The 72,089-nt window shown below is 41.3% G+C and overlaps 1 protein-coding gene and 3 pseudogenes across 1 annotated transcript; 2 read left to right on the top strand and 2 right to left on the bottom strand.

Annotated features, from left to right (window-relative positions):
- Positions 1-1,612: 1,612 nt before the first annotated feature.
- LOC135705594 (uncharacterized) lies at positions 1,613-4,188 on the bottom strand (annotated as a pseudogene).
- Positions 4,189-19,625: 15,437 nt separating this feature from the next.
- LOC135705593 (uncharacterized) lies at positions 19,626-20,143 on the top strand. The gene is made up of 2 exons (XM_065227363.1): positions 19,626-19,731; positions 19,821-20,143. The coding sequence occupies exons 1-2, from the start codon at positions 19,626-19,628 to the stop codon at positions 20,141-20,143; spliced, it is 429 nt and encodes a 142-aa protein (XP_065083435.1).
- Positions 20,144-33,604: 13,461 nt separating this feature from the next.
- LOC135705591 (uncharacterized) lies at positions 33,605-36,143 on the bottom strand (annotated as a pseudogene).
- Positions 36,144-46,748: 10,605 nt separating this feature from the next.
- Positions 46,749-65,109, top strand: LOC135705590 (uncharacterized; annotated as a pseudogene).
- Positions 65,110-72,089: the final 6,980 nt, after the last annotated feature.

The following is a 72,089-nucleotide window of genomic DNA, read 5'->3' as shown; positions in this document are numbered from 1 at the left end:
TATTGGAATCCAGTTTACAACATACACACACAGTTTGATGAGTTTCAATCGATCGATGGTCTTCGATTTGATATCTGAACTTCGGAGCAAGCTGTTGGAACCGATAGCAAATATTGTCTGTGATGCCATTAAAGACCATATTCCCGAAGATAAGCGTGTTAAAACATTGAATACAGTTATGATAATAAGTCAGGTCTTCGATTTAGTAAAAACGGAGCATAAATTCATGACCTATCTTAGAGAAAATAAGTTGTTTGATATGCCCAGCCTGGACCCTATCGCATGTGAGCTTGAAGCAAGACCAGCTACGAATGGAGAAGGAGTTAACATAATCGAATGCTCAAAATCAAATGTATATGTTGGATTAGAAAACTTCTTTCGAAAGTTTTTTGGAATTGAAGAGAATCTCACATATTTGATTCACCATTATAATAACATCATCGCAACACCAATTGAGCAACTGGATAACTTCACCAGAATAAAAAACTGTGACTCCTGAGCATAATGCGTATCGATTCATGTTGGCATGGCTGGTTAACAGCAATGCGTCCATCAAATTTTGAAATTTAGCCCTAATTTGAAAGGTATTGGCTTTTCAGCAAAACAGATAGGGAATTGATTGGACTTGTAGTTGGCCAGCCGGACCGGTAAAACTAGTGAGAGGATAATGGTCTGAAGATTCCCGGAAAACCCCATGTATAGTCAATTCTTGAAAGTCAGCCTAGATATAAGAGATTTTTTGTAATTTGCATAGAACATTGAGCATAGATGAAATATGCAATCCTCAGACCGATTCTGTTACTGGGGGCAGAAAACGGTTCTATGAATATGCCGAATCACCGCAGATATTGTTGATTGCACGAATTTTTAGACTTCTGCGAGAAGATTTCAGTGACAGTTATGCTTGCGCACTCACTAATATTACTTAATCCTTATGTCAGACAGTGTTATGCAAACATTTTATTTGTATTTATCTCGTTCTCAAAGATTTATCTAACAGTTGCAAGCAAATGTATGTTTCTTGCAACTATTTATTGAATTTTACACTATTTATTAATTGTTCCCTTTTTATCACCAGGATGGCAGATATCCTTCAGGAAATTGGCGTTGACGGCACCGCTGAAAAATCGTTTCTTCTAGCAAAGATTGACAGTTTATTATGGGAATTTTCAGTGGAGTGAAAGGATAGTACGAAGTCCGCAATCTTTCACGCACAGTCTGACGTTTGCTTATGGATTTTACCATTGGAGTAAAAAGTTACAGAGTCGCCGTCAACGCCAATTACCAAGCGCCGTGCATCGGATAATACCGTTTACCATGCTTTATACGGTTATTTCTTCCTGGGACTTTCGAAAGCCAAACTGGCGTCAATTTACCGGAAACATAAATCAACAATCGCTAACTGGATTTCTAATTACCAGCAAAACGGATATTTTTCCAGAAGGGAGTACGCTAGAGATGCAAAAAAATTCGGAGCGGATAAACGGCAATGGCTTGTGCAGCTGTTTAAAAGAGATCCAACACTGTACCTCGATGAAGCCAAAGAAGAATTTGAAAGAACTTTCTCCATTCTTATATCGACATCCTCTATCTGCCGCATCCTCCATAACTCTCATGGAAAGCTCTTGAACGTAGAGCTGTTCAGATCCGCAGAGAAGATATCTTGCGATTTTGTGAGGAGCTGCAAAGCATTCAATGGGATTATTACAACTTGATTTTTCTTGACGAGGTTAGTTTCGATAATCGAGGAATGTTGAGGACCCGAGGCTATGGAGTACGAGGGGAACGGCTGATCTGTCGAGGAGAATTTGTCCGGAAATCAAGAGTGTCTCTTTTGTGTTTCATTGGACAGGATGGGATGAAAGAGGCGTTCAGTACGGAAGGAACGTTTAACCGGAGTAAGTTTTTTGAATGCTGTCAAAAATTCATCAGGAATTCAACAGATGTAGAAATGTATCCCGGACACTCTTCCATTTGGATTCTTGACGGCGCGCGTATTCACTGTGACCCCATGATCATCTACTACCTGCGATCCTTGGGTATAATCCCCATTTTCTTGCCGGCTTATTGTCCGTTCTATAACCCTATAGAGATTGTTTTTGGACTTGTTAAACAGCACCTGAAAAGAACCTACGGAGAGTGTTCTCGTCGTGATATGAATTTGGTTGTAGCGGAAATCATGGAAGAGTTCTCTAGATATCCACTGGGAAACTTGTACCGAAAATGTGGCTTTATCCGAGGTGGTCGATTCGACCCTACTATTGAGCTTGAAAATGACTTAATCATGCTTGGGTTTGAAGAAAACTCAGAGAAGCGACGTGATACAATATTCAGTTAGATCTCAATTGAGTGCATTCTAATAAACAAACGCATAGAAGCTTATTGTAATTTTGTTTTATTCATTAAAAAACGATCAATGAAATTAATAATGATCCACGTCTTCTTGCTCACGAACTCGAGCTGCTAGTTGATCAGAAAAGCTTGTCTCCTCAGTTCGAACCGTTTCTTCTGCTGCAGAAATAAATGATTCACCCATAGTATCACGTATCTCCAATGCTTCGATCGATCGATTTAGTTGCTCCATTTTAGTCGTCAAAGTTTGAACGATTCCCTCCAATACACAGAACGTTTTGCGGATGACGACAACTTCATCATGGTAACCTGCATTCACGCTATGAGCCATGGCAAAACTCCGTTTTATCGATCGGATTGCGGGTTGTTCTCTGGTAGAAAATAGTTTAATTAAGTGTGCTGGAGGTGCCTCGTCGATCAAACTATCTCGTTGACAAGGATCAGCAGCAAAAATCGAATTGGCCCACATCATCCAAGCAATGTCTTGAGCTTGCCAGCAGCTTCCATGCTTATCACGCAGTTTTTTTTTGCAAGATCATCAACCATTCTGTTCGATGCAGCACCAGCCCTGTCCCTAGATTCTGGTTCCAGTAGTGAATCTTTAACCGTTTTGAAGACAGCTCTGTTGCTTACGGAAAGTGAATAAACGTGCAGAAGGAGGTGAATGTCCTTCTTCTTCCAGTGATTCAAAATGTTAGCTGTTACCTTGTCAACGGGATAGTATCTGTGGTTAGCCTTATCGTTGAACAAAGCAAATCGTGCGAAATCCATTTCCTGGGGGTTTTACTCACCCCACACAGGTACAGCTTCGCCGCTTTCATTGCACCTGAATATCACTTCCCGCTTCAGAAATCGCTGGGACATCAACCAGCACTGGTGAAGAAATTCACTAGGCGTGTTTCCTGCAACGCACCACTTGCCAATTTCCCGTCCAGATGAATGTCCCTTAAAATCCCGAACAGCAACAAGCAGCCAGCAACCGTACAGTCCTTCTGGAAGTTTCTCTTGTGAAAACGTACCACCAGCAACTTCTTCACCGACGAACGATGAATCACCCGATTTCTCCATATCCAGCTCGTAGTCCACTTGCTGAGCACCTCCGATCGGATCTTCGGTTTGATCACTGAAATCGCAGTCCATATTTCCATCCAGATAATTTAAAAACTCCACGTTCAAGTACGAACAACCGACTTCGTCACTTCCCCGGTGGTGATTATTTCCTGGTTCGGATCCCATTTCAGAATCGATTTCTGTTGAAAAAACACAAATAAAATTAATTCGAGTACGGAAACCAAATGCGATCATTTACCAACCAGAGTAGATTCCACATTAATTAATTTCCTCGATCGAAAATTCACAATTCAAAACAGCAGCAGCAAACCATCAAAACCAAAACAAAGCAAAATAAAATTTCTCACGATCTGTCAAATCACAAGCCAACTAGGCTATCCAAGACAAGGAGAGGAGGTCTGGCAATGTGCAGCTTGTTGTTTTTTCCTTCGCTCGCATTCGAATGGAACAGTGAGTTTGACGTCACACTTGTTGTTAAATGGTAACAGTAGGGGAATGAAAGAGACTATAAAATTAGCATTGCCCGATCTTTCTCTTTGACATAGCTAGGCTACGTTTGTGTGAGTAAGAGATAGGTGTACGCTGGGTGTGCGAAAATATTCACTGTGCAGAAATTTTCTGCACAGTTGTCTAAGAAGGTGCAAAATGCGCAATAATGTCAATTTTTAATTGTGGCACGAGATATAAATATGCGGTTTTGTTGAACTGCATACTATTTTGAGGAAAGATGCAATTTCAATACCGATTCTGCTTCTTACTGTCCATATTTGTTAAGCATATGTAATCCTTCTGTTGGATTATGTCGCCTTCATGGTCATAAACTAGCTTGTAATTGATGGTATCCATTTGCGAGCGATGTTGAGGAATCCCTTGGCAGCTAGCTGTCATTGCATTTTAGACTTTTCTACTTCAAGTCACACATACACATGTACACAACATTTCAGTTCACCCAGTTCATGGCGAGAGTGATAGTTTGAAGAAAGTAACCCAGTTTCGAACCTGGTTCACCAAACTAAAACGGCATTAGATACTTAGAACTTCAATTTGTTTTTCTCAATTTCTCATTTTCAATCTTCTCTGCAGTTCTTTTTATTTCCTTGAAGTTCTGTGGATATCTCTGAAGTTCTCAGAGCTTCTTATAAGATCCTGCATTATACTTGAAGCTTATGCAACTTCATTCGAAAATTGTCCGAAAGTTTTCTGAATTTCCCCCAGTTTGTTTATGAAACTTCCGTGAAATTCTCGGTATTTGCTTTCATTCCTCAGAAAGGGTTTAAAGTTCCTTCGATGTTTGTGAAGATAATGGGACTGTTCTGAAGACCTATTCCAGCCATTATCCTGATCATGTTCTTGGAAATACCCTGAAGTTAATGGATCTGCCCAAAAGATCCCTGAAGTTCTCTGGACTATCTGCGATTATCTTGGATCTTCTGTGAAGATTTCGATATTGGTCTTAAGTTCAGTAAACTTCCCCAAAGTTCTATGGACTATGCTTGAAGGTTCCTATTACATTCCTGAAATCATGTAACTGCTCTGAAGATTTCAGAACTGCCATGAAGTATACTGAACAAATCTGCAATCTGGGAGCAACACATTTTATATCGAATGATTGAATTTATTTTTTATATTACATTGCTATTCGCATTTTTAAATCAAACGATTTTGAATCACGATGGGCGGAAAATATTTGTTCTACTTCAAGAGCACATATGCGCATAAGGCGGTAAAGATAAACCCAAATTAACTTGTTGTCTTTCGACCTTTTGTTCTTTCGACCTTCTGGATTTCAACCTATTGCACAGTGGGACGAATTAAAAAAAAGTGGGACATGGCTATTTGTGACGAAACTATTGAGTAAAGCCTAGGGGCATCCCACTCTAAATTTTGTATTTCTCACGATGTACTTATAAAGTTCTAACTGAAATCTTAGATACCTATAAATACTTAAAAATACTTAAGAAATACTTATTACTAGATTGTTTCCCTGGTTGCTAGACAAATTTCTGTTGTTTGTTTACTCAATGTTGTCAGGGATTTTATGAGTTAGGTTGGATTTTGAGCATTGCGAGCGTTAAAGTATTTAGTGAATAAATCATACAAAATAAGAGATTTACAACTTCAGAGGAAAGATCAATTATGGTATTTCGTTTATGAGAATGTGTCTTTTCTTCTGACATAAGAGACAATTTAAAATAAAATCTGCTTTCCAGCTGCACCGATTCTCAACCAGTGATGGAAAAGTTCGCAAAAAATCACTATGACTCGCGAACTTTTCCCTTGCTGAACTTCGTGAAATATCACGAACTTTTCCAACACTGTTCTCAACCTTAAGTACCCGTCTCTCTTATTTAAGTAGCTATATTTGAGATAGTATTCTGAACAAGTTTCATTATAATATTCACTCCTATTCCCTATTTGGATCGAAACGGATTTGTCATAAGTAATTTTTGAAAATTAGTTTTGATCAAAATAATGGTAGATAGATAAGTGATTAATTGGAATCCATTGAGCAAATTTAGTATTAGGGCCTGTTCATAAACTACGTAGACAGTTTTTTGGGATTATTGACCCCCCCCCCCTCCCCCTGCGTAGACAATTGTCCATACAAAAAATTTAAATTTGTATGGGCCGTGAATAATTGTCAACCCCTCCCCCTAAATTGTCTACGTAGTTTATGGACAGCCCCTTAGGTAAACATGTGAAAGAGAACAGAGAGCCAAATGTACACCATTTCTTTTCAAAATAGGGGAATTTACGTATTCTCGGCAACCTAAGCAGCGACCTTCTTTATATAGCCTTTTTCTCTATGGAACGCACGCATATGCAGTAGTGGTTTGTTTACAATCTTTTGCTGCCTGCTGCTCTAACAATTTCAGTCGAAAGAATTGTCAAAAACTGTTTTGAAACGCTTTTACAAAGCTCCAATCTTCTCTAGTGAGAGCGAGTATTGTCGGCAACCAGTTTTTCTTCGGCAACCGTTCCATTTGAACTGCATGTAAATCTGCTGTTCTATTATCGGCAACTCGAAATCAGCTACAATTTGTAGTGCGTGTGTTTCATTTCAAGAAAACCCTGCTATATTGCTTTTTCTCAGTGGTAAAAGTATAGTCAAATTGAAGCTGAAAGCATAAAGAATCGTTTGCATGCATTCAGCGAAGTGTTTAAGAAAATCCAGTGAAAATAGTGTTTCAATTTGGGTTGCCGAAAATAGTCTGTCATGCCGAAGCCGTCATTTCCCCTATATATCTATGTTTTTTATTTGTCAAAGCTCATTTGCATTAGCTTCACAAAGCTGAAGTTCAATTTTACATTAACAGAGTTTTCTTTAAACTAATGTTAGTGGAACGAGGACCGATTACTCGTGGCATGCTCGAGGTTAGGGGTAACAATTGGGTAAATAGGTGGAAGTTCTCGGGGTTTCACTGAAGTCCCCATACATGTCTGCATAGCTGACGTCGTACCGTTTCCAAATTAACTCTGCCATCGTGCTCATGTCCTCTTTCAATTGTGATGTAACTTCAGACTTCAAGAGCGCTATGGTTAGGCTACTTGAAAATGCCAGTACGTCCAGCACCTTTTTCATCTTATTGCGAAAATCCTCGGCAAAATCACCAAAGCACCGTTGAATGATGACTGCAAATATAATATTTAATATAAAATGAGTAACAGCAATAGTCAATTAAATTATATTGAAATCATCAAAATATCTATTTTATCATATCAGTATTAGTATAGTGAAAAAGATATTTTACTTACCGTACAGGAGACTATCTCTTAGGTAGACATTTTGCAAAATTCAAGCGTAATGTTTGACATCGAAATAAAACACAATTGCACTAGAAATCGAGGTTATTGCCAAGACTTGCTATGATCAAAATAACGTCCAGATAAAAATATTTGAAAATACTTAAAAATACTTAAGATATATTTAACAATACTTAATGAGTATTGGAACAAAAGTTTAGAGTGGGATGCCCCTAGAGTAAAGCTTTTTGTTGTCTTCTAGAATGTTTCTTTATTTTTTTAGTAATGAAAATTTTTGGTTAAGGAGGGTGTATACCCAGATAAAAAAAAAATAACTTTTTTTATGTCTTGTTAAATTTGATGAACACCTATGGAAACATTGAAGATGAAGTCTTTTTAAGAAACTTTGTCCAAGGTTTGAACTGTGATAGTTGATAGCTAGTGCAAATGTTCACCATAATGATTTCTTTTGTCATAATTAACAGTAAGCAACACGTTTTTTGTCTTCATGTATGTACATACTTGGAAAAATCTTCATGAAAACAGCAAAACGTAGCAAAACATTGAGGTACATGTTTTGAAAATTTATTAAGCATCCCCTTGGATTCCTCTTAGAATTGTATATGAAACAGTTGGGTATAAGTTGCTAAATGAAATGACGTTGTCATTAGCTGCTAATACCTGCTAACCTGCAAAGTACACCCCCTTAAAGATAGTGTAAAAAAATTGTAAAAACTTGTGTTAATCCTTTCAACAAAAAGATAGCGATTTACTGTCTTATGCAAAAATGTGCATTTTCTAAGCACTTACAACTTTGTAGAATATTTAGAAAACGAGAAAATTCAAAGAAAAAAGTTATGGTGAAAAAACGTTTTTTGAAGGGGTACCATTAGTAGTCCATTTTCACCCTATATTTAACATCGTCCACTTTAAAGATAGAAAGTTTAAACCTTGGACAAAGTTTCTTAAAAAGGCTTCATCTTCAATGTTTCCATAGGTGTTCATCAATTTTAACAAGACATAGAATTGTTATTTTTTATCTGAGTGTATACCCTCCTTAACCAAAAATTTTCACTAATTAAATAAAGTATTTAAAAAGTAAAGAAACATTTTAGAAGGCATCAAAAAGCTACACTCAATAGTTTCATCGCAAATAGCCACGTCCCACTTTTTTTTTTAATTCGTCCCATACTGTGTATTGCCCCTAAATCTATTAATTATGAATGCATGAATTTGTATATTGTGCGGCAATCTAAAAAAAATCCAACCCGAAAAGTTTCCTAAACAGGACTGGGAAACGAACCCGCCACCTCCCGCATGGTGATACCGCGCCTTAACTGACTAGTTTATCGGAATGTACCACACATGCAGTGAATTATGATAATGCTCGCAATAATAGCGACCCGTTCAAATGTACTACCATCCAGTGGATCCATCCATCGAGATTCCACCACTAAATTGCCGGCAAATCGATAAATGATTGATAAAAATGATCAACTCAAGAGCCTCTTCACTCCGCCATTCAACGGAGGGAGGATTAGCCCACATAAGCCACACACGTTCTCCAAATCGAAACAACCAAACCAGCCGACAAAAAACAAATCGGGGAGGGTTGCAGGGGCAGAAAAAAAAACGTCCCCTTCCTCCAAAATTGTCCTGAGACCAAGTGTCGTTTTATTTTATTTGCTCGCATCTATCACATTTGGCAAGCTGGCCGGCCGAAACGAACCCTCCTCGTATCGTATCGAATCACAAATTCCCATGTTTTACCAGCCCAATCCAACAAGTGCCCCCCGCCTCGCTGGTGGTCGGATTCGATTCGAGATGTGGTGGTGGAAGGGGGGAGGATAAAAAACGATCCCCTCCCTACGGTTTGGCTTCTTCAATCTGCTGTAGGTAGGGACATCGTTGCAGCAGTTGACTGATTGATTGCCAGTAATAAAAAGCCGTGTATTACCACTCTCACCGGGGGAGCGCGAGCGTGTTGCTTGCCGGTAGGATCATAACATGAGTCCTCCAGTCTCTCCACTTGTTGCTAATTAAATTCTAAGCTTTCTCCAGAATCGTTGATAGGGGAATGCGTTCCCCCTCTTTGGAAATTGGTGTAAAACAACGAATGTAAAAGATGCACGCCAACTTTGGGGGTAATTAATAGCATTCCCTAATGCACAAGCTCTATGGTCTATGGCGAAGAATACCAGGTGGCTGCAACGATTGGTAATTACATGGTAATCCACGTGGGTCATCGCCAGTGCCGTGTGATCTTGTGCTCATTTGTTTTGCTCCATTCCTACCAGATGAATTCCGCAAATTAATTTGATAACAGCGAACAGTCTCAGCTTAGGCCGCAGACGATCGAAGAGTTGCATCACTCGGGAAACTGGTGTAGAACTGAAAATGGTTACAAATATAGGAATAATCGTTGCTCAATCTTGTTCGAGTGATGTCCATGACCCACCCAGTGGAGAACCGTTGTCTCCAGACCAAAAGTATACCGTCCGGTGAGGCAATTCGGATCAGATCTCTTCCGAAAGGCTCTCAGCACAAATCACCCCCCGTACACGGTGAACATCCCAAAGTACCAGCTTCAAGGTTCGCATCGCGTTTAGCACCTTAATTAATTTTCACCCGCGCAGTCACCGGCCGGGCCGCCGTTGCTGTTCTGTGCTCTGCCAATCGCGATCAAACGGTTGGAGGTGTTTAATTTCCAATGCCCTGTTAATAGCTGTTGTTTGGGAAAGGGAGCAAGAATTTGCCTCGCGATGGCGTTGAAGATGGTGTCGCACAAAAGGTTAACTAATTAAACCGTATTTTGTCGTGCTCGTGGCTTAGGGTATTTGGGTGGTTCCGATCACGAAACTCTCAAGCGAGGCTCCCGGTAGTTCAAGGTGGTCACCTGGATTTCAATTCCAACTGCTCTTCGCTGATGCCCATGGTTGAGCTGAAACGGAGGGTAATCGAAGATATCATTTTTCTTTTGTCGCTCTGCCTGCCGGCCGACTGGTAGATCATTTGTGAGTGTCAACCGCCGTACTTTTCTGCGGCTATCAGTTTAATGTTGATCGTGCATCAGACGTTGCAAAAGTGGCTGCCGTTTGAGTGCAACCGTTTTGTTGGATCTGGTATTTGATCCCGTGCTGGCATAGAATGCGATGGACGCAAGATTGGCGGTAGATGGAATTTATGAAAAGTGCCCGGTGGAGGTGTCACTTTCAAATGTTCAGCGAATGGAGTAACCCGTTTGAAGATGATCAGGAAAATTTTAGCTTGGCTTGTCGTAGATTATTGTTCATCGCGCAAAACAAATGGAGCCATATCGCATTTAACATTTTTTTGTTTTAGTTTATTATAGAGGTTTTAAACCAATAAATCCATTCGCCTCGTGGAAGAAAATTTAATTAAATATTATCATACAGTTTACATTTTTAATGTAATTTTATAGCCTTGAATTCTTCGTTCTCATCGTTCCCTAATGTATCGCAAAGGTTATTGATAATTTCTACTTCTTCACGAATATTATAAAAATTTTACACACTGCAATAAGATATGCAAACGTCGCAGTTCTTTGAAACTTTTCTGTTGAACAAGTGCTCTTTAGTTAGCATATCATGAGCTATTCTTAATCTAGTTAATACACGTTGTTCACGACATTCCTGATGAATGAATACCAAGGAACATGTGGCAGCATTGTTGCGTAGCTCTAACTCTTCATCCGTGAACGTACCATTGGTGATGTTGTTGTAAACATACTTACTATGCTGCATTGAGCGGCCATACCACCAGATGCCTGCATTCTGCAGTCTAGTAGTTGTAATCCCACGGGAAGCGATATCTGGTTGTTCTTGAACTCGATATATCGCCATTCCCATTGTTGCGTCAGCTCTTGGATCTCTCGAACTCTGGTACCAACGAAAATTCCAAGACTCGGAGGTGGCTTCTCAAGCCAGCAAAGAACAATCTGCAAATCACACCAAAGGACGACCCCTTTTATCTTCATATCCAAATACTTAATGACCGAAGTTACAAGCCTTGCTAACAGCAGCGCAGCGCAAAGTTCACCTCGGGGAATCGTGAATGGTATTTCGAATGCAATGGCGCCATCTTCCACAATTGGGTTCTTTAATTTAGAAAAATATATCGGTTTCTATACATCATCTAAAAGAGCTTCGTTTTCTGAACACAATGGTATTTTTTTTTATTCCATTTACTTTTATCTTGATTTTTAAATCAAGATTTAAAGCAAACTAATCACTTCACTGAAAACAAAACTAAAAAATTGACAGCTCACTCCCATACAAAGTACCAAAGCGCTAAGATGGTGATTTTTACTTATGTAATCACTCTTATTTAAAACAGTTCCAGTGCTCCAAAATTGATGAAATTTTGGATTTCGGTTCCATTTGTAATGGAGATTACGAATATCCAATTACCTTACAACCTCTAAAGAACCCAATTCTTCGCGGAACGCTAAGTTCTGCAATGGTTTGCAGCTCTCCTTTAAACTGCCTCCACCTTGTTTCTTGTTTTGTACGAAAGCGCTCATCCCAGGTAATATTCATAGGCCAAAGCTGCTGTATGAATAGCTTCGCCATGATTGTCACTGGCTCCCAGAAGCCGAGCGGATCGAAGATCTTTGCTGTTTCAGACAGTACGAGGCACTTAGTAAAGCCCGATTCAAAGTAAATTTGGACGCATTCAAGTGATCATAGCTCAAGATCGTTCAGCTTTCAAACGATATATAACAAGTTATTACATTTCACTGTTTCGAACGAACTGTCGCACTTTACTTGTGATCGATGCCACCATGATCTGCACAGTCGCTGGTGACACTTTCCCGGTGAACTTATTCCACTTTAAACGCATTTGTTGTGCATTTGTCACTTCTTTACCGCATCCTCGGAGTTTTCGCTTGACAATTGCCCAATATTTTTCGATCGGTCTGAACTCAGGGCAATTCGGAGGATTAATCTTTTTGGCGACGAAATTAACATTGTTTGCAGCATACCATTCTAGTACCTCCTTAGAGTAGTGGCAGCTGGCTAGATCCGGCCAAAACATAACGTTGGTTTTGTGTTGCCGAATGAAGGGTAAAATCCGCTTTTTCAGACACCCTTTATTGTAAACCTTCGACGTCATTGTGTGAGATGTTATGAAAGCCACAACTGCAGATGCCTTGCCAAATCATAATTTCCGAGCAAACTTATCAGCAAAAACAAATTTATACCTGGAAGGGACATCCCCACGACCAGTTGCCAGGTAAAATATTCGTCCGGGGATTTGTTTATAATCCATTTTGACATATGTTTCGTCATCCATCAAATTTCGTCAAAACTCGTTCGTATAGTAATCGTGCTCGCTTTTTGACCACTAAATTTTGTTTCAGGGAGCGATTCGGATGTTTACTGGTGTGGAGGTGAACCAGCCCAAGGCTGAAAGCCTCCCTAATAAAGATAAATAATAAAAAGACTTATATCCTTCGCTTGAAAGGATGTTACGCACGGTGGAAAAGTTGTAATCGTATTTCTTTGCCAAATCACGTATGGAGACACCTGGGTTGCTTTTCACTTACCTCAACACCTTTCTCCTCAGTTCTTTGTCCCTAGCGCCACTTTTATGATAGATGCGCTGTGCTCTATCCACACTCAGAGTATTCGTGTAACGTTTGATTACAAGACTCACCGTTGACTTTGGGAATTTTAACACTTTTGCTATTTTTGAGGCAGACCACGAAGGGTTCTCTAGATGTTTGTGCAATTTTCTTTTCTCAAGTTCCATGGTCCGTTATTTCGGGATGCGTCGACCAATTGAGAAAAACTTTTCACCAATTTATTCGTCAACGAAACATCAACAAATGCCTGTCAAACGTTTTTTGTTCCAACCACCAGGGGCGCGGTGGTGTATTAAACCGTGCGTCCAGATTTACTTTGAATCGAGCTTTATAGAAATCTTGATCCTCCTGTGACTGCAGATCGAACAAGATGACATCCCTGGTAGGGTCGCACAATAACCCAAGAGTTTTACCAACCGGTGGAAACTAACCATTTTAAATTGGCTCACTACTTGACTAGCCTATTGGTCCCAAGCAAATCGATTAACGTATCCCATTCTAGTCGAAATTCTAGTACCGTATGCGTGATAATGTTTGCACCATTGAACAATGTCAAAATTTAAAAAAAAATTCTCAAAAATTTCGTTTTCGAGTTTTATTATTTCTCAGAGTCTAAAACTATGTTAATCATCGATCGAGTTTCCACTTGCTGCAATTACGGCCTCCACACGCTTCCGGAATGCACGGCAGGTTCTAATAATGTAGTCTGGATCCATTTCTCTCCAGGTACAAGCCAATGTTTGTCTGAGGCTTGCCGGCCACGTCTTTTACCGGAAGAGAACTAATAGTCCGGTCGGTTCTGGAATTTGATACGGAATCGACGGTAAACATGCCCTCGTCGGTGAACAGGATTAACGGATTTTTTCGCTTACGGAAGTTCAAGATTTTCTTGCATCGTTCGACTCGTAACTCCCGGATGCGATTGGTAATCATGTGAGTTTTTTTTTTCCGTGCCCTCGACTTCGCCCCGCAATCTTCCTTTACGATCATTCGTGCCGTAAAGTCACTGATCCCATTTTCTTTTGCCATTTTCCTTATTGAACGCACTGGATTCACCCGAATCTTCCTTTTGATAGTAGTGATAACCCTCGGAACCCAAGCTGACCTCGGACGACCTGTGGCCACCTTCGCGGATAGTTGTCCTTTCTTTTCTCGGTCCACCGGGACACCCCCACGGCGATTGAAATGTCTTTTTGCGACATTTGCGCGTGAGACAAATCACGAATACGCTGCCACTTCGTGATGGTGCAACTGTCAAACTAAGTAAACCATCTTCTTTTATACACAGCCTACTACGGTATGAGCTATATGTTACGTGCATGCAAAGAAAACCAAGGCATTGTATGCACAGGTGAAACCCCAAGTAACAATTTCGGTTTTATAAAGGTTCTGTAGACCATTATTTAGACTTATAGCATGCTTTAAAACCTCCATAAAACTTGAAATGTTACTTGGGACTGGAACCTTATTTTGTACGATGGTGCAAACATTATCACGCATACGGTACTACAGTATGTTTGTTTTGATTTGCTATGAAAGTTTGACAGATAACATGAGGGGTTCATGGATTTTCTTATGTTTCGAGGGGTGCATCAATTAGGTGGGACCGAAGAGAGTACCAGAGCTGAGCCAAAAAGTTGAGCACGTTTCTTCGGGACCATCTAGTCTTAGAGTTACCTCTATGGTAGCTTGTTTGTTCTCGGTCCTTGAGAGGAATGTTGGCGAGGAGTTCTGTGGAGTTTGCACACCATTATGCAAATCGAAGCCTCCACGCTGTAGCAAGGCAATCACCTGCTGTTGGCATTCCTGGACTTCCTCAATCTCGTCGGCCCCAGACAGGACGTCATCCATATAAAAGTCCTTTCGTAACACTTCCGCTGCAATCAGAAAATACTCATCTTCATCGTTAGCCAGTTGTTTCAGGCAAGCAGTAGCACAGAATGGAGCACATGACGTAACATGCGTGAGCAGTCTTGTAAGCGGTCACCGTAGTCGACACATTTTTTGTGATAATCGACTGCCTTTGCTTCCGACACTTGCAAAACAAGTCATCAAATTACAGTACCAAACTAAAATGTCATATGAAAGTCTCTGTCATACGACATTGTTGCCGAAGACCGTCACGAATGTATGTATTTTAGTTTTTCCCATAATAAGAGCTACTGATGCTGTGCTTGTGTGAATTCTGAAAATAATAAGCAACGATGTTCTGGTAATAGCATTTCTGATCAGAAAAGGTTTAATTTACACCAAATTGAGGAATTAGAACGAAATCACACATGTCATATGATAGTTATATAATCTGATGATGATGATGATGATGATGGTCCCACCTCTTACCCCTACAAAGGTTTGAGCTGGACGATTTATCTTTAAGATAATTAAATATGACATTTTAACCAGGTTGGCAAACAAAATCAAACTGGTTTCAGTTACAGATATAAATTCCCTCTAGAGTTTACAGTTGCTTCACAGCGATATAAATGTTGAAAAGCTCAGGCGTCCACCTCTTAGTTCGCCTTTTTGTCCACCTAAAATATTCATAAGTATTACAAGCAATCAAGAGTTAATGAACAATCAACAAAGCATCCTATTACACTAGCAACCCCGCAATCTGATGCTATCATAATTTTCAGCAATGTCAGGAATGCTCACGAACCCCCAACATTTGCCAGAAAACTTACTACTAACTCAAGGTATCTTCCAAATAAGCTTCAAAGTTGCATTTTTTTTATCAAATGTTAAATTCAGTCCTCTATATCCGTAATACGCGCGCGAGGCTCAAACCTTTGTAGACTACTATTTTTTTTTACTACTACTATTAAATCATATATCAAAAATCCATCATCACCATCGTGGCGAACAAAATAGTTTTTGCAGTGCTACAATAATTATTAAAAAGTCGTTATAACAGCTATCCATACAAAGTAATCCGTTAAAAATAACTTCGTCAAGATACATAATTTGTCAATTCATAAAAAAAAAAATCACTGGATAACCGTTCAAAAGACAGTTTTAACGTGTGAAATGCAATGTCTCTTAAATTCTGCTAATGTTGTTGAACGTTTAATGTGTCTAGGCATCGAATTGAAAACATTTATTCCTTTAAAAAATAATGAATTCTGTGAAGCACAAGTCAAGAAATGTGGTGTTCTTATTTCATCCGCGTTTCTAGTATTATATCTATGATAGTCACTTCCTCTTTCAATTCGATCACACAAATATCGAGGCAGCAAACCGTTAACTACTTTAAAAATGAACACCATAGTCAAATATACAATTCTTTGCTTCACCGACAACCATTGTAAGGCGTCTAACATCAAAGTTGAGGAAGTGACTCTATTACATCTCAAAATCAAACGCATTATTTTATTCTGCAAGCGCTGTAATCTCGATATTTGTGTTGCATTCGACAGAAATAAAATGGATGGGCAAAAGTCTAGATGAGGAGAGATGATTGATTTGTATAGCTGTATTTTACTGGCAATAGTTAAATCGTTTTTCAATCGACATAGAATTCCATACTTCTTGGCAATTCTCTTGATGACATTGTCAATGTGAGAGTTGAACTTAAGTTTGTCATCAATAATCACGCCAAGATATTTAATCTCCTGAACGCGATCAATAGTCTCATCATCAATTACAACAGAGACGTTCTCATTTAATCGATTCCGCGAAATTACCATAAATTTAGTTTTACTTGTATTCAATTTTAACTGCTTACACTTCAACCATCTACTTAGATACTGCAAATCTTCATTCAAGTGTGAGACGGCAACTTCTAAATCCTTAGCTGCAATGAATAACACAGTATCATCTGCAAAAAGGTTAATGTCGCAAAACCGTAAAACACGTCGCAAGTCATTAATATACATAATAAATAAAAGGGGCCCTAATACACTTCCCTGGGGCACTCCAAGGTTGTTCCCCACGGGACTGGAAACAGAATCATTAAAAACAGTCCGTTGAGTTCTGTCAGACAAATAGCTTTCAAACCATTTATATGCAGTACTCGTAATTCCAAAGCGCTTGATTGTACTTAACAGTAAGGGCCTAGAAATTGTTTCAAAAGCGCGTTTCAGATCCAAAAAAACAGCAACAATCGTATTTTTACGCTCCAAGTTGTCTTTCCACTTTGCTAACACCAAATTCAATGCAGTTTCACAAGAATGACCTTCCCGATATCCCGATTGTTAGGTATCAACAAAGAGTTGCTATTCAAATACTCCAACAGCTGGCCTTTAACAACAAGTTCTAAGATTTTCTCTAAAGTGTGCAACATGTTGATGGGACGAAACTCTTCGGCTTTAATCGTTCCAGCAACTTTTTGAATAGGAATCACTAAGGATTCCTTCCAAATTTGTGGCACATGTCCATTCTGCAATGATTCATTAATAAGGTCCAGAAAGATGTGGCCAATGACATGAAAGCAATCTTGAATAACTCTAGCATTAACATTATCTACTCCAGCCGATTTTCCTAATGAAAAACAAATAACTCTAAGTTCATCTAATGTAATTGGGTGAAAAACTTCAAATCTGCAACTACTATTAACTGGCTGTTTTATTTCGTCAGGTTCATCGACCAATTCAATAGATTGATTAATCAATGAAACACTGTCTACGAAATAATCATTAAACTTAGATGCAATTACTTGTTCTGACTGTTCTAATGTGCCATTAAAAGTTATGGACCGCGGTTTGCAATTACTAGGTTTTAATAAAGATTTCAAAATTTTCCATAACGCTTTGCTGTTGTTTTGATGCTGATCAATCTTCCTTTGAACATATTCACAACGAGTTTTCTTTATCGATTGTGAATACTTATTACGCGCGATTGTGTACCTAGTCCAATGATTGTCATTATTAGATCTACAAAACTTTTTGTACCATTTGTCCCTTTTCCGTTTAAGACGCAAAAGATCCAAATTGTACCAGCTGTTCGAGTTTTTCAAAGAAACAAACTTTTGCTCAACTAGTTGATTGGTACACGTTTTCAAAGCGTTATTAAGAACAGCTGTAGATTCATCTACGTTGGTACGAAGGTTGAATTGAACTGATTCTTTGACATAAATAGCAACACCGCCAGTGTGTCTAGAATGTGATAAACAAGCAGCAACAATATTTTCATATAATTTTCTTTTTGCTCGAATGTTGTTCTACGATTTGCGTTGTGTAAGAGAGACGACGGTAGAGTATGAGAGTACGAAAACAAACAGACTGTCGCACAGGACAACGAAGCAAGTGTAGTAAAAAGCGTCAACAGTTTCAACCCCTGTACGTGAGTGTTTTCAACTGACTGACGTACCATACGTGATTGTCGGAACATTTTGATAACGTCAGCCTTGAATACAAACCGATATTTTCTTGAACGCATCCCAATGGCTACCAACGAATCCTAGAGTACCGGTCCTGCAATCAGCACATCGTTGAGCGACAGGTTGCCTTTCGACCGTGCCGATGCGTCAAACACCACGCGTAGTTTTGTGGTTGTGCTAGACGGCTTCAATACTGAATGATGAGGTAGATAGAATCCTTCGTCACCTACCTCACCTTCACGTAGCTTCTCGCAGTGCCCCAGCTCAATGTACTCCTTGATAAATGCTGTATACTGCTCGTTCAACACTGGATGTTGGTCAAGCCGCCTTTCAAGCTGCAAAAACCGCTTCTCCGCCAAGTTGTTCAACGGAAGACCGGAAAGGAAGTCGCACGACGAAACGTCCGTTGATTCGACGATGTGTTCTAGTGAAATGTTCGACATACTGTTGATTTTCTTCAGTGATTGATGGCTCACCACACACTTCTTCTTGTTCCCAAAATCTTCGCACAACGCTGTCCAGAGTGTCTTCACCTTGACCAAAGGCTGCTACCACTGTTGGCTTCTGACTGTTGGCTTCTGACCGCCGGGATACGAGCCACATACGATCCAACCAAGCTCGGTGCTCCAAAGCACCTGTTTTCAGTCGTCCTGTTAGAGCAGATCCGCTCCGATGAGCGTATCCCCCTTAGCGGGCACGGAAATCTTGGATCTACCAGTTTAACTTGAGGTGGAATATGCCATTGACGTACGTCGATCCTGCGTCCTGAAAGAATTCCTGTTACTTATGGGACGACCAGGAAATTCAGAACCCAAGCTGCACCATGTTGTGTTGATTTGGTTTTGGCAATCGTCTGAGATAGGTTGCTGTGAATCTCTCACCGTTGATGCCAGACGATAGAGACGCAAAACGTTCAAAGCATGCTCGGACATTGGTTAGAGGCTCCTCTAGCGTCTTCAACTTCGACGACGGCTGTCGAAATTGCTCCCGAGGTGATCCCAACGATTTGATTGAAGGTAGTTTGAAAAGAGTCTGGACGAGGGTCACTTTCCTGATAGGCAGAAGATACAGAAGCTATTTAGTGTTGCTGCCGAAACCAGGAAAACCGTCGGGGATCCAGCATCGTATAGGCCTATATGCCTGCTGGATACACTCGGAAAACTCTTGGAGAGGATCATCCTAAACAGACTGACGAAATGCACGGATTGCCGGAGAGGCAGTTCGGATTCCGGATTCGGATGCAATTCGGACAGTGGTCGAGAGAGCCGAAAGGCGTCCAAACAGAAGCGAAGAGGAGATCAATATTTTGCCGTGATAACGATCGTCGTCAAGAATGCGTTCAACAGCGCCAGCTGGGAAGCCATCGCCGAAGCGCTGCTTAGTATGAGGGTCCCTGACTACCTGTGCAGGATCCTGAGGAGTTATTTCCAGAACCGGGTTCTGGTCTACGAGACAGACATGTGACAGATATCGATTAGGATCACAGCGGGAGTTCCACAAGACTCCATCCTTGGTCCAACGCTCTGGAACGGAATGTACGGAATGGTCGATGGCTTTGTGGATGACGTCGTCTTGACGGTAAAAGGCGAGACGCTGGAAAAGGTGAAAATGTTGGCAACCGAGGCGATCGACATGATTGGTAACTGGATGCAAGTAGCGAAGCTGCAGATATATCACCACAAACGGAAGTGTTATTGGTCAGTAACTGTAAAGTGGTGCAGCGTGTAGAAATCACCGTCGGTGAGCACGCCATAGCTTTGAAGCGCGTGTTGAAATACCTGGGAGTGATGATCGATGACCGGCTAAACTTCAAAAGCCACGTTGAATATGACTGTGAGAAGGCTTCGAAAGCCATCAACGGGATAGCTAGAATCATGCCGAACAACCCTGGTCCTAGCAGTAGCAAAAGGTGTCTTCTGGGCAGTGTGTCGTCGTCGATACTGCGGTATGGAGGTCCAGTCTGGGCTGCAGCTCTGGAAACGAAGCAGAACCAAAGGAAACTGGCTATGCGAGTCGTGAATGCGTACAGAATTATCTCGTCGGAAGCGTAGTAAGCGTTATCGCTGGAATGATCCCTATCGGCATCACCCTGGCGGAGGACAGCGAGTGCTATAGGCGGAGAGAAGCTGGAAGAGTACGGAAATTTGTCCGTAGATGGACACAGACTAATACCGATTCTTTCGACCTGTGTGAACAGAAAACACCGAGAAGTCAACTTTCAGCTAACGTAGTTCCTGTCTGGCCATGGCTGCTTCAGGAAATACCTGCATCGGTTCGGACAAGCAGCATCACCCCTCTGTCCGGAGTGTGGCAACGTGGATGAAACGCCGGTTCATGCGGCCTTTGACTGTCCAAGGTTCGAGGCAGTGCGAAGGGAGATGTCCATCCTTAACGTGGAGAACGTCGTTGACGAAATGTGTCGAGAGGAGGGCACTTGGAATCCCGTCAACAGAGCAGCCACACAGGTTATGTCGGTCAACCGTGTCAACTTCATTGCAGGCCAGGCTTTTGAAGCTTTCCTAAACCTTTCTATAAAAAACATACCCACGGATACCTAGGCATTTTCCTATGTCGTCAAACTGAGTCGATTGGTTTATGGCACTCGGCCCTGCGAGAATCCCAAGCGTAGAAATGATACACTACCGATCATAAGTTTAAGGACACCCCAAAAACCCATGCAAATATGTTTTGTTCAATTTTAGATCTCCAAAGGTTATTTGAATGGTATGAATGATATAGCATAAGGGAAGGTCCATTAATTATGTCACGCAAATTTGGCCCATTTTCAACCCCCCTCCCCCCTTTGTCACATTTTTTATATGGACCTTAATTGTTTTTTGTAAGGCTCGTCACAGTTTCCAAAACCCCCTCCCCTTAAAAGTGTGACATAATTAATGGACGATCCCTAACTGTTCTACTACTACTTTTATTTCAAAATTTGGCCAACACAATGCTGAGAAAATCAGTCACGATTCTTTAGAGTAAATTTTGAAAATTATTGTAACTTTGGGAGAAATTTTAGCACACAAAATTTGAAAATTATATTGAAAAATTTGCCTACGAGGAAAGTTCCATTCAATACCTAATCTACAGAGAAAGAAAATTGGACGTAATATGACAGAGATATGAACATAACAAATTTGTCATGTTTTTTGGGGTGTCTTTAAACTTATGCTCGGGAGTGTACTTTATATAATAGGTCCAACCATGATTCAAATTCATTGCTAAATAAAAACGTTCAATCACATCCTATTTAAAAAAAATTTCTCTTCAGTAATATTAGAAACTAGAAAGGTATACTTTTTCACCAAACACATATTTTTTTTGTCCATATGTTACATTCATTGAAAAAACACGGCATACCTTTAGACGCAGTGTGAAAATGATATAAATAGGTCCAATCAAATTCCATTACCGTAGTTGTATATAAGTGACAAGGCTTAAATTTTTAAAGCTGAGATTGTCATAAACAAGTCATGTAAACCTGTTTCTGACAAACTGTGTTGCTCGGGAAAGGAGTCTGCCACGACGAATCGTAAAAACACAAAGATTTCTTTATAATGCAGTGACATTTGCCACAAAGAACGGTTCTTCTCATTCAATTACACATCATGATCCATGCCAAACGGCCAAAAGTGTGACACGCAGACCGTGTCCGTTCAAATCCTTTTATGAAGATAAAATGACACGATCACGACCGACGACCGCTCGCCGGGTACAACGAGTGCAATTCAACATGCTGCAGAATAGTGCACCCGCGTTCATGGTGCATTTCCGTGGACCCGATTGCAGATTACGCTGCTCCCAGTTCTTTTGAGCATTTTTTTTTCATATTCGTTGTCATCTGCGACAAACGCGAGACCCCGACGACTGCTCTGAGCCAGCCGTTCCGCGCCGAGGATAAAATGATTAAAAAATTTGTCATTCAATCCACCGCGGCCTCGTCCCAACTCGTCGTCGTCGACGTCGTCGGAGGACGTTTTTATGGCAAAGGAGACTGATTGTAATCAGAGATTGGATTTTTCTTCTGAATAGAGTTCTGTGCGAGTGAGTACCAAAGTGGACACGTACAAAGACACCCTTTATTGCGAATTGCGAGCCCTCTCGAGTGCCGGATGGAGTGCAAACATTTGGACAGGACGTCAATGAACGACTTCAATGACTACGATGCTGCGTACCCTCACCCTCAGAACGCTCGCTCAGTGCAAACGAAAACAGCATCATCAATTCGCAATAATCAGAATTACTTTATCAGAGACGAAGAGGGAACCGCTCGCTCGGTGGACGACCTTAATGACAGGGAATAAAACATTTGACATTTAATTTATTCCGATTCATTAATTATCACACACCGAAAACTGGGAAAGCCTTTTTCCTACACGGAATACTAATCACCTTTCACTTTCGTCCCCCCCGATTGGTTGCACACCACACGACTTGCCCTGGCTGACCTTTGATGCGATGCGAGGGTGGATGGGAAGGCAGGCCAAAAGAAAGAAACAAGAACGTTTCTGAAACAATAAAATTGAGATTAGCAAGACTTTGGCCGTCTCCCACTCCGAGAAGCATATGAAGGCATTCACACCATTAAAGCGAAACTGGACACTCGATACGGACAGATGTGTCAATCGTCGTTAAGATCCGACACTCGGCACTGGCGGGACAAGGCTTGGGTGTTTTGTGATGCGATAGCAAGGGGAATCAAAGTGCTGGAATTTGTGCATTTGTTGTGAGATGGCTTCAAGTATGTACTAATCTTCTTCTTCATGGCTGTTACATTCCAACCTATTTCTGCTACAATTATATGACTGTTCACATAGTCTTGTTCTTTAGTAACTTCCACGGTTAAAGAGTTTTTAGAGCCTAATGATGCATTCATATATGTTCCTGCAAGCATAATGTTATTCCACAGATAATGGACCACATCATTCGAGCAGTTTAAAATGATGTTTCCTACCACTCGAACTCGAGTCAGGTGTATCTGTCAAAGATAGAAATAATGCTGCTAGGAAAATTGATTCTACCCTTGAAAATGAAATATATGTCACCTGAGATGACGTTCCGATAAGGGATCGTCCATTAATTATGTCACACTTTTAGGGTTTTCGAAACTGTTTCACTTCATGTGAAAACACATGATTATTTTCAGACAGACATTTAGGGGTTCGAATAAACCATACAAATTGTGTCATATGGGGGAGGGAGACTAAGCTCAAACGTGACATCAAATTTGCTTACGTTACAAGAAAATAATCATAAATTACCCGATTTTGTCAGGCCCACCACGCTTCAGACTTTTATCTTTCAATAATTTCACATAACCGTAATTTAGAAAATAACATTTGAGATCGATCGCAGTAGGCTGCGCTTGCAAGCTGACGTGTTTTTCTTGTGTTGCGCGTTTTTTCTTCAGCATTTTTTGCTTTAAATTAATTGATTTGCGTGCTGAAATTTCATTTCAAGTGTTCATAAAGTTATCATTTAGTGATATATCGTGTTTCGACTGTGTTGAGGCGTCCAGTTCGCTCCGACATAATCTGCGTAACTGCCCTGCTGACGGCATTCCAAGTGCCCTCCTCTCGACACATTTCAACGACGACATTCTCCACGTTAAGGACGGGCATCTCCGTTCGCACTGCCTCGAACCTTGGACAGTCGAAGACCACATGCTCCGGCGTTTCATCGACGTTGCACACTCCGGACAGAGGGGGTGACGCTGCGTGTCCGAACCGATGCAGATATTCTCGGAAGCAGCCGTGGCCAGACAGGAACTGCGTTAGGTGGAAATTGACTTCTCCGTGTTTTCTGTTCACCCAGGTCGAAAGAATCGGTATTAGTCTATGTGTCCATCTACCGTTCTCCGTCGTGTTCCACTCCTGTTGCCACTTAGCCAATGACTCCACTCTCACAACTTTCCGTACTCTTCCGGCTTCTCTCCGCCTGTAGCACTCGCTGTCCTCCGTCAGGGTGATGCAGATAGGGATCATACCGGCGATAACGCATACTGCCTCCATCGAAATGGTTCTGTACACACTCACGACTCGCATGGCCATGAGCCGGAACGTACTGCTCAGTTTCCTTTGGTTCTGCTTCGTTTCCAGCGCTGGTGCAACCCAGGCTGGACCTCCATATCTCAGTATCGATGATGACACGCTGGCCAGAAGACGCCTCTTGCTACTGCTGGGACCAGCGTTGTTTGGCATGATTCTAGCTATCGCGTTGATGGCCTGAGAAGGCATATTCGACGTGGCTGTTGAAGTTTAGCCGGTCATCGATCATCACTCCCAGGTATTTCAACACGCGCTTCGATGCTATGGCGTGCTCCCCGACGGTGATTTCTGCACGCTGCACCGCTTTACAGTTACTGACCAATAACACTTCCGTTTTGTGGTGGGCTATCTGCAGCTTCGCTCCTTGTATCCAGTTACCAATCATGTCGATTGCCTCGGTTGAAAACACTTCCACCTCTTCCAGCGTCTCGCCTGTTACCGTCAAGACGACGTCGTCCGCAAAGCCAACGATCTCAACTCTTTTGGGCAGTTTCAGCGTTAGCACGCCGTTGTAAATCCCATTCCAGAGCGTTGGACCAAGGATGGAGCCTTGTGAAACTCCCGCTGTGATCGTAATCGATCTTAGTCCCATGTCTGTCTCGTAGACCAGAACCCGGTTCTGGAAATAACTCCTCAGGATCCTGCACAGCTAGTCAGGGACCCTCATTCTATGCAGTGCTTTGGCGATGGCCTCCCAGCTGGCGCTGTTGAACGCATTCTTGACGTCGATCGTTATCACGGCGCAATATTGATCTCCTCTCCGCATCTGTTTAGACGCCTTCTCAGCTCTCTCGACTACTGTCCGAATTGCATCCACCGTCGATCTCCCTTTCCGGAATCCAAACTGCTTCTCCGACAATCTGTGCTCACTTTCCGTGTATTTCGTCAGCCTGTTTAGGATGATCCTCTCCAAGTTTTCCGAGTGTATCCAGTAGGCATATAAGCCTGTACGATGCTGGATCTTCCGGCGGTTTTCCTGATTTCGGCAGCAACACTAGCTTCTGTATCTTCCACCTGTCAGGGAAGTGACCCTCGTTTAGGCATTTCTGCAGCACCATTCTGAACATGTCCGGGGATGACTGGATCACCACTTTCAACGCTACGTTGGGGATTCCATCCGTACCGGGAGCTTTCTTCACCTTCAATCCTTCCGCCACTGCTACGAGTTCCTCGTTGGTGACTTCAACGTCTGTCTGTCTGTCTGTCTGTCTGTCTGTCTGTCTGTCTGTCTGTCTGTCTGTCTGTCTGTCTGTCTGTCTGTCTGTCTGTCTGTCTGTCTGTCTGTCTGTCTGTCTGTCTGTCTGTCTGTCTGTCTGTCTGTCTGTCTGTCTGTCTGTCTGTCTGTCTGTCTGTCTGTCTGTCTGTCTGTCTGTCTGTCTGTCTGTCTGTCTGTCTGTCTGTCTGTCTGTCTGTCTGTCTGTCTGTCTGTCTGTCTGTCTGTCTGTCTGTCTGTCTGTCTGTCTGTCTGTCTGTCTGTCTGTCAGTCTTCAGCACAGCACAGCTTTCGGCACAGCAAAAACCATCGGCACAGATTGAGGTGTGCAGAGTTGATTCCCCCTTGGGAGTATGGGGATTTGCAAGGATCCTTCATGTAACATGACGGAAGAAGCAAACAAAGATAAGTTTAGTTCTTTTCGAGGGATCCATTATTTGATGTTCTGTTTATAGTCATGAGTGCGTGTGTACATGTGCATGTGTGTGTGATTGTTTGTGTGCTTGGGTACCAATTATAAATCGGTACAATCAGCATTTGTTTACCATCCCTGCTGCAAACCTTTCCCCTCATCCAACATCCCAGTGATTTCTCGGAGGACTTCTCGGTTTCTTTCACAGAGAGTATCACGTCAACACATTCTTTCCCATTCCCTCTATTTGATCTACATTCGGACACGGCCGGCGCTGGTATTGCTAAATATTAGATCTTAAGTTTTCACACATTGAGGATGAATGTTAGTCCCAAACATCATGTGATGGTTCTCTGTGTAATTGCAGCTGATCTGGCAATGACAGAGCAGCAACCGTGGGCGGTCAATCATGGGGGAGGGGAGGAGGGGCTACTTTTTGGGCAAATTTTGCGTGACATAATTAATGAATGCTCCTTTATTAAAGATTTTCAGAAAATTTGAAGAGAATTGGTGATATAAGTAAAACATAACATTTGTTCCGGCCTTATTTCCATTAGAATTGATTCCTGGTTCACAAGGACGCATTACCAGAAATTAGAACATTCTTCAATGCAAACATAGACACTCACTAGAATCTGATGTCGTAATTTTCAAAAATATTACGCACCAATGAAAACGACTTATTAAATATTCACGCAATTTGCTTCAAGCGGCACCTCCTTCCCCTTCGCTGGCGTCCTTTTGTAATTTCCAGTTCCAAAAACTAGATCCCGAGTGATAAAATAGGCATTGACAGGCTAATAACATTCAGCAGTGAATAAATTATACCACGTTACTGTCTTGCGCGGAATATTTCATTAATAACGCGTCGTCTTCGTCGCCGCCTTTGAAGATCAACAACAACCGAAACCGAAAGGACAGCTTCGCGGAGAAAATTGTCTCTCTTTAGGCGCCCCTGCGAAAACGAAACAAAGCATGAAAATTTTAATACCTCCACCGACCGTCAAAAGCAAATAAACTCCACCCCCGCCCGGTGTAAGTTTCGCGAACTTTCAACCAACCCACTTCGTCTTCTTCTTCTTCTTCTGGCTCCAGGGCGCGACGGTGAGCTGAAAGATGCCACGCGGAGTTAATCTTCTCGAAATTATTTTGTCATTTTCAGGAAACTCTCTCGGGGATATATTTTTCACTTTGTTCTTTTCGCGAGCTAGCAGCCGCGCCCGTCATCTTGTCTCGGAATAAAAGCTCGAAGGCACCGCCTTGTCGTATCCATGAGCAGTCTGCTCTGGGGGTGATACCGCTGGATAGGTGTACGATGAAACGTCATCCTGTCTAGCGCGAAAAGACGGTGGCAAAGCGACAGCCTCGGCATCATCTTCTTTTGGCGTTTTGCTGTGTGGAAAAGTCCCAACTTCAAAAGAAAAGACAAGATCGGGACGCTGGAAGCCATTTGACGTCAACCGAAGGTTACGAAATTGAATTTTTTCCCGAGGACAGGTTTCATTGCTTATGCTGCTGCAGTAAACAAGTCTCGCGTGGCGTGGTGTGAATAATAGATGATGCGAAAATATTTGATATTGAATTGCAGCAGATAACCTACAGCACTGTGATAAACGACGACACAACACCGAGTCAATCTAATCCCACATTCAATTGGCTTATGATTTCTACATTCCCAACAAAGCATTTAACCAATGCTCATATCTGCTGGTAGCAGGAGTTTGAAGATAATATTTAATTACAGCCCTACGTCTAACCAGGCATGCATGCCAGCTCATATCGCCGGATTCGTTCATAGTTATGTCTTCGAAGGAGCCTACCTATAAGACGATGCCTTGTATGTGTGTGAGAGCTTGCGTGCCCTGTCCCCGCGGACATTCGAAACGAAGTTTGCATTGGTTTAGACTTCAACCCACAACTGTTTAGATCTTTTCCTCGTTCAAATCTTGTTCGGCTCTAAGACGTTCGTTGCGCTACTGTTTAAGGTGCTCTTTGTCTAAATCGTTTTGCCTCCCGGCTGACTCCGGTGTGCAGGCAGGTAGTGGGCCCTAATAGAATTAAGGTGTAAGCAAAGCTTACATTTTATCGAGAGTTGCATAGTTGATATCCACATACAATGTCTCCCTGCCAGAGGTTTGCTCTATCCAAACAACTCTCCGGGAGGGATAGCTCCCGGGGCAAATGATACACAAGAGTTTTGCAGCTCAGGTGCCAAGCTTTGTTAGGCGTTCAACGTCGTTCGTTGGTAGGCAGTTGAGATTGCTGGTGAAAGTAACTCTTTAAACGTTGTTTACTTTAAGAACTGGTACAAAGCCTACCGTGGATTGAGTGAGAAATTTTAATTGGACCATATCTTGCTCCATTAATTTATTTACCTGATTACCAGCTGGATTGCAGAATTCAGCTGTCACGACCTGTGGCCCGTGATTTCTTTGCAGATTAAATCCCAAAATTTATACATTTTTAACGTGGACACAAATGGTGTTGTGGTAAAGCGTGATTGCATTTTATCCCTAAAGGCCTGGGTTCAATCCCTGTCGGGATTTTCTGAAGCATACAATCCCTGATCACGCCTTGCTTCGGAAGGGAAGTAAATCCGTTGGATCCCGGTTTATGATGATGGGTCGATAGGTAGAGTCCAGGAGTTGGAGCTGTCTCCCTTGCGTTAGTAGCCATTGGTACTCAGTACGGAAAACAAATCAAGGAAAAAAAACGTGGACACAAGGGGGTAGCCAGGTTTCGAAATAGTAGAGGGGAGGGGTAATTTTTTTAATGTTGGACGATTATGCCAGAACACCATTAGGCCGAAAGTGATAATGCTGAGACCACTAGGTCAAATGAGTAATTTTACCGAAATTGAAACATCTGTCAAAAACTGTATATATTTTTGACGTAGAACTACGATTTCTATATGGGGATACACTTTGTGAAAACCGAAAATGGAACATGTAACAAAACTTTGAAAGATTTTGAACGTTAATAACTCAGCTGCCCTTGGATCAATTGCAATAATTTGATCACCAATCGGTTAGAAATATTTCTACAACTTTATCATTTTTCAAAATGTCACTATTGAAAATTGCACGAACGTGCAACTGTTGCTATGATAATTTAAATTATCACCGATTGCCTGCGAAAAGCGATTTCCCTAACACAGATTTCAAATATGAATTCCATCCGGTCTCACCAAACGGTGTTTATTGGATCACCGCGTGGTGAGTGGTGGTGTTCTCCAGTACACAAGGAAAGCAACCGATGGCAACTAACGATTTAAAATTGACTCACTACTTGACTAGCCTATTGGTTCCAAGCAAATCGATTAACGTGCCCCATTCTAGTCGAAATTCTAGTACTACACTATGTTTGTTTCTATTCGCTATGAAAGTTTGACAGATAATAAGAGGGGTTCGTAGATTTTCCTGTTTCGAGGGGTGCATCGATTAGCTTGCAACCGAAGATAGTACCAGAGCTGACCCAAAAAGTTGAACATGTTTCTTCGGAACCTTCTGGTCTTAGAGTTACCTCTATGAGGAATGGCTCCTCGTCAGCAGCTACCCTAATAAAAAGTACCATAAACGAATGATAACCCAAATGATTAAACCATTCCACAAATGGTTTGGAGTATACCCAGAACACGTCGTTAAGCAAAATAACCATAACTATTTTATTAGGGTAGCTATCAAGGCTGGCCTCAACCGCTGATCGGATTCAGTTCCAATCACCATGTGTGATGGTGTCCGGTCGTCGGCATCAGCAGCAGTGCTTTCGGCGCGTGGCGTTGAACATTGTTCTCCAGTACACAACGAAAGGCTGCCTGCAAGCAGCAAGCTGCAGCCCACATGAGCATCCCTATTGATCGGAATCAGTAGCTCTTCGTGAGTCGCTGAGGGCCATCTATGCTAAGCGCGTCACCCTCATTCCAAACAATATACAGCTGACCAGCCTCATCTGTGTTTAACACCCTAATAGCTAAGCATTACTCATCACGACAAAACGGTCCTTTTTCAGGGCCACCATAAATTTGTAAAAGAGTATTTTTTAGACATTTGTCAAGGTCATCAATCGAATGTCAGTTCCCATTAGGGCTTAACAGCTTTTGTAAACAATGACTTCATTCGATGATGTCTTAAAATTCAAGGCTCGCCCATGCAAATCACAATCACCATCAGGTAGGGTAAGGCTTCCCATACCCGACGGTAATGTTGGTTTGCGTGGGCGTGCCTTGAATTCCTAAAAATCATCGAGAGAAGTCATTGTTAACAGAAGCTTTTACGCCTAGTTCCAGCTCTATCTAGGTATGCTTAAATCTAACACACCATGTACTTTAAAGCAACATTGGGAGTGCAATTTCAAAAACCAAAGTCGGTCGCGGCATGAAAGTGGTCTGATTTTGATCCAGAGATGTTGGATTTGGATTTTTAATACGCCAATAGGTAGGAAATTTGTCTACGCATCTGTTAAAATTAAGACTATTATTTTTTTTTTCGAAATGTCACTATTGAAAATTGCACGAATATGCAACTGTTGCAATGATAATTAAAATTATCACCGATTGCCTGCGAAAAGTGATTTCCCTAACACAGATTTCAAAGTTGAATTCCATCCGGTCTCACCAAATGGTGTTTATTCAATCACCGCGGTGTGAGTGGTGGTGTTCTCCAGTACACAACGAAAGGCTGCCTGCAAGCAGCGAGCTTCAGCCCACATGAGCATCCATAGAAGGAGGAAGAAGCCGCACCGCTATTGATCGGAATCAGTAGCTCTTCGTGAGTCGCTGTGGGCCATCTATGCCAAGCGCGTCATACTAAAAAGTGTAAACAGATAGAACCCCGCTCAAATTCCTATTCCTACACAAAACACAAGCTCCTGCTGCAGTAAACAAATAACATTTATTATATAAGACTACGTAGTCCTAAGTCACCATTGCGTACAACCCCATAGGGCTGTCCCTTGTAGTTTTTTTTTCAAGTTTGTCAACTACACACTTAGAAATACCTAATCTTACACGTGACGGAATCCATCTTTGACATAAAGGATGAGACTTAAACAAACATGTCATGTAAAATTAAGTGCTCCGAGACTGAAAAGTTCGTTGCTCGACGGAAAGTACGTTTGATTGAGCTATATTTCGTGTCTGTTATGACTCAAATTTATGTCTAAATTGACGCTCGTATATGTCACTCTCAGAGCATCTAAATTTACATGATTTTTTCTAAGTGTGTACCTGTCCTCTGCTGTCCGATGAAGTCGTCTCCACTCTACTCGATCCATGGCCACACTTCGCCAGTCTCGTAGTCTGCGAAGGGTCCGCAGGTCGCTTTCTACTTGGTCGATTCACCTTGCCCGCTGCGCGCCTCTTCTTCTTGTTCCTGTTGGGTCGCTTTCGAGAAGCATTTTCACTGGGCCGTTGTGCGGCATTCTTACGACGTGCCCAGCTCACCTCAGTCGCCCAATTTTTACAATGTGGACGATGGATGGTTCTCCCAGCAGCTAGTGCAATTCGTGGTTCATTCGCCTCCTACAGGTTCCGTCATCCATCTGCACTCCACCGTAGATGGTACGCAACATCTTCCGTTCGAAAACACCAAGGCACGTTGGTCCTTCACGAGTATAGTCCAGGTCTCGTGGCCGTAGAGGACCACTGGTCTAATCAGCGTCTTGTAGATAGTCAACTTCGTACGGCGGCGAATTTTATTCGACCGGAGCGTCCTCCAGAGTCCATAGTAGGCACGATTCTCTGCCATAATGCGTCTTTGAATTTCTCTGCTGGTATCATTTTCGGTGGTCACCAGTGAGCCCAAACACACGAACTCATCGTCCACCTCGATTTCGTCAGCGTCAATCTGAACTCGGGGCGGGAGGCTAACATTGTCTTCCCTAGAACCTCTTCCTCTCATGTATTTTGTCTTTGATGTGTTGATGGCAAATCCAATTCGCCTAGCTTCAGTCTTCAGTCTGATGTACGTTCCCGCCATCATCTCAAAGTTCCGTGCCATAATGTCAATGTCATCGGCGAAGCCAAGGAGCTGGATGGACTTCCTGAATATCGTGCCACTCGTGTCTATCCCAGCTCTTCTGATCACACCTTCTAACGCGATGTTGAATAGCAGACACGAAAGTCCATCACCTTGCCGTAACCCAATTCGAGATTCAAAGGGACTCGAGAGTGTCCGCGATACTCGAACAACGCACATCACTCGATCCATCGTCGCCTTGACCAATCGCGTCAGTTTATCTCATAATTTGTCATAGCTGATCTCGATCGATTGTGTCGTATGCGGATTTGAAATCGATGAACAAATGATGTGTGGGCACGTTGTATTCGCGGTATTTCTGCAGAACCGTGTGTTTTGGCGAGTTATCAGTTACGCCAAACCGACGATAAAATTCGTTGTTTCAAAAGCTGATATTCATCAGAGTGTCGCCTAGTTCGAGATCAAGAGCACATTGCTCTCCAAACCTTGTGTTCGCAATCCCTACCCTGCCATCCATTTGTTACAATTTGTTACCCCTAACCTCGAGATAGCCGCGAGTAATCGGCCCCCGCTCTTAACGTTAGTTTTAATTAATTTTGTTATCCAAACAATGAATATCGGCTCCGCAAAGCTACAGCAAATGAGCCTGGAAAAATAAACGAATTATTAAAAAAAAAGCTGATATGTCCTTTCGAAAAAATAATCGAGACTTGTAGAATGCGGATCGTCATCATTCAGGCAAGGAGGTGGGGAGTCTTTGCGCATTCGAGGCGACGCAACTGCCAGTGATCACGACGAGAACGAAGCGCAAGGTCCGAGGTGCAAAACTCGAACGCTGCGCGCTTGACAGGAACCGCTGCCATCCTACTGCTGTCTGGTCTTGCCTAGAACATTAATTAAAGAATCATGAGAGGGGGTCACATTGGGCCAAAATTGATTTAATTTTTCTTGATTCAAATATCTTGAACATACAGAAAATGATTGCACGTATGTGTTCCTTGAACTCCTGGAGTAAACTGTAGATTATATATATATATATATATATTTTTACTTTAGATGATCTATATTTCTTGAACTTGTGTGGTTTACATGTATTACCTTTTTTTTGCGTAACGAACTATTGCCGGCCACCGAAGGGCTTTCTTCACTGCTGTTAGGCAGCCACCGAAAAATGCCTTTTAATGCCACCGCACGGCAACGTTCACGACCAAGTCCCTTTATCGCGGGGAACTAGTACTATTCTTCGGATGGAATTGGTTTCGGCCAGGCTTCCGGAGCACGTGACAGCCACTCAGGACCGTTCCACCAGCGCTTGCATTGCAGAAGGTCCACTGGATTCAGTCCTCGCGAGATATCATCAGCAGGGTTCTCGATGCCAGCAATGTGTTTCTAGCAGTTCACGTCGCTTGCGTGCTGGATTTGCGCTACTCGGCTAGGCGATGATTGTAGCCATTGGAGAACGGTGGTGGAATCCGTCCAGAAGAAAGCAGTAGCAGATATCTTCAGGGCAGCATTCACCTTCTTGTAGAGCTGCGTCGATAATCGTGCAGCGCAGCTGAACGCTGCGAACAGCCGGGCTATCAAATGCCGACTGGATAACGGCGCAACCTTGGATTTGGCCGTCAGAAGTTGAAACGAAAAACCGTCACTAGTTTCGGCCCGCACGTAACAGCAGGTCCCATATGCTCCCTTGGAGGCGTCGGCGAAGAAGTGAAGCTGAATGCTAATAGCGTTAGGCAGCGAGACGAATCGTGGAACACGAACTTCACTCAATAAATGGAGAGTAGCATGGAAATCTTTCCATTCTTCTTGCAGCTTGCGGGGGAGTGTAGTATCCCATTCGCAATCTTCACCATTCTGCTTCAAGGCCCACAAACGCTGCCTGAACAGTTTGGCGACAACGATCGTAGGATCCACGAGACCAAGCGGGTCGTCAGGATCGCAGCAGGAAGTGGTAGCTGGACCTTGAACCGAAGTTCGTCGTTCGATGGTTCCCAGACGAGACCGAGAGTTGAAACTGCTGGCTCATCTTGTAGGTCGTGTAGAGGTTTAAGCGCCAGATCTTCCGGTGGAACGTCCTGGAGAACCTCAGGAATATTTGATGCCCACTTCTTGATTGGAAATCCAGCAGCACTGAGCATCTTTGTTACCTGCTTGCGAAGCTGGATGGCAGATTCTACATCGTCGGCACCAGACAGAAAATCGTCGACGTAGAAATCGTGGATAACCGCTTCTACAGCAGCTGGAAATTGGTCTCCATTATCTAAAGCGATTTGTTGCAAAGTCCTCATGGCCAAGAACGGAGCAGACGCAGTGACTGTCTGCAGTTCGTAGGTGGAAATCGGATCGGTGGGGCTCTTCCTGAAGCGGATTCGTAGGAATCTTCGGTCGCTGGCGAAATGAAGCATTTGGCGATACATTTTCTCCACGTCGGCAGCCATAGTAACGAAGCGAATGCGAAACCTCAACAGCAGTGCTTGAAGATCTTCCTGAACGACTGGACCAACCAATAACGTGTCGTTCAGTGAATATCCCGACGACGTCTTGCACGACGCGTCGAATACGACCCTGACCTTCGTTGTTGTACTCGACTCCTTGAAGACAGCGTGGTGCGGGATGTAGCAATGAGGAATGTCATCGTCTACCGGTTCGTCAAGCTTCTTCATGTGTGCTAATTCGAGGTACTCGTCAATGAAGCGGTGGTATGTATCCTTGGTAGCAGGATCACGTTCGAGTCACCGCTCGATGCTTCGAAGACGACGATCTGCGATTTCCCGGGAGCTTCCTAGGACAACTTCGGGATTGTCGGTTCGAGGAAGACTGACGATGTACCTCCCAGATGGATCACGAGTAGTGTTGCTCACAGCGATTTTCTTCCACAGATAGTGGTGAACCATCGGAGATGGTTTCGATTTCCCAGAACTTCAGGAGTGCGGTTTCTAGCGGATCGTCCTTTGTCGAAAGATGGCAGATCCGAGGAATGCATTTTGACTGACTGGATGCAGTTCCAGCGACAACCCATCCGAATGGTGTTTCAGTCAACCATGGAAGATCATTTACTAATGACATCTTCCGACCAGTATGGAGTTCCCAGAAGGCTTCACTGCCGATGCCGAGGTCTATCCTTCCTGGGACGTGGAACTGTGGATCTGCAAGTGCAACTTCCGGCAAATTCCATGACGAAATGCTGGTTGGCTCCGCTGACGGATTCTTGAGGACTAGGAAGTGAAGCTTTGTGGAGAATTCCTGCGTTCTCGATTGAACCGTGGCCGTGACAGCACTTTTTACGTTCTGCGTCCAGAGACCGATTCCTGCTATCGATATGTCCACCTTCGACCGAGGGTTGAATAACAGCTTCACCAGCGGTTTCGAAATGCAGTTGGACATTGACGCTGAGTCCAGTAAGGCCCTTGCCTGATGCCTGCGACCGTGATTATCGATGACGTTCAGGACAACCGTTTCCAGCAAAACCATGTTACATGCAGTTTGAGCTGCCATGCTAACGTTCGGTGGACCGGAACTCACACCGGAAGAACCCACACTTGTGGATGGAATCGATTGCTGTACAGATAAAGATCCTGTAGAAGTCAACGATAACTTGGATGGACCAGAATCATGCAGCAGAGAATGATGCCGGTCGTGACACGTTCGACACGTGAACTTTGAGACACACTTCTTCGATTGATGTCCGCTTCCCAGACAGTTCCAGCACAACCGTTTCTGCGTCACGAATTCTCGGCGAAGGCGTACATCATTCCCGAGGAATACTGGGCAGTTGCGAAGGACGTGGTTGTCAGAACACGACCGCGGACAAGAAGCATTTGAACTGGAGGATGCAGCGGCGTTTGCTGCGAACTTGAACTTGGAGGGCTTCGGTGTGCTACCGGTCACCTTTGAAGATGCCAGTTGCTGCTGTTGATCGTAGCCAACGGAGTTTAACACTCGAACACGCTGGTGGAGGAATTCTACCAGTTCGTCATACTTGACGTCGTCCTTTTCGCTCGTCTTCGTGGATTGATCCAGCTTGTACGACAGGAGATTTACCAACGTAGTATCCCAATGATCCACAGGTTCGTTCAATTTCGCGAGCGCCCGTACATGGCGCTGGAAATCATCGACCAGGTAGTGGATGCGTTTAGCAGACTCCTGCTTCACCGCCGGCAAATCGTAGAGTGTTCGGAAAAACTGACGTTTGAGGAAACGGCGATTATGGTACCTCTTGATGAGAGCATCCCACGTAGAGGCGTAATTGTCGGCTTCAATATCGATGGACTCGAAAGGCTTCTTTGCCTCCCCTTCGAGCGACTGCAAGAGGTATTGCAGCTTGGCGACCGTTGGTATGTCAGCATTGGAGTGAACCATGGACGAGAAGGCGTCTCGGAATGACAACCAACGTGGCATGTCGATCTGCGGTAAACGTAGGTGGAAGGTGGTTGGAGGAGCGGCAAATGAGTTATTCAGCTGTGCCTGATTAGCATCAACCGGACGTTTCGACAGGAGGAAACCTTTCGTCGTGCAGTAACGGTGCTCAAAATTCACTCTTTCTACAAGATGTTCCTCTAGATTTTCGGAGTCTAGTAGTTCGATAGTGTCTTGAAACTCCAAATACGCATGGTTCACTCGGTCTAGAGACTCGATTCTCACTTGCACTTGGTATCCGTCTCGCAGTGTTTCGAAGTCTTTGATGAAATTCTCCACAGCGTTCCGGGTAGTATCATTTTTTCGGCGAGCACTTTCTCCTCCTTGGACGGCATCGTAAACCGGAAAACGTACGGAAACGGTAGAAAATCGATAACGGAGCTCCTTCCCGACGCAAACTACACGTTTCTTCGCGAAACCGAACCGGCGAAGCCAACACACAAATCGATCGATTCAAATCCTTCCCGTCGCGGTGTATTGGCCTTCACGGCGAAATATACGAACGGGAAAGGGCAGTTTTATCTCGAAAACGATTACTCCTTCCCGTCGCGAACAATCCTGCGCGGTATCGCAATCAGGGGCGCGAACGGTTTTCCACCTGAGTTGCGTAACGTCTTCCACCAATTGCCACAATGACTATAAAAAATGCGAAAAAGTCACCCAACTTTCGTCAACCAAATAAAGTTGAATTCAATTAGGTTGAAATAGTCTTTCAATTTTGAATACTACTGCTAGCAACATGCATAGAGATAATATGGAACGGACTCACCAGGTCACCCTATCGGCTATCAGTTGCTTGAAGATGGTCGAACCCAATTCCAGTAGTGATATCTACACCACCGAAAACAGCAAGTAGCGAGGAGCCAGCAGCCTTTTGTTCTGGGAGGGCGCTACGATGGCCTCGAAAATGGTTTTATGATGGCGCCGATCAGGAGTTCAGTCACCTCGTGGAATGACACACTGGCTACTAATTCTTCTACACTATAGCACTGAGGTGTACCCGCCTTGGTAGCAACCTCTGATGGCGCTTTTCTGCCAATGACAATGGCCACACTCGGCCAGTGCGTCTGGTTGTAAATTCAGGTCAAGTCACTGACACTTTAAAGCACTTTCCGGCCGCGGAATGGCCTTCGATCCGGCTCGAAGGACCAAATGTTCGCGTAACGAACTATTGCCGGCCATTAAAAGGCATTTTTCGGTGGCTGCCTAACAGCAGTGAAGAAAGCCCTTCGGTGGCCGGCAATAGTTCGTTACGCGAACACTTATCAAGTGACACAGATGCGTCTTTTCAACTTTAGTTCCTTTGAAATTTCAATTATTATTAATTACAGTTCCTAGTCCTATCAGGCCTGTTTTAAGAATGACCACCTTATTGCGTGCTCTCAACTTAGTGTTCTAAATGCACTTCCACAGTTATTAATTGAGAGCTTTCGATGCCAATGAATGTGTATATTGTGTGGCAATACCGTGCCTTTACTGAATAGGCTATGAGGCCCCTAATAGTCGAGTATTAGTACAAGACACTGAAGAAGTCTGCACATTGTAGACGAAATACGCGTATCTGTCAAGGATAAGCAAATAAGGTAGTGGAAATAAATGAAAATTACTAATCCTTCTCTCTCTCATTATAATATTACATAATTTCTTGTTAATGTTTGTACTAGCCTAGAAAATTATTAAAAGAAACGGGGGACATTGGGTGACTTCGAGATTTCTTCACTATTCAAAATTCGGCCTAATGGCCCTACACCAACGGAACGGAATTTTCAAATTGATCAGTTAAATAGAATAAATTCTAATAAACCACATTCACATGCAAACGAACTGTAAGCACCCAAATCCCCTGTCAAAAACCCATGCTGGCGACTCAGCTGACACAACTTTGGTTCGAACTTATTCCACCGAAACGGCAAACCATCCGCCCCAGCCCGGACCAAGAGCGCACACTGTTCAGGTCAAACGGCCAGAAGCAAAACTTTCTTTTAATTTTCTGGGAAGCATCCGTTTGATCTTCTTTAAACCGTCTTCGGTTGGCGTTTTTTCTCCAGTGCTCCTACCGGGAAAGGATCTGCGGTTGATCTCTGACTTTCCCATATATACACACACACACACAGGGTTCTCTAATGAGAAATGTTTTCTAATTTCATCGCCAGCCGCAAGAACGGAAAATCTGCATGCAGCAGCTGATGTTGATGGCGGTTCATTTCTTTTTCGTGTGCCAAAAATTCCAGCCCCGGTGGAGGGAAGCGACGAAGAAGAGAAAAAAAAGTCCGCTGGATGGAAATCTTAATTAGATTAGCCCAATGTGCTCGCCCAGAAAGCTATAACAACATTTTCGTTTAATCTCTTTATACCGTGGCTCATATTAGTTCAGCGAAAAGAACGGGAAAACTTTCCCTTAACGATATTAAATCATTCTTGAAACGCAAATTTTCGGTGCTATTTCATCCCCCGCACCAGACAATCGTCCTTCCGCAGCTTCCGGTCACCGAACCGCAAGCAAATCAACCGCCCTCAAGATGACGACGACGAAGACGACGGTTCAAGTGAAAGTAAATAAAACTCGCACAGGCATGCGGGAAAGCCGTCTTAACCGTCAATTTCCCACCGACAAACGTCAAACAGAAACCAGATACTTTTCACTCAAATTGTTTCTTCCGCTTTCCCGGAGGGGTCCCCCGCTCCCCATTCGAGGACCAGGAAAATGTGATTGAATTATAAAAGGAATTCTTTTCATTTCCTGGTTGGCCTTTTTTACGAACGTCGTCCCGTCCCGTAGTGGAGGGTGATATGAGACATCAAGGACTGCGACGACAATAAAAAAGAACACCACTCCCTGATGGGCCGGGAGGAAAATTACGAGATTAGCAGGAATTTGCGGAAGCAAAAACATCTCGCTCCCCCTCCGGGGTGAAATCTAAAAGATAAATAGAACAGACGGAGAATGGAGAGAAAATACTGTACATGGGATCATGTTATTTCTTGGGATGTTTTCCCATACTTGCGGAGCTGGGCGTCACTTGATGAATCGCAATTCGAGAGTGACGAATGACGAAAGGCCGCTCCAGGGCGCGGTACCAGTAGTCAGCGGTGTAGTGAGGAGCTTATGAGGATCCCTTTTCAGTTTTCATTTACCAGGGTGGCCAGATTATTTTTTTTCATTATCGGTAGCTTCTCAAAACTTTTATCGGTAGTCATCGGTAGGCCGTCTTAAGAAGGCTTCCCGAAACTTAAAACCTTTGTGAGCGGGGGAAGGATGAATACAAATCACGCGCAATTTTGGACTTTCTAACCGAGCCATCAGTCCTTCAACCTCACACAGAGTGAAACCAAGTCTATCTTTTGAACTGTCGATCCGGCTACCTATAAAATATAAAATATATTCGAAGAAAGGATCATTAAAACGCAGTGAGCATTAAATTGTTCAGGGGTAACGTTCGGTAATGATCAGTAATGATAATTTCTACTATTTTTGACGTAAAACTACGTCTGTGATTTCTATATGGGGGTACACTTTGTGGAAACCAAAAATGGAACATGTAACAAAATTTTGAAAGATTTTGAACGTTGATAACTCAGCTGTCCCTAGACCAATTTCAAAAAAGTTATCACCAGTCGTTCAGAAATATTTCTAATTTTAACGTGGCGTGACTCATTATACACCGACTCTAGTCTAATCATAACAAGTAAGTGTGAGTAGGACGAAATAGTAACGCAAGTCATAGAGCATAAGCCACTACAAAATGAGAATGATTACAATTCTCTTCTTACAGAACAAAAACGTTCGCAGAGAAATGTCACCTTAGGTGACTGAATCCATACACCCTCCAGAAATAAAGTTCACTCTAACATGTTCAGTCGTGTTCAGCATGCCGTCGAAACAGGAAGAGCTGCGCGCGCGCATTGTACAATTATTTCAAGCGGACGAAGATCGTGGAAAAAAAGTACACGGTGGACCATTTTAAGAGGGAAAATGTTCCGATATCGACCGTATACCGTATACTGACATACATGGCAGTAACGCTGCCGTCCAACAAAGATACTCAATTAGAATACGCTCCACTCACTGCACAACATGTTCAACAGCAAGGATTCGGTAAGTCCACGGGAAGCGGCCAGAAAGTTCCGTTGTTGGAAGTCACACATCTGCAAGACTCTAAGGAAGGAGGGAATAGTGTGTCAAAATATTATTCCACGTTCGAGTGGTTGGAAATGTCAATATTTCGAAAATTCCAAGAAAATTTAAATAATTGCAACAGGCAGTGTTGGCAAAATCAGAAATCAATTGATATTTTTCCGCTCCCATGCGCTCGCAATATCACGCGTGATATTGGAACAACATATCATGCTTGATGTTGATTTTATAAGCTCCTTTGATATTGCGAGACTATTCACAACGTGAAAACATTAAGCTGAGAGTTGACTCGACACAAAAATGATTCCGTTGCACATCGCTTTCTTAGAAAGAGAAAGCATAGTTTGCTATCTCTTTTTAATCTTCACCGATGGTAGACGCGAAGGGACTGCTGCAAGCCGTTATGGAAGTTTCGGTTGCATTCGGGTGTAAAGCAAAAATCATTCAACTCAATATCACCACAGTTTGGTGAGATTTGAAGTTGGTGAGTTTTGTTAGCTTGATATTCCGAGCTGCGATATCACAGCTTGCAAAATCAACCACAGTTGTTTGCTTGTTGATTTTTGTCTACGAAAATCAAGCGTGATCTTGGGCGTTGGTGAGATTTGATTTTTTGATATTTTCCCAACACTGGCAACAGGTCCGGCTGTGTTGTTAGTTTTGATTACTATGGCATTGATCCATAACGGAATACTGTAAATTATTGAAATCCTCGATACGCCGCTGCTCCCCCAAGTCGGTCTCTGATTTTTTACGAAAAAAATAAGATCAACAGCTAATTCCACCCTCATTGTTGTTGGTCGGTACTTCTTCTTCTCAATTTTTTTTTCGCTTCCGACATACAGCCCCGGAAGATTTCCGACAGATTAAATCATTTAAGAGTGACGCTCTCTGCACGGGGAACAATAATTTGACGTTGATTGCTTGTTATCACACTGCTGTCTTGGGTTCTGGAGGTGGTGGGGGTCCATTTTTTGTTCGACCTGTCCTCGCCCTTCCAATCAATTAGAGGTGATTTATCTCCTGGCGGAAAGAGAAAACCCTTTTCCGAACGGTGTCGGTCCAGCGCGTTTGTGTGTGTGTGTGTGTGACCAAACATTCCGAATCATACCATTTTTGGTAGGTGGCCAATAAACATTAATGTCTTTTACGACACCACTGGGAGTACTTTTGGGGATGTAAGAATTATGCGCCGCTTTCCGTGTCCATGCATGGTCCAGTTCCCTGGTTTGCCGTTTCGAAAAACGTCCCGCTTCGGTGGCCAAAATTTATGTTTGTCCATGCAGGCTTTCTCGAACCGAACAACTCATCTACAATTAACAGTAGCAACAGCAGCTCTCGGTTGATGTGTTCAAGAAAACCAACCAGACATGTGATTCTGTCCGGGAGCAAAAGTCCTGCCACTGAAAGGACGACCTGGAAGCGAATGTCTTTTCTTGGGGAAAATAGGAATGACTTATGTTTCGGTTTCTCCCCGAATGGTTATGCGATGAACGTGAGATGGGCAGATGGTTTCTTCATGATGGGGGGGGTAGAAACTGTGTTATTTGAAGTTCGTTCTTTTCCTAGAGGTGGACCTGTACACAAAAGACGCACAGTCAAGAGAGCTGTTCAGATCCGGTGTGGCGGAAATGGGATAACCTCAAGTTTGATTTACTTTTGACCTTTTTTTTCGTTGTGGACAATGAGATTAGGGGTTGAATTGCTGTACCGGATTGTTTACAGTCAATTTAAAGTCAATCGTTGAAGTTGCTTCAAAACAGCCGTGAAAGAAGTTGGGGCTAAGTGGTCAAGCTTTTTTGGGTAGCTCGTTGTAGAGATTTATAAGAAGCATTGCTAAAGGTGCTTCTAGTACGATGGAGATACCAGGCGTGCCCCGGGGGAATTTCGGTCATTTCCGGCCCGGATTCCAATCTTGAGACGTTCCTAGCGGGGATTTCAGGCAACTTCCCTGATGGAGGTTCCAAACGGTTCTAGAAGTTCCCGACAGGTACTCCAGACGTTTCAGGCTTATCTTCTAGATGATTCCACAGTGTGGAACCCACACGTTCCCGACGAAGTTTCCAGACGCTCCTAAAGATTATTCTAGTCGTTATGGATATAGATTCCATACGTTCCCAACTGCTACTTAAGACATTCTTAAAATGTTTACATACATTCTTGACGAGGATTCCGGTAGTTTTCAATAGTGATTAACAGCGTTTCCTGGAGGTATTTAATTCATTTATAGCCCGAATTACACACGTTCCTAATGGGCATTCCAGACATTTCTGACGGAGATTCCAGCCGTTCCCAATTTTCAGAAGATCCTAACGGGAATTTCTGGTTTCTTTATGGTGGTTCCAGACGTTCCCAGCGTGATTCTAGATGTTCTCGAATTGGATTCGAGAAATTCATTGAGATTCCTAACGATCCTGACTATGATTCGGGATGTTCCAGAAGAAAGTTCCATAAATTCCCGACAAGCACTCCAGACGTTTCAGGTTTAGATTCCAGATGATTCCACACGTTCCCGAAGAAGATTACAAACGCTCCCACAGATTATTCTAGTAGTTATGGATAGAGATTCCATACGTTCCCAACTACTACTCAAGCCATTCCCAAAGTGTTTCCGGATATTCTTGACGAGGTTTCAGTAGTTCCCGATAGTGATTACAGGCGTTTCCTGAAGGGTCATTTATAGCCCGCATTACAGACTTTCCTAATAGGGATTCCTGACATTTCTGACGGAGATTCCAGATGATCCTAACGGGGATTTTCGATATTCTCGATGGAGGTTCCATATGTTCACAGTGTGAATCCAGACGACTCGGATTCGAGAAGTTCTTAAAGGAGATTTCTGACCTTTCCGATGGAGGTTTCAAACGTTTCTAGTGGGAAATCCTGACTTGGATTCGAGTCGTTTAAAACGGAGGTTCCTGACATTGCATTCCTTGCAGTGATTCCGGACAATCCTGACTTGGATTCCCGACGATTAAGATGGAGGTTCCTGAAGCTTCCGACAGGCACTACAGATATTTCATGCGTAGATTCCAGATGTTTCCGCCGAAGATTCCACACGTTCGCAAAGATTATTCCAGACGTTATCGATAGAGATTTCACAACATTACCAACTGCTAATAAAGACGTTCCCAACGTATTTCCAGATATTCTCGACGAGAATTCCAGTAATTCCCGATGAAGATTCCCTTGGGGGGATTTCAGACATTTCCAGGTAAATTACAAACATTTCTAATGGGTTTGTTTTGTTTGTTTTTGTTTATTAAATCTCCGCGATGCATTCATGTTCGTTCGATTTGTGGTTTGGTGTATTGTGTATGGTGTGCAAGTGTTTTTGTTAGTGTAAGTTGCTTCTCTTTTCTTTTCTTCTTTGCTTCCAAACAATTACTTTTCTCCTTCGCTTCACTTCATACTACTCTCCTACTTCGCTTTTCTTCACGAATTGCTTCATCTTTCTACCATCTTTACCTGTGTAATTTGTTATTCTACAGTTCTTTTAATTTGTTATTCTAGTCTTCTACTGAACCACTGCCTATTCCACTGACCACGTATCGCAAGTCGATGGCTGGTTGTCTTCTAGCACCATTGGCTAGTCGGTCAGCTTCAGAGTTTCCCCTGATGCCGGCGTGTCCAGGGATCAAGCAGAAACGGATGATTTTGCTTTGCACGATTCTCTCTACTTCCTGCACCCAAGGGTGCCGGGAAGTTCCAGCCTCCAAAGCCAGTAGGCAGCTTGCGGAGTCCGTGAGAATAACCAACTCATTTTGAACATTAGGGATGGTGGCGGCCATTTTAATAGCGTAGGCCTCCGCAGAAAAAACACTACGTTCCTTCGGAAGACTGTAGGTCCCTTCGTTGAAGAATGCAGCTTCTACCGTGTCTTCACACTTGGAGCCGTCCGTGTAGACGATGGTTGAACTACGGAAGCGGGTCTCCAGTAATTGTCGAACAACTGCACGAACTTTCTCCAGTGAGTCTCCAGCGCGTATGCTTCTTTTCACATCCCACACTATCGTCGGTTTTCGTGCCTGCCACAAACGATTGCTCTGCCTCACGAGTGAACCGACAGCAGGAAGCGTTGAACCGGTTAATTCTTGGAGGCGATTTGAAGCGCGTGTAATCAGAGGTAGGGTGCTGCTGTTTGGATTCTTTGCGAGCATTCGGATGGCAATGCGTACTGTGGTCTGTGCTGCTAGCAGTTCGAAGGGTATAGTCCCAGCTTCGGCCATCACCGAGTTAATCGGGCTCGTCACGAATACTCCGGAAGCGAAGCGAACCATTTTGTTGTAGGCAGGAGCGAGAGTCTGCAAGGTTGCTGGCCCTCCTCGACTAACAAGTACAATCCCGTAGAGCAGCTTCGCAGTAACTATGGCTGACCCAACTTGCAGCAGAGAAGTCCGATTGCCACGTGGAAGTTTTGCACCGATAATCTGTAGAATCCGTAACCGAGATTCGCATGCTTTCTTAACCATATTGCAGTGAGGTTTGAAGGTTAACGTTCGGTCCATGGTTACACCTAAAATCCTCAGCCGGTTGGTCTTCGGCATGGAAGTTCCCTCGATAGAGATATCCCGCACGGGATCCCGTCGTGCGTTCGGACTGCAGTAGAAGACATGTGACTTTGTTGCCGACACAGTGAAACCAACGCTTTTCGTCCATTTGTTGATGGCTTTGACGGCGGCCTGTAGTTTTCGGTGTAAGCCTTCAGTTTTAGCACCTCGCACTGCTAAGAGGATATCGTCCGCGTACAAAAGAATGAAGACTCCGTTGGGCACTACTCGGAAAATGGGCTGCATCGCGATGAGGAACAGCGACAGGACAGAGCCCTGCGGAACTCCGTTTTCCAACGGATACTGGCGAGACATATGCCCCCCAACGGATACCTGGATCGTTCGCTCCGAGAGGAAGCTTTTCATCATGTTCAGCATCCGACCACGCATTCTCCATGACCTCAGAATGTGGATTATGCCGCGCCGCCAGGTGGTGTCGTAAGCCTTCGACAGGTCCAGGGATGCTATCAAACAGTGCTCGTCTGTGCTTGGAAGCGTTCTCTCGAGCTCGTAAAAGTACGTGTCGGTGCCTCGCCCGGCACGGAAAGCGTGCTGTCGTTTGTCGAGTCGCCCGCTCGACTCTAGCTCGGTGATCAGTCGTCGATTTATGATGCGTTCAAGCAGCTTCGCCATGCAGCTGGTGAGCGAGATTGGACGGAACGCAGCGGGTCCGGTATCGAGGCAGTTTGGCTTCGGAATGGGCACCACGATTGCATTTCGCCAGCTGGTGGGAAACTCTCCACTACGCCAGATCCGGTTGAGTAGCTCTAGCGGTGACATCTTCACGGACAAAGGTAGACGTCGAAGCATTGGGTACCCTATCATGTCGGGTCCTGTCGAGGCAGCTCACCCTTTCTCGAGAGCCCACAGAAGTTCGCTTAGGGTAATGTCACTGTTGTACACGTCGTCCGTGTTTGGCGAAACATCTATGGACTCTCTTTAAGCTGCTGCCTTAGTCTTCTGAAAAGAAGTAGGGTAACTGGAGGTCGCAGATCTATCGCTGTAAAAACTGGCTAGCGCTTCCGCAGTTTCTTCGGGGTCATCGGTGAAGCCATCCGATCGCTTGAGTGCGATGGTACGTTGTTGTCGGCTGTCACGTAGCGTGTTCACCGTTCACCGCCACAGTTTGACCACGAAGTTCTCCCACGATCGTTCTTTTGCTTCCTTTATCGCCTTCCGTGCTACAGCTCTGGTTTCCTGAAAACTCGCCAATGCAGCGGGTTGATCAGGATCAGATGTCTGCAACCGCCGCAGAGATCGAAGACACTTTCGTTGATGTCGAATCGCCGCCTTCGCTTCAGGGCACCACCATGGTACCGCTTAGGCCCCATACGGCCGCTGGTTTGCGGTATGGCACGAATTGCTGCTGCAATTATCTTCTCCGTAAAGCTGTCTATGTCCCATTCAACATCTGGCTGGATGGTTTCTGCGTTCATATAACGACCAATCAGCACGATCGTACAACCATTTCCGCCGCGTCGTTCATGAGGATGACCACCCAGGAATAGAAACTGTTATCGGGAAATGGTCACTATTGTGCGTGTCCGGTAGGGTTCGCCACGTGAATCTGCGAACCACACTCTTGGAGAAGAAGGTCAAATCGATTGCTGAGGTGTTGCCTGTGGCCGGGTCGATGCGAGTGGGTGAGCCATTGTTCAGAATTACCAGCCGCTTGTCCAAAGTAGCTTCGGAGATGAAACGGCCGAGCGCGTTAACTGTTTGTGATCCCCATGCTAGATGATGAGCGTTGAAATCCCCCAGAAACATGATAGGACCTTCCACTCGGTCGAGTAGATCACTCAACGCATCCTGACACTGTGTTGAGCTCGGCGGGACGTAGATAGAGACTACAGTTATCTGAATCGGTGTGTGAATGCGCACAGCGACGAGGTGTAAGGAGGTATGGTATGGAGGAAAGGTATGCCTTCTCGGACAGCAAGACCAACCCCGTGTTGCCAGTAGTGCGTGTTATTGGATTCCAACAGTAGCGTGTAGTTCTTGCCGATGTAGTCTGGTGGTGCGACAGTCTGATTCACCTTGGTCTCCTGGAGTGCAATGATGTAAATTTTTTTAAATTGAAAAAAAAAAAATCTTGGATTTCGCAGAATTTTGCTTTAGTATTCAGAACATTTTTAAGTTTTCACAATTATTCTTAAGTTCATAGTCTGAAGTTCACACGATCTTTCCTCAAGTTCACAAGAACTTTCCTGAGAGTTTTTCTGATGTTAGCAGAACTTTACTGAAGTTCGCATAAAATTCTTGAATTTTCCAGAATTTTCCAGAAGTTCAATTTTTTTTATAGAGTTTGCATTTTTTTTCCTTTAGTTCTCATAATTTTGCTAGGGGTTGCAGAATTTTTTTGAGGTGTGCACAAATTTCCTGAAGTTCACAGGATTTTTCTGAAGTTTACAGAGATTTCCGAAGGTTCGTGAAATTTTCTTGAAGCTTGAAAAATTGTCTTGAATTTCACAAGATATTCCGAAGTTTGCAGAACTTTTTAGAGTTTATAGAATTATTCTAAAGTTTGCAGAGCTTTCCTGACAATCACATACCTTTTCTGAATTTTTCAAGACGTTTCCTGAAGTTCACAAGAACTTTCCTAAAGTTTGAAGAACTTTCGTGATATTCGCAGAATTTTCTAAAAGTTCGTAGAGCTTTCTGATGTCGTGGAACATTCCTGAAGTTCCCAGAATATTCTTGAATTTTTCACAGTGTTCCAAAAGTTCACAGGCTTTTTCTGAAGATCGTAGAATTTTTCTGAAGATCACAGGATATTCCTGAAGTTCACAAAATTTTCCTGAAGTTAACTGAGATTTGCTGAAAATTGATAAATTTTCCTGAAGTTCTAAAATTTTTCTTGAATGTCGAACAATTTTCCTGAAGTTCGCAGAACATTTTTTTAAGCTTACATAATTGTTCTGAAGTTCGCAGAGTTATTCTGAAGATGGCAAAATGTGCTTGAAGTTCACAAGATCTTTCCTGAATTTCTCATGTGCTATCATGAAGTGTGAAAAACATTCCTGTTATTCGCAGAATTTTCGTAAAGTTTGGAGAGTTTTTCTGAAAAACGCCAAGTTTTCATGAAGTTTACAGAGATTCGAAAAAATTTCCTGAAGATTGAAAAAAAAATCTTTGTTTTGGTTTGGTCAAGACTTTCAGAAAATTCAGAAAATTCTAGGATTTTGCGGAATTTTTCTTAAGTTTTCAGAAATTTTTTTGTTTTCAAAATTATTCTGAAGTTTGTAGAGTTTTCCTGAAGTTCACATAACTTTCCTAAATTCACAATAACTTTCCTGAAGTTTGAAGAACGGTCTGGAAATGATATTCGCAGAATTTTTCTAAAGTTCGGAGAGTTTTTCTGATGTTCGCAGAACTTTCCTGAAGTTCGCTGAAGATCCCAGAATTTTTCTACAGCTCGCACAATTTGTCAGAAGTAATAATTCCTGAAGTTCGCAAGATTTTCCTGAAGTTCGCGGAATTTTCCTGAAGTTTGCAGAGATTTCCTGAGGTTCAGTAAATTTTCCTGAAGTTCGATTTTTTTTTATTTCACAGGATATTTCTAAAGTTTGCAGAACATTTTTTAAAGCTAACATAATTATTCTAAAGTTCACAGAGTTTTCCGGAAGTTCACAAGATCTTTCCTCAAGTTCACAACAATTTTCCTGAAGTTTGAAGAACTTTCCTGATAGTCGCAGAATTTTTCTAAAGTTCGGAAAGTTTTTCTGATGTTCGCAGATCTTTCCTGAAGTTCGCTGGAAATCTTGAATTTTTCAGAATTTTCTAGAAGTTTTGTAACAGTTGGGGTACTCCCTGCCCAGCATTAATGAGACCCCCCTATACACTGCCTCAGGGTCGGCATACACGTGTGACTATCGCGGCCAAGGAAACACTAAAATACTCTTTACACACCCCGATGAACTCTCACACACAGGTCTCGTTTATTTCCCTAACTTTCCCACTTTCTTATCGGTTATCTCCTACCTTAGCCTTCAGTAGTTCTTCCTTCGTCTTCCGTTGTCGATGGGGGCCCCCTTCTCCTCCGTTCCGCTACACCTTCACCTTCACTTTCTCCTTTCCTTTGCTTCTGTTCTTCGTCCCTCGGTTTCGACTGCGGGTTGCCCAGTCGATTCACCTCTTAACCCTTCACTCTCCTCTTCTCCTACGGGTGCTCCCACGGTACCGTTTGCCGAGTCGTTAGCGAACGGTATAACGTGTCCACGACGCTCAAGACCGATCCACAATGGCAATGAACACGGACTAGTAAACGCGGCTGGTTCGCGCCGTAGATAATGATAACGGTAAACGGTAAACTACGGGGTCCTGGATATTTCAGTAGGTTGGCTCCTCCTCCACTACTGATCGAGTTTCGCGCCTCTAGACTCGTGCAGGCTACTAACTTTAACTCGAATAACAATCTTTCACTTTGATGTATATCACATTCGATTTGGGTTTGTCTAGCTTGGTTTTCGACTACCACTTTTGACTTTTGCCAGGCAATTAGCTAGCAACGATGGCGGGTGATTTCCTTGCGCTCTCGATCGTTGATCCATTTTTCTTCAGCCCAATTTCGCCCCATCATGGCCCCTTTTACACCACCTCCCGATGGCCTCCCAATCCTGCTGTCAGCGGCCTCTGGCTGTGAGTAGCGGAACTTCGTGGAGTGGTTGCGTGCTGTCCAGTGGGTGGTGGGCGGTGTTGGCACTAATATTTGAATCCTTTCCTGGCATTCATAACATTTAAATCGAAACACTAAATTCGCGACAATCTCAACAATCTTAGATAGATAGACACACCACTGGTTACAGTTTACAGCATGTTTGTACAGTTCGCACAATTTTCTTGAAGTTCTCAACATTTTCCTGGGGTTTATAGACTTTTCTGAGATTCGTAGAAATTTCCTGAATATCACAGGATTTTCCTGAAGATCGTAGAATTTTCCAGAAGCTTACAGAGATTTTCGGAGGTTCGTTAAATTTTCGTGAAGTTCGAAAATTATTCTTGAATTTCACATGATATTCCTGAAATTTGCAGAGTCTTCCTGACAATCACATAACTTTCCTGAACTTTACAAGATCTTTCCTAAAGTTCACAAGAACTTTCCTGAAGTTTGAAGAACTTGCCTAATAGTCACAGAATTTTTCTAAAGTTCGGAGATGTTTCTTGAAGTTCGCAGAATTTTTCTACAGTTCGCACATTTTTTCCAGAAGTTTTCATAATTTTCTTATGGTTTGCAGACTTTTCTCTGAAGTTCGCAAAGTTTTCCAGAAATTTAAAGAGATTTCCTGAGGTTCATTAATTTTTCCTGAAGTTAGAAAAATTCACTTGAATTTCTCAGGATATTCATTAAATTCATTCATTCATTCATTCATTCATTCATTCATTCATTAAAGATATTCATTAATTCTGACATTTTCAGAACTATTCTGAAGCTCCCATAGTTTCCCTGAAGTTCGCATAACTTTCTTGAAATTCACAAGAACTTTCCTGAAGTTTGAAGAACTTGCCTGAAAGTCACAGAATTTTCTAAAGTTTGGAGAATTTTTCTGTTGTTCGCAAAATACTCTTGAGTGTTTCATAATTTTCTAAAAAATTGTAAATGTTTCGTGAAATTTGCAGAATTTTCTTGAAGTTCACATAATTTTCCTGAAATTCGCAGACTTTTTTTTCTGAAATTCGTAGAATTTTCCTGAAGATCACAGGATATTCCTAAAGCTTACAGAGTTCTCTGAAGTACGCAGAATGTTCCTCAAATTCACAACATTTCTATGAATTCACAAAAAAAAAGTTGGGACACATTGCGCAGCTTGAAACAAAGCACTTATTCATACTACAAAAAATGTTCCACTTCGAGTTGCGCAATGTGGCCCCTGCTCAAATAAATTCAACCATGAGTACACTCGTAATTTATAGCATTTCGTCACAGTTTAGGAATAGGATCGTGCACAATCTATGTTATGGTGATGGGTCATTAGGCCAAACGCCATTAGGCCGAAAGCCATTAGGCCAAAAGCCATTAGGCCAAAAGCCATTAGGCCAAAACCATTAGGCTAAAAGCGATTAGGCCAAATGAGAGTAGGCCGAATGATATTAGACCGAATACCATTAAGTCGAATGGGTCATTAGGCCAACATTTTAATAGTTGCTCAACAAACAATTTGAGCTGATTAAAGGCTGAATAAGCCATTTTTAGCTTAAGAAGCATATCTTTTTTTCCTGAAAAAGTTCTTATTCCACATTTCTGCTTTTTTCTGGTTTAAAAAAAATTAAGAGTATATCAAAAGAAGGCAACATTATGTTGATACATAATTTATCCAAGATGCCAAAAATCATTGCTACAATATGTTTCGAAAGAACTGCTCATATTTCAAAGAATGAAGTCTTTGCTCTTAAATTATTGTCTATGCTCTTGCTGTATTGATTTATTGAAGTCCCAGAATCATGGAAAGCTTCCCTAGTCAGCCTAGGGTCAGCATCCCTAGCTTCCCTAGAAGTAATTTTAAAATATTTTCAAAGATCTTCAGTCCTAGAAATCATCCTTAGTTCAAGATTTTCGTAATGTATTCAATGTCTAAGCAGGGAGACAAGAATCTTCAGAAATTGGAATGTCCCAGAGTGTTGAAAATGGTCCAATGAATTGTCTACGTTCCATGATTTACTTTTCAAAATGACCCATTCGGCCTAATGGATTTCGGTTTAATGGTCCATTTCACCAAATGGCGTTTGGACTAGTGGTCTTTGGCCTAATGGCCCTAGAATAGGGTGCCAATGGATAAAATTTTGAATCCAAGCATATACAAAATGTTCATTGCCTCGGAAAAAGACCGTATTCAAAATTTAAGCTCAATCGGACTTGATTTGGAGTGGCACAAAATCGTCAAAGTTTCAACTCTCCCCGATTTTTTTTATTTAGATAATAAAAATAATAAGATTCGGTGATAATTTTGATCACCATTGCAACAGTTGGACATTTGGTATTTTTCAATAGTGACCTATTGAAAATTAACTAAGTGTTTTTTTTAGCAGATTGGTAGATAAATTTCCAATCGTTTGGCTTGTTTAGAATTAAAATCTATCTGCTATTGGTCGAAACCTCTTTTCGTAATGCTGTGCATTTTGGTTTTTTGAAATTGCGTGGAATCTATAGATCCTGTGGAGATCTATCTAGCCCTGATGTATGTGTTGGTAGAGGGAAAAACGTAAACTTTGCGGAAGACGATGTCTTAACACTCGAAAGCAATTTTGTGAAATATGAAGTAAAACAAATCCTAGCTAGTTCTGCATGATGATTTTGTTTGATTTTATTTATTTGTAAATTCGCCGGGAAATATCAGCTGGCGATTTGTTTTTTATGATAACTCCTTACTTGAAAACAGGCAAAAACTCATAAACAGACTGCTTTTTCATGGTATACAGTGTGATAATTTAATAATCAATAAATTATCTCAACATTTAGTGGAAAACCATTCATAAATTTTGGTAACATACAAAAAATTCTATGATCCAAATTAAATTTCATATGTAAGCGCCGATTGAAACAATCTTTTAGACGTCACTACAAGGGTGATTGATTAAACGAAAAAAACGAATCGTGTGGAATGAAAGCCGAGGAAAAACTAATTGCACCAATATATTCAGGCCTACAATTCCACACCTTCTATAGATAGGTTGAGCCTTGATAGCTAGCTGCTTGCGGGAACTGATGACCTTGATGAATGTCCAAATAATACTCTTTAACAAATTTTTGAGGGCCTTGAAAAGGACCGTTTTGTAGTGATGGTTGAGTGATTCTGAGCTGGGTGTTCAACACGGATGAGGCTGTCGAGCTGTATGTCGTTTGGAGCGAAGGTGACACGCTTAGCCGACCCGCAGTGACTCACGAAAAGCTACTGATTCCGATCCATAGCATAGCGGAGCAGCTTCTTCCTCCTTTGAAGGTTGCTTATGTTGGCTCTGCAGCTCGCTGCTTGCAGGCAGCCTTTCGTTGTTACTGGAGAACAATTTTCAACGCCACACGCCGAAATCACTGCTACTGCTGCTACTAATTTCGACGACCGAACACCACCACACTGTGGTGTGGTCGTTGGGAGCGTGTGGTTCTGAGTATGGCGATGAGTGTGCAAAATATTACGCAATTCCATCCTCCCTATTCGCACGCGCCCGAGGATCGGAGACGAATGCCAATTGGACTTGTTTCGTCTACTTACTACTCTCTGACGACTGTGCTGGGGAAGCAGCATATGCATGTAGGTAATTGGTGGATTTGTTAGTTAATTCCACGCTTTTGGACAATGCTGGACATTTACCAATTTTTCAATAGTTTCTTGCTGAAAATCAACATTCGGAAGCATTGTTATCGATGCGTAGTTCATATTTCTGATCGATTGGTGATAAAATTATTGAAATTGGACCAGGGGCAGCTGAGTTATTAACGTTCAAAATCTTTCTTAATTTGTTACATGTTCCATTTACGGTTTTCACAAACTGTACCTCCATATAGAAATCAAAGACGTAGTCCTACGTAAAAAAAAAATCGTTTTGTCTAAATTTGACTTTTTGACACATAGGGAGCATCCATTTAGTACGTCACGCTTTAAGGGGGGGGGGGGGGTTACAAATGTGTGACAATCAATGCATTAGGTATAGGGCAAATACGTGACACAAGGGGGAGTGATGATTGATTTTCCCTAAATGTCACGTGACGTACTTAATGCATGCTCTCTTGGTGAAATTTTGGTAGTCGAAATTTGTTTTCTGATGTTAAATAACCAAGGGGCGAGACAAACTTTTTTTTCCACAACTCGATGTTCACTAACGATTTATATGGGAATGTTATTCTAGAACATACACAGATAAAAATTCTGAATTTTAATTGTGATGTAAACATTCATTCACGTAGACTTGTATTTCATTTCACGCAACCGAGCAACTTGCAAACAATGTTGTTTACAAAGATGGGCTTTTGTATACAATATTCTCTACATTGCATGAAATGTGTCAGAACTTTACATGATTAATAATGTAAACTTATATGATATGTGACGCTCCATTTATGTGCATCATATTGAACAGAAATTTACACTACTTTTTCGAACTGTGTACTATTTGTATAACTCGATGGTCCCTTCAATATTAAGTTGTAGAGAGTTCACTGAATTTCAGATGAAAAAAGATAAAGTTTGACAATTTTACGCCATCCCTAATCCGGTCCAATTAAACCCAAATTGTGCATAGGGTCTTTCTTCCAGTCAATGAACATTTGTATATGGTCAGTTTGAAAAATTCGATGATCATTTTTTCCCATTCATTTCGTGGGCACCCTACTCTACACCCTGTTTTATAGCACTACGTCGACGTTTTCTAATACATAGCAACGATTCTGTCATAGCTAATATTTTTTAATTGTTTGCCAGTCTCATAGAACTGACATAGAGATCTATAGCAGCTAAATCAGAGAGAACTATTACTTAAATTTTGTGTCATGTGCCGTGCAATCATAAATACTGATTTTCGAAAACTTAAGTCTACACACTCAATCTAGCTCATTAAAATCTCAAACAGCCGATTAACTCGGCGTCTCGGCGAAATATATGTTTGTTAGCTGAGATCTCGGAAACAATCTAATTTGTTAGCTGAGTCCCGGCAATTGTTTTATTGAATCTCAGCCAAATTAATTGCACAACAACTCAGAGAGAGATAATCCCTTCGACTCAACTGTTTGCGACATTTCTGAAAACCGAGGTCAATCAGCGCTGAGTAAACTCACTTTTTAGAAATGTATCCATACAACCATAGAGGTAACTCTAAGACTAGTAGGTCCCGAAGAAACGTGCTCAACATTTTGGCTCAGCTCTGGTACTATCTTCGGTCCTAAGCAAATCGATGCACCCCTTGAAACATAGGAAAATCCACTAACCCCTCATTTTATCTGTCAAACTTTCATAGCGAATCAGTAGTGTGTACTAGAATTTTGACAAGAATGGGGTACGTTAATCGATTTGCTTGGGACCAATAGGCTAGTCAAGTAGTGAGCCAATTTAAAATCGATAGTTTCGTATTGATTGTTGATACAACTGAGTATAGGAGTGGCTATCTCTCTCTTTCTCTGTGCTATGCTCAATGGCCGTGCATTGATTCAAAAAGTTGTGCCTCCCTTAGCTCAGTCGGTAAAGGCGCAGCTACAAAGCAAGACCATGTTGGAGGTGGTTGGGTTCGATTCCCGTTCCGGTCTAGGAATTTTTCGGGTTGGAAAATTTCTCGACTACCCTGGGCATAGAAGTATGATTGGACTTGCCACACAATCATATCAATGCAAAAATGGTACAGGCATCGAAAGCTCTCAATTAATAGCTGTGGAAGTGCATCTAGAACACTATGTTGAGAGCACGCAATAAGCTAATATGCGATATGCAATAAGCTTGAAATGCGAAGAAGAAGAAGAAGAAGAAGCATTGATTCAATAAAGGCAAACTGGTCCAATCTGCAACAAAGTGCTCTGACGCGTGCCTGTCACATTTCGAAGCCCAAATGAAAATCCATTATCGGAAAAAGTGTCCAACATTTCGCCAACTCACTCGATTATCATTCATCTCGCCTCCTCCATACCGCACAACGATGGAGCGTCACTAATTTTCCAAATGAGAATCCTCTGCCTCTACTTGGTAGCTAAGAGCGCAGCATCAACAACGGACAAAAAGTGATTGTTTTTCTTCCGGCTTCATTAGAACCGGAGCTCCGTCCGTCGTTCATTTGAGTATTGTTTCCAAACGACAGCCACGACGACGACGACGACGACGACGACGACGTAGTGTGCGGTGACGCGGCGAAGCAATGACATGAAAAATCATCGCCTATTTTGATTTTGACACTTTTTCCGGCTGACGCATGGCTTGCTCATTCATTCCCCGATTCTTTCACACGTTCACGACATCGCTTATATGATGTCGAACCGTGGATGGAGCCAAAATGAGTTTCATTCAATTTTTCATTCTCATCTCGCACTCGGCCAGGATTTTCGGGTTCGTCTGTTATGATTTCGGCTGAAGCCAGGCGGAAAAATGGATGGCGTACGATGACAAACAGCTCTTTCGGCGTTGTGGTGTGTGCATAGAGGGATTTGACAGATGGGACTGTTTGCTGGGGCGCATACGAAATGGGATTCGGTTATTTGAGAAATGACTCGAAGAGAGTAAATTTTCTTCGACAAGAAGTCCCATCAAGTTCGCAGTCAAAAATCAATAATCATCCATACAGCAACTCGTTTCAATTTATAAAAGTAAATAATTACTCAATCTTATCTAATTTTTACCCACGACAGGATCAAAAACCATCGGTCATTCATGTCATTCAGTCGCTCCAATGGGGTTCAACTACCAGTCACTTGTTGAGTAAAAGCCAGGCAACAAAAAACCATTCCAAGAGATCAAAGCTAAGCGAATTTTTCATTAAAGAAATAACTCCGCTGCACAGAAGGCAGAACCAACCAACCCATCCCCGTTGACAGAGCAGGGACCAGTGAATTCATTTCAAGCAAAAATCATTTTCCGCCTCAAGAAAAAAAAAGCCACTCCCTGACCTGATTCCTCATTTAGTAACAATTTTATCATCAAAGTCGTTCCGCAAATCGCTATCAGAGATGATCTGCAAATATTTGCATACGCTCTGCAGAACCGAACCGACAGTAAAAAAAACCCTTCTCCCCTTTCACCATTGCACATGAAGCCAAACGCCAAATGTCAACCCTAGTTAATCCGGGAAATGGAAGGACTTTCGAAACCGGTAATTTGTTTGCTCAACTTCCGCAAAACCCAACTGCCGCATCCATGAAGCATGCCATGAAACAACATGTTTTCCGTTCTAATTTGAAAATTGTAAACTGTTATTGTGTGTGTAGCAATTTTCCCCGACCCCCGACGGAAGCCGTCCATGGGTAAGGTAATTGATTCGAATCTTTCCCTGCGAGCAGTCAGTGGAAGAAAAACGAAAATGTTTGTAAATAAATCATCCACAGCCTCCGCTGGGCTGGACTTGTCACCCTCGTTGATGGGATTAAAGGCACGCGCCGACACCGGCTGTATGCTGGCCTGCTACGAGTACGGGCTGGAATGGGAAGTAGTTAGAGACCACGGATTGTGTACTATGAAAAACAGTCATCATAGCTGGCTTTGAATAATTTAAATTAAATTCCAACTGCTGGCTGCCACGCGGAGCGGGTTTATGGGAAATTCATGGTGGTATGGGGCTGCGACGTGGATTTCTTCGAGACAGATTGGGAAAATCAAGAAAGTGCTTATTCAAAATTAAAGCAAGTCCAGAGCTATGAGCAAATTTGTTCAAGTCTTTGGAGCGTTGAGATAATTTACCAAACAGGTGTATTGAAATGATGAAATGAGGCTGTGCTCACGTCTGATGTTAAAATGCCATTTGGAACCAAACTCGGCACCCATTTACTGATTTCAGCAACCAAAATTTAAAGGTTAATTTCACTGTATTTTCCCATGCAAACCCTTTGATGAATGTATTCAAACTATTTCTAAGCTTCAATCTGATAACATGTTTACGGCTGAGTAATCCTGTTATGCCAGATTTGTCTTTAAATTGAATTTACACACTTAAACACGGATTTCCTGGTCAGTAATTTTTTTTGCCGGCGTTCTGTACCCGGATTTACGAAGGGCTTGAGACGCCACGTAAATTGGCATGCTCAAAGAGGCGAGTTATCCCCAGATTTTTGTCATTATGATTCGATGCCAAATGCGGTATCAAAATTTTCAAATTTGATACGTCACATTAAGGAACTTCATCAACCGGTTGAACCATCTAGCAGCGTAATTTCTTGTTTAACTGATTTTTCCGGTGACAAACGTCTGGAAGCAAAATAATACGTCAAACGAATTTAATATAGAACCACACCTAACATTAGAAGAAATCAAGAGGATGGCATCCCTAAGCATTTGTCGACTTACGGCGGATACAGGTTTGCCACAAAAAAAGGTTACAGAAAGTGTAAAAATGTGTGACAGTAAATTATTTCACAGCTTCTTGAGTTTCTGGAAATCCAAGCAAAATCTTTTTTCCAAATTAAATCAGATTGATCCTTCAAGTGACCTCGTGCAAAGCTATTTGAATAGTTTCAAAAATATCGACTTGTTTAGTGATGTAAGAACGTACTCCAAACAAAAAGCTCGCTACACATTTTCCTGAGCCAGTTGAAAAATGTGTGGGAAGGCGTGTTGCAGTACGCCATGTAGATAGCATTCCCAGGCGCGTACTTGTCAATGAAACGTTCACGTACATACCGATAATTGAGCATGAGCATGAGCATGAGCATGATTGACCGCCCACAGTTGCTACTCTGTTATTGCCAGACCAGCTGTAATTACACAGAGAACCAATAGACGATGCTTGGGACTAGCAATCATCCTCAATGTGTAAAAACTGGTGATCTCGAATTAGGCAATACCAGCGCCAGCCGCGCTTGAACGCAGGTCAAGAAAGGAATGGGTAGGAATGTGTTGACGTGACACTCGCTTTGATGGAAGCCGAGGAGTCCTCTGCAGTTCCACGAGGAATCACAGGGATGTTGGGTAAGAGCTCGAATAAAATTTGTATGATTCTTTTGCTTAACGACTTGTTCCGGGTATCATCCAAACCATTTTTGGAATAGTTCGATCATTTCCGTCATCGTTCGGGTATGGTATTTTTTTCATTAGGGAGGGTTGGGTTAGCAGCAGGGTTCGTTTTGGTAAACGATAAGCTGAATTGATGTCCTAACGATCGTATAACGCGAAGGAGCTTGGGATTGAACCCACGGTCTTCCGCTCAGTAAGCAAAAACGTTTGCCACTAGGCAGACGAGCTCCTTTTTAATCATTGACGAATCTTGAATGTGGATGGGCTTGAGATTAGACTCATGATGTTCTGCTCAGTAAGCAAAAACGGTTGCTCTAAGGCCACCGAGCCTCTCATATCACATTATAGCGTTACTCATGTTTTTATAACTATTCAAACCCGGCACCGACGACAACGAAAAGTTTTACAAAATACCAATAAATAAACTATATTTTAATATTTTTAATATGAAAGGATCTGGGACCGCGTTTTTCTCCTCAGTAAGCAAGCCACTGCAACCAACGATCTTTGAAATCCTAAAACTAAAAGCTACGAAAGAGTACTTAGGCCTTCATTAAGATCCACTTTCACGCGACGTTCAGTGTTTCGATTTTCTCTTTACGCATGGTTCAGACAATCATAAAAAGCTATGACTGACGTGACGATTGTTTAAGACCTGGTTAAACAAGCTATTCAAATGAAATTACGTTCTCTACACGTACATACCGATAATTGAAACGCTAAAGTTAATTTTCAGAGATCCACACAACCGAAGCCTTCTTCAAACCAGCAACGTTCAAGAAACGCCGGGTGTCAAGCAGGGTTGCTTCAACTCACTTGCTATAAAACATTGTTTTTTGGAATAATGAAATCATTAGATGTTATAATGATAATTCTTACTTGTAAGTTACCAGAACAGGTCGTGAAGTATGTGTTTGACACATAAAATCTGTCAATATTGCTTTCAGAGCATCATAATCAGCGATATTATGATTCGTGAGCATTCACTCAGAGTGAGCGCTCACGAATTGTAAAATCGCTGATTGTGACGCACTGAAAGCAATATTGACAGATTTTATGTGTCAAACACATACTTCATGACCTGTTCTGGTAACTTACAAGGAAGAATTATCATTATAACATCTAATGATTTCATCATTCTGAAAAACAATTTTTTATAGCAAGTGAGTGGAAGTAACCCTGGTGTCAAGGAATACAGTTCGTTTGACACTGGCTCACTTTATGATTCAAATGAATACTTCAAACTATATCCTAACGCAGTAAGAATTAGTTTATACGAAGATGACAACAGTTGACGTGGGCGTACTTTGGTTCGCGAGTAAAGGGCCTTAGAAAGTTTGTTTACAAATGCTTTTGTGCCGTTATCAAATGTTATGCCTGAATTGATTCAACATCACACTTTGTACACTTTGATTACATACGACCTGTTCAAAAGTGATTCTAGAGCTCAAACCTCCAGGTACACGGTAAGAAAAAATATCCCAAAGTGACTCATTTTCACAAATCTCGGCACTATATTGCAGGAAGCCAAAAGTAGGTAATGTGGGTAGAAGAGTTTTGATTGTTGTGAAAAATAGTTAGTTGTACCCAAAAGTAGGTGAATATGATTATACTCAACGTGATTATACTCAAAGTCAAAAGTCGCTGAATATTTTTTCTTATCGTGTATGTTTTTGTTTTCGAATCATTCTTTTGCTGCTTTTTAGCATATCAGCTGATGGCTTAGAGCAGTTCAACCAGAACGACACATATGTTTTCTTTAGAAGATTTTTAGGTTCATTAACTTTATTTTTTTGTCTTGAGAAACAAAACAAGAAATTGTTTTTAACATTTATTAGTGATGGTTTATAAATTGAACATGGTTTAAGCACCTTAAAAAGCAATTAAAGCATTGTTTGTACACACTTTTTTTTCAATTAAATCTACAACCTAGATGATTCGTACACACACGGTGTTTCGTGAAAACCCATTTATGGGTAAAAAATACCTATTTTCAAACCATGTATGCAGCTGTCAAAAAATTGGGGAATTTGGAAATTATAAAATGGGTGAAAAAATACCCATTTAAATAATCAGTTCACGATTGCATAATGGGTATATTTTTTACCCACTAATGGGTGAAAAAACACTTGGAAATTTTATCGTCTCATTCCGTCACCGAGCATTGGGAATGCAAACAGTTTCCGTCCGCTTTTTTTTTTAGCAAAAATGGACGATCTCCGGAAAAGGTTAGATTCCGAAACATTGGATAGACTTACGGATAAGTCTATACAGTGTTATCCAATTCGCTACACCTGCATTTATTTTCAATGTAAATATTAGAAAGTTTTTTATATCAACGAGGACAAATAACCCAGCACCAGCATCCTCCATTTGAAGAAATGGGTATTTTTTACCCATTTTACGAAAAACACAATTTAAGAAGATGGGTAAAAAACACCCATTTATTGACAGTTACCCCATTTACCCATTAATGAGTAAACCATAGTTTACCCATTAAATAAGGAGGGGCACTGGGTTTTCACGAAACACCGTGCACACCTTCGTAATGCGGTGTGTAGAAAATAGGTAAACAAAACATTTTCAGCTTGCAAAATTATGCGCTGCTCGCGTTTTTATCGATGCAAATGATATTATTTTAGTAAATGTCGTCTTTAAAATTGAATTAACTTGAAAGTGCTTGTAGAAGCAGGTGTCGTAATTGTTTTTAGTGTGGTTCTGAGAAGTGAAAGCTAGTGAAAACAGTTATTGAAATTTCATGCCCTGTGCAGAACAAAATCGGCTGATCGTACTTTTTAATGCAAATATTACCAATGCGTGAATGAATTGGCAATATTTTTTGGTGGAAAAGTATTGAAATATGTATCCAGATCTTATTCATACTATTCAGGCCCATTTTTTAAGGTATGTAATTAGTAATTTACTGTTTTGTAGAAAGATGTCTTTCTTACGCATACCAAAACACGTTTATTTAATGATTATAGGGACAGCCATTGTTGCATGACGTGCCGTATAACCTTAAATATCAAAAATAAATCCCCAGTTAAATAAGATAAAATCACTTCAGGTGAGCATTAATTCAATGTCAATAATAAACATCAACTCTAGCGAAACACATCAAAAGGGTGTGTTGCAATTCAGGTTAATAAATCAAGCTGAACATTGCATTAGGTCCTAAGTAACATTGATCGATTCTCTTCGTCGATTTTCTCTTTCGTTAATAACTTGAGCACATAACCGTTTCTTGTTGTGTTTGTCGAATTAGATACTAGATAAAAGCTTCTTGTATCGATCTGTGTGCTGAAAATACCTGGGAATGTCTTTACATGGCCATGGGGTTACAAAGAGAAAGTCGACGAAGATAATCTGTCAATGTTACTTAGGACCTAATGCAATGTGCAGCTTGAAATATCAGTGGCTGTCAAATACGAACAATCGTCGCCTACCTCGCCTAACTGGTTCCAAACGTAAACAAGCCATAAGAAACCTACAGCGTTTGTTTACGTTTGGAACCAGTTTCATACAAGAATGATCAGTAGGCTGATTTGACAGCACATCTCCCCCAGGCAGCAGCAGCCTCTGTTATACAGTATTCCCAGTATCCGGATTGTAAAGACAGTCAGAGAGCAAGACCGCAGACGACCTTTGGAACATCAGAATCAACCAATCCTGGAAGCAAACCAAAATGTAAGTGAGCAGACAACGTGAGTAACTGCAAGTGCAAAAAGTGAAGAAAATACTTGAAGCCTAACTATTCAAATCGACGTATCTGATTTTGCAAACAATCACTTCAATCGACGATTTGTGTCAACTGCTAGCTCACTCACAGAAACAAACAACACCAGCTAGTAGGGGAAAGATTCCCCTACCTGATGATGGTGTTTATTTTGGTGGGTGAGTTTGCGCAGTTCGTCAATTGAAGTGATTGTCAATTGAAATTAAAATGTTGATAACAAGAATATCACAGAGAAAGCCTGCACATTGTTTTAAACCATACATGTTTTCATTGAATCAAGTTTCAATACATGCAGTTCGGAAAATTTCTTAGAAGAGTACGCTTAGGCGCAAGGTGGACCAAATAGCGTTTCAGGTGAAAAGAAATTACGGGTCGAATGTGGATTTGTCGTTGGAGCTGATCCATTTTGTATCACCACCAGATGGGGGTGCAACCATTTGAACCATCCAATTTCAGTTATTATTAGAAATTCGTCTGCGGCTAACATATCATTTCAAAAGTTAGGTTCTTTTTGCAATCTTTTCCTAATATTTTATTTTCTTGCACATTTCAGTGTCCGAAGGCATTGACGATTTGGAGATGTTCATGGAGTTGAATGAACAAGATTTTTCACGACTGCAGATGAAGACGAAGTTAATCAAATGCATCCAACGCATCCAGAGGGAGATTTCAAGTGGACTTACAGTTGAAGAATTTATTGTGGAACGACTGGATCCTGGAGATGAAAGCTATCGAAATGAAAATCCAGAGGTAGACGATCAGGACACTGACGAGGATTGTGTTGATAGCATTGAAGAAAATCCGTATCACGGCATCCGACTTGAGAAAGTAAGTAAATTTTAATAACAATGCAGTGACTTTGCTTTGAAGTTGAAAGCTATTTTAAAGATGGTATGGTATGGTGGGAAAAGGTTGATCACATTGATTATTTATATTTATTTAGGATGGAGAACGGTTGCAGAGTCCCCCCATAGGTTATCTGTCAAATTAACGGCAACGCAACGCAAACGGATGCAATTTGCGTGGCCCTTGAGATTCCAGAGATTTTCCAAACAATTTTTTTTTTTCATTGTTCACTAGTAGAATAAGTGCACTAATTTTAAACATTTTTTAAAAATTCACTTTCAGGTAATCAACATCAATCGTGTCTTCAGAAGAACAGACCAGGGTCAACAAATAATGTAGTCCTTGAAGCAAGGAAGTAAGCCTGACGACAAGGTTTTGACGAAAATAAAAAATGTGTTGTGCGATTTCCTCAGATCAACGTATGGGCCGTAAGTTCAAGCTGTTAAGTTCCATTGTTCTTATGCTTAATCAATTTTTACTTTTCCAGGCGTCCTACAGCATTTCAAAAAAATCTCATCGCCTTATCACTCGTGGAAACTTTCCCGATTTTGCGATCAAGCAATGCCGATGTACCTCAAGCACTGTGGTTTCACCAACATGCTTGAGGCTAACATAGACATACTGGCAGGATACATTATCATCTTGAGTATCTCATTCGTAAATTCACAGATAGAAAGATTATCCGCTGCAAATCCACGGATGAGAAGGCAATCAAAATTGAATCTTCTAACACGATGGACAGTGAGGATCCTGCTGAGAACGTTGAAGAATTGGTAATTTTTTGTATCTTATTTATCGTTAGTAGCTATACAGAAAAAAACAGACGAGACACTGTGAGTAATGTTCTGGTTCAGTTTATCTTCTTCATTTGCATGGAACTGAGAGCTTTCAACATTTCAGCATTAAATAGTCTTTCATATAAAAATTGCAAAGAAACTGGGACGATGTGAGTTAATTTTCAGTATTGGTGTTCAGGCAAGGATTTTTCGAATTTAATAACCAGTTTTTTTTTTACTGAAATATAGAAATAAGTGTGTCTATAATCTGTTTCTCAGTGATAGTAACGTTGTTTAGACACGTCATGGCTTTTTCTGCTTTAATTTCTTATATTTTTACACATTATTTGTTTCATATTGGTGAATTGAAGTTTATGTGTCCCAATCCTAAAACACAAGCACGTGCTGAGGAGTTGTGAGTGAAGACATTTAACGAACGCGATCGATTCCGTCAATCAGGAGAGCTTAACACATATCTGCTGGAATTACCGGTGTCAACTTGTTTTGATGGAAAATTGGTGAAATTATGGTTCTAAAAATAGTTATATCTTGACGATTATTGACTTTATTGTTTCTAGCTTAAGCTTGATTTTCAACGGCTCTATCCTTATGCTACAGATTTTTGGTGAAAATCTGAGGATTTACAAACCAGGGTTTTGAAGATTTACTCAGCTATACTGAAGCATGTTCAAAGCGGTAATAATAATCGAACGTTTTTTTTGTTAGTTTTATTAAATTGAAAACTATTTATAGTTACTGTCAGAACACTTGGGATGATGCGTCTGAAAAATCCAAGTCGTTGAATGAAGCGGAGCAGAAATGGCACTGAAAACAACAATCCACTAAGTGGCATCGTCGAATGGATCCAGGTAACTATTCACATTTGTGTTTTTAAAAACGTTCTCATTATTACTGGATTTTGTTCCATTTCTATGGCTTTACTCAATTATGAAGTACCTACCTATTTTTATATTTTTCCCATTTTTTCCAGCATGATGAACCGATCCCGATCGTCAAAAGCGACAACCCCATACTCTACATGAGAGGAAATTTTCCGGAGGACAACTCTGATGCAGTAATTTCATGTAAAGGCATCACCATCCCCATCAACAAAGATTTTTCATATAGTTTTGAGTTGCTCTGCCAATCCATTGTGATTTTGAAAGCTGGAATTAAGCCAACTGACAAACAGTTTTTTTGTCTTTTTAATGGCGACGATGATGGGAGTCAACACCCTCACCACTACGGGAGAAAAATTGCTTCTTAACTTGGAATAGCTCAACAATTGAGCGCTGCTACTACATACCTACACACATAAACATGTACACTGCTGCATAAATGCAGTAACAATAAAAACTAGAAAATTTGATGTTTTGTCATCTTGAAATCGTATTTTTATTCAACGATAAATCAGCCGTTTTGAATAATTTACTGACTTTATCGTAAAAAAAACAAAAAAAAAAAAGCAATGCTGAAAAACTCAGCAAAAATAACGTAAACAAACAAATTACTGAAAAAGTCAGTAGTTCTTTACTGACTAAACCGGCACTTTTTGACAGTTCACGGTTTGTGGTATTTACGGAGTTTTCAGTAACGGCAAAACACTTGTGGGTTGATTACTGAAAACTCAGCTGTTTAAAAACCCAGTAATATAAACTCTGCGTCGGTAATATAAACTCTGTGTGTACGTACTGTAAAATGCGACTGATTTCGAGCTGCCGATAATAGAACAGCTGGTTAACACGCAGTTCAAATGGAAAGGTTGCCGAAGAAAACGAGTAACACTCACCTGAGAAATTTGGAGCATTGTTTAAAAGTTTTCAAACAGTTTCGGACAACTCTGTCGATTGGAATGCATATAGAAGCAAGCAGCAAATAAATGTAAATAAACAAACACGTCATATCCCAAGTAACATTTCAACAACCTTTAAGCTTTCATTATAATTTATTGAAGTTTTATAACGGCAATAAACAATCTAATTCAGTGTTCACTCGGCTGTCGACAAAAGCAGACCACTCTCGATGTGTGCTACGCGATCGGCTGTTTTCTCGGCAGCAACCATTGTGTGGTCCTCCTCATTGTTCTTCATCAGCAGTTCTTTCGGTCGATGCGTCGTCGACTTTGGAAAGCAACCGTTTCGTGATGAGTGTGTGAGTGCTGACCACGTTTTGCGTCCATTGCTGCAATGGACGCGCTCTGACCCTCGTTGGCGTACAACAATTTGCCATACAATGAAACTACTGGAAGCGGCTCCAGTTCTGATGGAGGAGGCTTTTTGGATAGCGGAAGATAAAGTGTTTATTGTGTTGTACCTTTTGACTATATTTTTAAGATGTATTGTATAGTGACCAAGAATCCTCGGCTCTGTAAAGTTAATTCGGTTGAGCCTTACCAAATAAATTAATAAACAAAAAAAAAAAAAAAAAAAAAACAATCTAATTAGTTTAAAGACAGCATTTACTAGTGCTAAACATTCTTAATTTATATATTACACTCTTGCTGTTTTGCAAACCTTTTGTAGTCTGATTATAAATGCAAAAACTCTCTGGTTTTAAAAATAAATTTAATGCAGCACTCTAAACCATGATAAAACTGGCTTCAATACCATTCATAAACCTACGAGATGTTTGTTTATGAGAGTAATGATAAAATACTCCATAAACGTAAATTATCAATATGAATGCAATCATAAATCTATGTGGTTTCAGGTGAGAGCAAAAAGCATTTATTGTTGCTTTTTAGGCTAAATAAAATGTATCATAAAGTCTCCCACCACTCTGTTTGCACATTGAACTCGGAAAGATGGATCCGCATAGAGAAAAGCTAAGAAAAGTCAAAACAAGTGGTACTTTCAAGCGCAAAATCAAACAAAATTTGTTTAACATACAAAATAGTGATTTGACAACCCTTCAATCTAAATACAATCGAAATCCACAACATTTGTCATCTAACCGCTCCGTTCTACTACCAGTTCAGTCACCTCGATCTGTTAATCCGATTGAGCCTAATGTAATAGGAGAAAGTGTTCAAATGGGTCACACAGTTGCCGATCATGATAAAATAGTTGTCAATAAACTTCGTGACCCCTCTGGCAACCCACATGAAGAAGAACTTGATGTTCACAGTGATGAAGAAAGTGCCAGTAGAATAGAAAATGAAGAACATGATTTTTCAAGTGATGAGAATGAAATGTTGGCCAACATTCGTTTAGTAACTGCTCTTCGAACATGGGCCGTAAATTTCCACATCAAACACAACGCTTTGAAAGAGCTACTAAGCATTCTAAACATCCGCCTTTCTAATGTGCTACCTCGAGATCCTCGTACTCTCGTGAAAACCCCACAGTCTGTTTCTATCGAAAATATCGCGGGAGGGCAATACTGGCATCATGGGCTCAAGTCTTGCATTGAAAAAGTTTTTTCAGAAGCATCAGAACCAGTAAATATATAACTCAAAATGAACATCGATGGATTACCAATTTATAGAAGCTCTAAAGACGAGTTTTCAACATTCACGAGATGCCGCAGATTAGACCAATGATAATTGGTATATACTCTGGAAAACACAAGCCTTCCAATATTGTTCAATTCTTATCACCTTTTGTGGATGAAATGGAGGATGCTTATGAAAACGGAATAATAGTTAATGGTCACAAAATTTCTGTGTTGATTAGATGTCTTATATGTGACTCTCCTGCTAGAGCGTTCATAAAAGGTATGTATATACATCTTGATTCTTGAAAATGACAACACCCATAAGCACAGCACAAAGTATCATCATTTCAATATTTCAGTGCTTTCACCTAAGAATTAAACTAGGAATTGAATCATAAAATTTGTGCTTTAAGTCTTTCACTCATACTCCTGTTAACGTTCGAACCGTATTTCCGGCGTGATTTGAGATTTAGACGTAATTGCTTTTGTAAACAAATATTTCAATCGCTGATTTCTCGCGAATAAAGGCTCAATCTCATAAAAAATAACTATACCCAGTGATAGAGAAATCATTCATCTACCTGTTAGTGTTATTTGTTTTTAAGATATTTATTTACAAATGCAATTACGCCCAAATCTCAAATCCTTCCAGATTTGTCATACAAAAACAGTTTGTTTTTTATGATAAATACGGTTCGAACGTAAACGAGAATATGGGTGTATATCTATAAAAAAAATTACGTAGTTTAGAATTGCTGGTGCTTATTTGTTTTTTCATTCTATGATTAACTTACCAATACCAAATGTATTTAAAGTTGCAAATTGTTGTTTCATCTTATTAATTTATTATTATGCCTTCAGGGGTTGCTAACTTCAATGCACAGAATGGATGTCAAAAGTGCACTGTTGTAGGAGAATACTCCTATGTATCACACTGCAACTATTTTCCTCTTACACAATCGAGTCTCCGAACCGATAGTGGATTCCGCGATAAAAAATATGGATCCCATCACAAAAGCGATTCACCTTTGTTGAGGCTGCCCATAAACATGATAGATGATTTTCCGATTGGAGACTCGCTCCACCTTATTGATCTAGGGATCATGAAAAGACAGCTGTTAGGTTGGCGAGATGGAAAAATGGGAAATTACAGAGCAAAATGGAGTGCTAAAACTACTGAAGAAATCACAAGAAGACTGAAACAGATGAAGATGCCTGCAGAAATACATCGTTCAGTTCGAGGGCTTGATTGCTTAGCACATTGGAAGGGCACAGAATTCAGAACATTTTTTTACTATCTATCCATAGTTGTTTTGAAACCCGTACTACCGTCGGATATCTATGAACATTTTTTAGTGCTCTATTGTGCTGTTACTATTTGTTCATCAACAGTTCACAATCATTTACTCGATCTGGCAAACGAATTGCTGATGTATTATTTGGACTTATTCAAAAAAATTTACGGGGAAGACTATATAACAAGCAATGTACATAATCTGAATCACTTGGTCAACGATGTTAAACAATTTGGGATTTTAACCGAATTTAATGCATACCCTTTTGAAAGTAAATTGTTTCAAATCAAAACGCTTCTTAGGACAGGAAACAAACCTTTATCGCAGATTGCCAAACGACTTGTTGAAATAGATCAACTGATGCCTAATCCAAGCCTTAAAACAACCGCAAAAAGCACGGTGCCAAGATTGGCAAAAGAAATATATCGAGAAAATACTGTTCCCCTTTCTAAAACACCTGCATACGCTAAACTTGATCTGAACCAATATTCGTTGAGCAATGATAGAGTCAATAAATGGTTTTTGACTAAGTCTGGAAAAATCGTGGGAATGAAGCACGCGCTTCAAGAAAAAGATCCCATCAATATATATGGTGCGTGTTTGAAACAAATTGGTTCTTTCTTCGAAAAGCCCATTTTATCTACACACCTTAACATCTATAGATCAGATTGCAAAGAAAACTCACCAGAATACTACAATGCTGACGATGTAAAATGTAAAATGGTAGCCATCCCTATTAGCCCATCTGGAGAATCTGTTTTCATCCCGTTACTGCACACTCTGTAGAAACAAGCAGAAACCATTCAGAATGTAACTCCGATAGTAGGTATCTTGTACAACTTTCACTGATTGTAGGAATAAAAATCACTTCATCATTTTCACTTCTTTGGTAACTTCCCTTACCTACTTCCCGATATTATAATAGAACTAAATTCAACTATTAATTAAGCACAATTGGACTGGGTAATACTTTTACTCTCAAATCTAACAGATGTCGCCCCGCCAGTGCTGGATAAACTAGTTTTGCGGTATGGAGGTTCTTAAAAAATCAGTAATTTCTCTTCAAACATTGTTCTTGCGGTGAATACATTTCAACATTTTATGCTTTTAGTAATGGCTTTAACGAACTTGTTATTAATATGTCGAACAAGTTCGGAAAATCTCTATACCTGAAAACTCAAGCATAACTTTTCAAAAGGACGTAAGTCGCAAAAATAAACAAATCCATATTTTGCATCTAACCGGTTATAAAATACATGCTTTTCCTACGAGTTAATGAAAAACAAGGTTTGAAATTGTAATACATTATGGAAAATATATTTAATAAACGCCCTATGTGACGTTCTTTCATTGTTTTTAAAATGGTGTTGATACACCCTTTTATTGTCAACATGACTTAACTGTTAAAATTTGATGATAACACAAAAACTGCAGATACGCTCACAGTGAAGCGTAGTATGTGAAAAAACAAAGCAACCAATATCAATCTGCAAATGCGTCAAGTTTGTATGTTTGTTTTTGTATTTCTGGGAGCAAGATGTTTATTATTTCAAAAGTATTCTAATGAAATTGCACTTTAATCTTGACTTTAATATTGAACTTCACATACCAATCTGACCAGCGCTTTCTGAATACGAAAAACACAAAACGTTTAACATCTGACAACAGCTAATGCAGTGACCCTCTTATCTCCGCTTTTAACATCGATTATTTCGCAACTGTGGGTAGTTATGTAAATTAATCAACCAACCGACAATTCCTCAATGCTTTTCGAGCTGCCGACGTATCTTCACTGCAAAACAAAAACCGGTGTATCTGATTAGACGTATGTGAAAACCCTTCTGTCAAATAGACGAATCATGCAGGGTGTATGTAACAATCAAGGAGTGATACCGACGAATCAATCAGGGTGTATGTGAGTAGTACACAAGTAAAAGGTGTATGATTTTGTTTTATCAAAAGTATTGTCCGTGTTTGCAAAACTCGATTTTTTTCAAAATTCTCTTAAACGCAATCCTTTTATCCAACTAATAGCACAAACAGATTTAAAAAAATAGCATTAACTTTTAAATAGCATTTAATAATCTCATATAGACATTGCTTTCCAATGTTTCTAATTTCCTATCCAATGTTACATACGTCCTTTTGAAAAGTTATGCTTGAACTAGTTTATCCACTGGCGGGACGAAAACTGTCGGATTTGAGGGTGTCAATCATGCAAGGTCTCGAACAACAGGCAGCTTGCTGGTGTTAGAAGCAAAAATGTTGTAAAAATTGCTGAGCAAGCGAATGACGATGTCACGGCAGCACAACATTCCATTCTGCGAATGGCAGACGTGTCGTCACAGAAAACAGCTGTTTTTGTAAAAAGATAAACATTGCGATGAAATACGAACACCACTAAACATTTCCACGTTTCACTAAACCAATTAAGATTGCTGACGTTTATCGTACGCACACTACGTCACGTATACTTATTCGCGGAATGTTTTCATCAGGAAAAAAAAAAACTTCATAGCGGAAAATTTTCCTGATGAAAACAACTCACTGACACAATCACACTTTAGCAAGCTCTACACACCAAATTCCTTAAATCTTGTTCGGTACTATTTTTGCTGGATTTGTTCGGTAAAATGTAATTTTTACCGAATGCTTTGTAAAAAATATTGTTTTACCAATTTTCGGCAATCAGAACTGCTGAATTACCGTAATTTACATACATTTACCGAAAACTGTAAATAAAATTCGCGGATTGATACTGTAAAAAGCTGTGATTCCGCAATTCTGTAAAATTTATGACGAATGAGCACCGAATTCTGTAAAAGTTATTGGCTGCCATTTCAATGTTGCGTGTCTTTCGGTTCTACGTTGTGAAATGTAAGTACTTTACTTTTAGCTAGATTCCGTGCAATTTATGCCGAAAATATAATTAGTATAATTTTTAGGCCAATTTCTTTCATACGCCATAGACGTTAGGCAACTCAATGGCCACTTCTACCGCAAAAACTGCATTTTAGCGCAGTTTGCTACTGAATCGATCAAGTCCGGGTTCTTCAATGATTTTTTTAAATTTTCTGTACGAACGCAAGATGAAAATGTCTCTTCAAAAATATATAGTTAAAAGGAATGAATCTTTTGGTTTGGCGAAACAAGAAAACAGTTAATTATTAGTCAATAAAAATTAGAATGCTTATTATTTACTCTGGAAATAAGTCGATTCGGTAAAAATTATACTGAACGCTATGGTAAACATTATCGATCTTTCGGTAAAATTTACAGTCCAGGTCAGTAAATTTTGACAGCCCACAACCGAAGAAAATTTACAGAACGGATTGTAAATAAAAATTTACCGAATGGATTACCGAATGTTCAGCTGTTCCATATTCGGTAAAAAATTACAGTATACTGTAAAAAAATCTTAGTGTGTATAAGCCGGTTGGGCCGGACCTTGTATAAAATTGACGTCGGGAAAGTATTACCCAATGCGGAACAAGAAATAAACAGCAAAATGCCAGATGTTTTATTTT

This window comes from Ochlerotatus camptorhynchus, unplaced genomic scaffold (assembly GCF_037179485.1).
Source record: "Ochlerotatus camptorhynchus isolate MF236.1 unplaced genomic scaffold, CSIRO-AGI_Acam_v1.1 ptg000270l, whole genome shotgun sequence".
Taxonomy (NCBI): domain Eukaryota; kingdom Metazoa; phylum Arthropoda; class Insecta; order Diptera; family Culicidae; genus Ochlerotatus; species Ochlerotatus camptorhynchus.
This window is presented reverse-complemented; position numbering and strand designations above follow the sequence as displayed.

What these genes read in the sequence shown, in the direction of transcription:
- LOC135705593 (XM_065227363.1), top strand. Translation starts at nt 19,626, where the DNA reads ATGTACGGAATGGTCGATGGCTTTGTGGATGACGTCGTCTTGACGGTA. An exon ending in CGAGGCGATCGACATGATTG is followed by an intron (nt 19,732 to 19,820) that starts GTAACTGGATGC and finishes TGCAGCGTGTAG; the next exon opens with AAATCACCGTCGGTGAGCAC.